The 55805-nt window shown below is 47.0% G+C and overlaps 1 protein-coding gene across 5 annotated transcripts; it reads left to right on the plus strand.

Moving 5' to 3' along the window:
• The first annotated feature begins 11106 nt into the window (after nt 1–11106).
• Nucleotides 11107–46934, plus strand: NTN4 (netrin 4). 5 transcript variants are annotated; one of them, XM_052667387.1, is made up of 10 exons: nt 11107–11214; nt 14018–14547; nt 24939–25211; nt 33820–33946; nt 34120–34308; nt 38227–38458; nt 39102–39217; nt 40120–40188; nt 42338–42508; nt 45405–46934. In XM_052667387.1, exons 1-10 carry the CDS (start codon nt 11148–11150, stop codon nt 45539–45541), a joined length of 1911 nt encoding a protein of 636 aa, XP_052523347.1. In that variant the 5' UTR covers nt 11107–11147; the 3' UTR covers nt 45542–46934. The 5 variants fall into 5 exon arrangements, with proteins under 5 accessions (XP_052523347.1, XP_052523348.1, XP_052523349.1 ...); XM_052667388.1 differs by having other exon boundaries at nt 11134–11214; nt 39105–39217; XM_052667389.1 differs by having other exon boundaries at nt 11134–11214; nt 38227–38449; nt 39099–39217.
• The last annotated feature ends 8871 nt before the right edge of the window (nt 46935–55805 follow it).

The raw sequence follows: 55805 nt of genomic DNA on the forward strand, positions 1-55805 counted from the left end.
TCTGGGTGGGTTCCCCTTAAAGTCAGCTTTAGCTAATGGCAGCATCTCCTTTTTTCCGTTTCACATACTCCTTCAGTGTTCGGGACTGAAGTGCAGGGCTCCAGATCACCACTGAGCAAACCCAGGCACTCACTGCCCAGGGGAATGAACTTCTGTGAATAGGGACATGGTCTGGTTTGCTCCAGCCATGCTTGAGCCAGCTGCCCTGGACATCCTGAGGATCCATGAGAAGGAGGACAGCTTCTAGGAAATGTCTTTAACTTTAGGAGAACCTGCCCAAGACACACAACATCGCATGGTTCTGGTATTTCGGTTTGGATGATTGTGATGTTAGTCATTCTCAAGAATGGGGTTTGTCTTTGGGCTAAATGTCCCCAGGGTCTAGCAATCTTTTCTGTATGATTACTCATGACCACTTTTGCTGAAAGACCTCATGTGAGAAACTACTGAGGAGAAGCTAGATGTTAAGTCTGAAGTCCACTGCACTGAATAATTGTGCAGATGAAAGCAAATTTCCTCTATTACAGGGAGACAAAGGAGATAGAAACATTTTAACTTAATGGTTGATTTTCTCCAGTCATTCAAAGGGAAAGCTTTAATTTCTCTAGAAAGGACAAAGGAAGGAAAAGAGTACAGCCCAAGGGAGGGAGGAAAGAAAGACATTAAAAAACACGAGGCAGTATTTCCCATTATGAAACAGGCTTTGAGGTGGCATAATGCTCAGATCTACATGATTACAAGATTTCTTGTGATTTATGATAAACCTTATAGCTGACAGAAAATGTTTGACGTAATTGGGTTAATATTACAAAAGGTCTTTGGAACAAGCTAGCACAAGTTTTATACCTTTAACTTAAGGTTAATTAAAATTCTTACACCAAGAGCCCATGGTATTGTAAAGTCGATCACCACATGTCCCAGCAACATCATGAATGTGGTTATAAAATGGACCCATGCAAACTCGTTGCTGTGTTTTGGGGGTTGTTCCTAATGGATTTAGTATTTTGTTGTGGATTGTTTGGGAGGTTTTTTGTTTTGTTTCATTTTGTTTTTTAATTATCTTGAAAAAGAAATCCAAACTCTGCTTAGCATCTATTCTTGCTTTCAAAAACACAAGCAATCATTGCTGCTCACTGAGCACTGAAATCTGCTGTCAGAGTTCAGCGCCAATGGACGTTGCTTTTCACAAAATACAGAGCTGCTGTGCGTGGGAGGCCACAGTCAGAGGCACATAATGCCAAGAATTCACTGAAGAAAAATACATTGTCCCGAAGTAGAAAATGTGAATCACCACACTCAAGTTGAAGACTGGTGAGCAACCCTTCACAATGGCAATCTGATGAGCCGCTCTTAGCCTTCCTCCTGCCTCTGTTGTGAACCTGTGCTCTGGATTCTGCCCCTGTCTCCTTGTGTAGGCTAGGATAATGTGATGACTTTCTTTGTCTCTGCATTCTGTTTAGAAATGTAGAATTAATGGGTCCTACATCTCTCCTTGCCTTTCAGAGAATGGTGAAGCTTGCTCACAACTACTGACATACAGCTGCAGCAAGGGAGAAGACGTCATATGCGTACTAAAACAGTGGATCAAAATGAATATTATTTTCTGTTGAAATACTTAAGAACAGAATTTTTAGTGAAGTGGCTCAAATTGAACAATTTGGACAGGCATGAAACTTTTTTTTCATTTCAGCACTTTCAGAAAAAAAAGTGACTTTCATTTTTGCTTCTTTCTTTTCTTTCACCTTTCCATATGAGGAAGAAGGAATAAAGACTACATGGCAATGGAGATGCTTCAGTTTAGATCACCCGTTGTGAAGGTCCTGTTGCTCCACAAATTGGAGAATGGGAGGAGAAAGAAAAACGTTCTCTTCTAGGCCCTTTAAACTGTGTTAAACCCCCAAACTTGTTCTGCTTCCATCCTATCTAGAACAGCAATTCATGACTTCAAAAGTGTTTAGACATATTTTCATTTGGATTCATTTTCTTACTAAAATCAGACGAATATCTGACATCAGTCTTATCATCTGACCTCATTAGACACTAGTGCTGGTGTGGCAGACCTCTGCTTGATGCGTGCACTGAGCTGGTGGCGTTGTGCTTTTTTTTCCATTCTCCCTTTCATCTCCTTCCTCTCCTCTTTGTTCTTTGGCATGATTCTGAACAGTGGCATGTTTTCCTTGGCTGACTCTCAGGAGAGTCAATCAACATTGGATCACCGGATCTTGTCTTCTTTGGTTTCAGACCTATTTTAATCCCATTAAAAATCTGAGCTACTTGCCCTGTGCTGTTTCCATTCCTTCCTGGTTTCCAGAAGCTCAGACATATTTCGGCAAGGGCAACAAGGAGCCAAAATGCCTCCAAGTTCATATCCAAAACTCGTCCTGGCTGTCTGCTGGCTGTGTGGTGCTGTGAGTGTTGTGGTTATACATTGCTGCCTGTGGGCCCAGCACAGAAAGGGGATCAGGAAGAACCCTGTATTCCTGACAGGGTTATAAGAAACCCAAAGTTGTGTTTTTCTGAGGGTTAACAAGGGGTCAGAGAGGTTTCAGAGCTTTTGTTGCAGCCTTCAGACTCCTGTAGAAACTCCTGTGCCCGATATGGGCCTGGGTCATGCTTTCAAACACTAACCCTGGAGAAACAGAGAAACAGGGCTCACTGAAAATTGTTCTGTGGGAATGTTAGGAGCTAGAACAAGTTCCCACCACTCAGATCTGCAGTGGGCAGGGCACAGGGAGAGCTCTGTCACCTCTTTGCATCACTTTGCGCTCAGGAGGACACCCCAGTGCAGATGGCTGGAGGGGCTCTCACTGTGCAGCCCTGCTCTCTCATCCAGCTGTGAGAGCAGTTCCTCACTCAGCTTCTGACAGCTTGTGTCACTGTCTCTGCCCAAGTCTCACAGTCACTCCAGCTGTTAGAGATGTCTACATCTGTCCTCTATGAAATGAGAATTAGGGATCTCTTATCAGCTCATATCTTTGCAGATGTTTGGGGATCTCATCAGTCAGGAATGTATTTAGAATGTTATCCTCTGCCAAAATTACAAAGCTATAAAAAGTTCCCAGCCTTATTTACTCCTGGATCTATCTGAATTTAACCCTTAAGCATTCCTTATCTTTCCTCAGACTCTTCCCGTGTTTTCTGTTTCTAAACTGGGGAAGAAGAACTTTATCTCAGCCTTAATTCAGTCATTCCATGTACCATCTCTGAGAATGGCTGGGGCTTGGTGAAGAGCCAAGTAAGCTTGGAATGGAAAACTATGAAAGTATTTGATGATAGTTAAGAGATATTCCCCAGAGTTTCGTGTCTGGTCTGTGTCTTTTTATCCTGTCTATGGCTGTGGACTGTTCATTCATAAGCAACTATGTATGTGTTTATTTGCCTCTCAAAAATATTAGCCCTCTAGGTCGGTACATTCTGTCTTAAGATCTGTAAAGACATATGAACTGGAAATGGAAACATAAGTTTCTCATTGCTTTGATATTCCTATATTACCCACACATATATTATCACAGAGTTTTATAATGGAGCTAGAAATCCCCTACACTTCTTTATTCTCACTCCCATTTCTTTCATTTTTTTCTTTCATTTCATTGTTTCTGGCATTCGGTTCAGGTTTTCTTTTCTCAGCTGTGTTGTGCACTACACCACCTCGAACGACCGTACAACGATTCTATGTACAAACGTTTATGTATCATACTATGATTCTATGTATGTATGTACAAAAGTTTCTCTTCAGTTCCTGTTTAGCCAGGCCAGAAAACCAGATTTGGTTTTCTGCCCATTTCTCAAAGGTCTGCTCTCCCCCTTTCATTCTTCCCACTTCTGTATGGATTCCCTTCAGCGTGTCAGCATCTTTCCAACAATGGCTTCCCAAGGTTATGAACAGCCCTATAGGTGCTGTCCAATGAGTTTTTCCATTATAGAAAAGATCTAGGGCATAAGGGATATTAATTCATTGCTTGTCTTGTCAGTGGGCAATGAGCCCAATCCCCTTGGCATCATAAAACTCAAACTGAAGGACTAGAGTTGAAAGGCTTAGTGGTGCTTCAGTGAGTAGGAATGTAATTTCCACTGGGCCTGGGGCCACAGACAATCAGAAGAGTTGTAAATCTTAGTGTCCTGTCATCTGCTTTTCAGACATCATGCCACCTTCTGGTCCCTATAACCTGAGTTGTCCTTGCTCGCTGTAACAGGCTGGAGAGCATTAGGTTTCTGATTAAAGCATCAGAGGGTCAGGACTTGAGTAGGTAGTTCATTATGCTAAGCTGATCACTAGATCAAAGCAGCATCCACCTTATGCATGTCCTGGGGTTTTCCTTGGCACTCTGACATCATCACCATGCACATGGCTTAGAGCTACTGAATGACTGACCGGCTATTTGCATGAACCTGCATGTGCCCCTGGGTGCTGGAGTGCTGCTCACCTGGAGCAGAGCCTCTGGCTCAGGGGTCTTCAAGGGTGATCTTGCGTACCAGAACTGCTCTGCAAATTGAATCAGTGAGAAATAAGTGGAGATTGTCAGTTAAGTCATTTACAAACTTCTCACTGCTCCTGCACTGCCAGGACTACTTCCCTGTTTGTCTCTCAGAGATTTTATGGGCATAACTGTGAAAATATACCACTATTCTGCTGTATTTTGTTATTTTCGGAGGCCAAGCACAAATCTAGACGGAAAGACAGAGACAGTGGTCTCTGTAGCACTCCTTCATTTGCAAAATCTTAGGCACAAGATTCCAGCAGCTTCTGTGGGACTACAACATAGGTCAGATGAGGATAAGGATACAGATTTGAAGAGCTCGAATGTAGCTTGGGTGTATGGAAAGTTACTCTGTCACTGCGGTACTGTTCTTATGCTATGAAGGAAGAGTTTCAAGGCTATCAATAGGGTGCTTTCCAAGAAGTCTAGACTCATTCCACAAAGACAGAAAACACAAAGAGTGATTGTCCTATGGTTTTGAGTTCCACAAATCATTTGGCTTCTGAACTCATGCTTTATAGCACAAGAATGTTACCATGACCCAGAAAAGTGCAATCCACCATGCTTTAGCATTTCCTTTATTATTCAGTTGTACAGTGTTCTTCAGTGTTAATTTCTTACACTGAATGTTATACAAATTTGGTATAAAAAACAGCAGAAAGGTAATAAGGGAAGAGGAAGAGATAGGGATGCAGAGGGAGGTAAGAAAGAAACATTTGCTAAACAAATGTGAAGGAGCAAGGAGAAAACACTGGGAACATTTCAGCCTACAATAGCTGGTCAGTTAGGATTCTCTTCTAAGAAAGATGTTTAATTCTACTCAGGACTCATCCCAATATCTCACTGTTATGAGTGAGAGCTTTGTTCACATCCTTCAGCTGCTTTGTCAACTCACCATTTTGGTATAATGAAAATGGCAAATAGTGAAACTCTCAGAGACTCTCATCAATGACAACACCTAAGGATATGCAGAAAGATGCTCCAAAAGTAAGAATAGTTTTAAAAACTATTCAAATTTTCATTTCAAGAATAAGAAACTGGTTCAGTTGGTGTTGTTGCTGTTGTTTATAGAATCATAGAATTACATGGTTGGAGAGGACCTACAGATATCTAGTCCAACCATGCTCCCATTACCATTGGTACCACAAGCCACTAAACCATATCTCATAGCTACTCATCCATACAATTTAATATGACAGTTTAATATAACATTCTCCAAAAAACTCCAAAAGAATGGCTGCTGACTCAGTCCTAGGTATGTGCTTTCAACCTTCTTGAAAATTATGGTCCCATAGCCTTGAAGTGCCACAGAAGCACCTGATCCTCAGTAATCTCAGGGACACACCATTGGGACAGCTCAGAAATCCATGAGGAGCAGCTACATGTCTCACATGGACGTCCAGCAGTCTCAGTAAACAAACGAGCTGAATCTCTCCAACATAAACATAAAAAGCAACCATGCATAAAAGGACAGGTGTGCCAGCTGATTCAAAGCAGAGACCTCACCTAAAGCTGAACAACAAAACTGGCAGGGAACAGGTCAACAACAACGGCAAAAAGATAAACCTAAACTCTTCCACTTCACCCCATTTTTGGCATGTGCCAGTCTAAGCATATAGCAACTTGAACTTCTCAAAAATATTGTAGGAATGTTCCAGTTTGCCACTGAATTAACATACTCTTATGAACAAGAGTTGCAGGGCTGTTTGTAGAATGGCTTCATTCTGCACACAAAGCAGCACCTGGCTGGTATCCTTCCCTTCTTGTATGCTCTTTCCTCCATTTCCAAGCACAGTCACAATACAAAGTAAGCAGTGCTTGAAGGAGGTGCCAGCAGAATCTTTGGCCGCTAGCTATCAAAATCATCCCACAGATTTCAGCAGAGTTAAAACAATTGCATAAAGAGGGCTTGCATTTGAAATGCCATTATATAAGCCTACATGTTCTTGCTGAAAGACCTAGATGAATTAGTGCACTTGGCTACATATAGATATGCAAGACTTAAGCAAAAAGAGTCTTGCATGAGACTCAGCAGTGCCCAAAGACTGTTTGCAAAACTGACATAGACATTTGGGCCTCCCAGACCCATAGCAGCTATACCCTCCACTGCTCCTGTGAATTTCCCAGATCAGCTTGGATCTGTACTCGGTGAGAAGTGGATCTGCACAGCGAAGCTGTCTTTCTCCTCTGAGAGCTTCTAGGAGCCAACACCTAAATCTCATAAGTACATGCATGTGGTCTGCAAGATCTCCTGTAAAAATCTGTCATTTTTCTGGGATTTATTGCAAAACGTATCCAGACCTCCATGTTCCTGCTGGATATTGTGAATTAGAGGCACGCACACTAGGGCCTGAAATTCAGAGTTGCTTCAAAGAGGACGGAGATGGAAGACTCCCTCATTGGTGTTAATGCTTTTTGCAGGCTGTGCTGGTATTTTATGACTTCACTGCTGCTTGCAGCATGGTTTTGAGACATCAGAACTAGCTGTAAGCAGAAGCAAAATAAAGGCTAGTTTAGCTTATTGTTCAGTTTTCAACTGCAGGAAAAACTATGATGCAACTTTAATATATGCCAGAATAAGACAGTCAGAAGTAAGTTGGTTCCCTGAGTATCTTCTTAGTTCATATGTCCTACGTGCACAGACAGTGAAGAACTAGCATTGTCATATTTAACCACCTAGGAAAAAAAAGACATTTAAAAGCTCTCTAGTGATCCAAGCTTGACAACAGACACTGGTGACTAGACTAAATGCAGACCCATGTGCATGTGTCACTTGAATCCATAGCTCTGCTACATTACATTGTCAGACACAGCACATTCCGCATTTATGAAACTTTTCTAGTTTGAAGAGCTAAGTGGTCTGCCATTTCCACTGACAAGGTCAATCATTTAACTGTGTGATGTACTGTGGATAATTTGCTAGTTGTATGTTAGACAAATTGAAGAAATTCCCTTTTTAAGATGTGTTTTCTACTATAAATTATGCCAGCACTCAACAATACTCAGTAGTACTAAGTAATCTCAATACTGTGAAGTCTGACTGTAATGAGTTCACTTAGCGTAGCACGAGCTCTTTCTGACACTGAGTCTTCATACTGCATCACAATGTGATGACTTACTGTGTACATCCTCATATGGGTCAAGGAACCTTTAGTATGAAATGGCTTTGTCCTCTGCCTAGCAGAAGAGAAGATATTGAAACAGCCATAATGTCACACCGCATGTGTCACCTACACCTACTCTCTTTCTGCTCTCCTTCTGCGACCGGTCCTTTCACCTCTGTTTCTCTCATGCCTGGCTTTTTATTCTCCCGAATCTGCTGTAAGTGGGATATATGTGGATTAGCTGGTTCCCCTTCATTCCTCCTTGTCCAAAATGTATGGTAAAAAGAGAGGGAGAGAGAGGAAAAAAACCTTACAGTGCCTGGAGCCACAGCATATGGATAAAACAGCTGCACATGAGAAATAATTGATGTGGTTTGTGAACTACTTCAATTTGGGAATAAAGGCCAACTCAGTCCTCGCTTCCAGTAAGATGACAGAACTAGAAGATGTACTGTTGAAAACAAGTCTTTGGGTGTGGGTTTTTTTGAGCAATAGATAGGTAGAACCAAGCACGGCTGGAGACCATGCTATGCTGCAGCCAGCCTCAGGGCTGTCCCACTGACCTGGAGAAAGGGCAGTGAAGGAAGCGATGCCCATCTTGCAGCCAGTGAGGAACCTGTGCTGGACTGCAAGGTCCCTTTGGCAAGTCGGATATCGGGGAAAATCTCCTCTCAAAAAGAGTGGTGCTGCACTGGCACAGGATACCCAGGGAAGGAGTGCAGTCACCGTCCCTGGTGGTGTTCAAGAAACATGTGGATGTGGCACTGACATGGTCAGTGGGCATGGCAGGGATGGGCTGGTGGTTGGACAAGATGATCTTAGTTGTCTTTTCCAACACAGTGATACTACTCCACAAGTGGTGCAGAGAGACCCTTTCCTTCACCAGGGCCAGTGATATCAGCAGAGGGAAGGAGGTTCAGACTTCCAACAGACTGTGTGGCACATGGCTCTATCAGTGTGCCAGTAAAGGCGTTACCATGGCAAGCAGCATGTTTTACCCCAGAGACTGCTCCCAGCAAAGGACTGCAGGGAGTACCTCCTGCATTTCCTACTCCTCTCTTCCAGTTCACCACTGACCCTTTGCATATCTGCCTGAGATGGGCAGCAATAGGGCTCTTCATCCTCAGTCTGGGCCCCTGCAGAACGGCACTATCATTGCCATGATGCTGCTGTGACCTGACTTCCAATTACACTAAATCCCATGCAAGTGCTCTCTCAATCCTGCATGCACAGGCCCAGCATGCAAAACATTTGGCTCAGAAAAGTTGATCACTGGGTACAGTGAAAAGTAACGGCACTCTGATTCCCTTGTTTCCTTCATATGCTTGAGAAGTCCTGCCTTATATCAGAGCTCAGCTTTAACAGCTACGTAAGCAAGGAAATATGAAGCTTTAATCAGTAGTCGTCACTCCGGATTATCCACGGGTTTGTTTTCATACAGAAAACATGGGAATCAAGCTGCTTCAAAACACGATGAGTCAATGAAATGTTTTCATTACTCATTTGACAACAGTTGGAAAAATTCCAGTGGTTTGCAAAAAAAAAATGGAAGAGTGCAAGACAGGTTTTCATAGAACAGATTATTGATGTGGTACCAAAACAGACAACAGGAAGGTGGCTGCAGCCCCCACCCCCAAAACGCCTGATCCCAGGTCAACACCCATTGCTTGCATTGGGCTTTGAATTGAGACCACATTTCTTCAAACAAATCAATGTCTATTCCTTTCAAACACAATGTGAGTGGGTATCCAGACTTCTTTGCCCCCACCTCTCCCTCTGCTGCCCATGTGTCTGCCCCAGGGCCTTCTGTTAAACTGTAACAGTGCCCTGCAGCACATGAAAGGGTGATCTTTGAACAAGCCTTTGGTTAAAGTACATCTGATCCTTTGAATTTTTGAGATTTTTATGAAAAAAATGTAGGTTGGCCAGGTGCAGCCGGGCAGTAGGCAACATGATTCAGCCAGGTTTGGCTTCTAGTATGAGCTCCACATGTTAGTTTCAAGATGCCAAATCCCAGCTTGTCCCTGCCCTGGGCACAGAGCTTGGGGGAAGGAATGTGCAGAGGCCACTCTTTGGTCACCAGCCCAATGGTGAACGGTAGTGAATGGAGTTAAAAACAGCCAGCAGTCAGTCACCAGAGGTGTTCCCCAGGGGTCAGTATCGGGGCTGTTTAATATCTTCATTGACGATCTGGATGAGGGGATTAAGTGCTGCCTCAGTAAGTTTGCAGATGTCACCAAGCTGGGAGGAAGTGTTGATCAGCCTGGGGGTAGGAAGGCCCTACAGAGGAATCTCAATATGCTGGATCAGTGGGCTGAGGCCAATTATATGAGGTTCACCGAGACAGTGTGCCAGGTCCTGCTCTTTGGTCAAAGCCCCATGCATTGTTACAGGCAGAGTGACAGGACAAATGAGTTGTGGAAAAGAACCTGGAGGGTATTAGTTGTCTGCTGACTGAACCGTGCCAGCAGTTGTGCCTAGGAGGCCAAGAAAGCCAGTGGCGTTTTGTATCAGAAATAGTGTAGTCAGCAGGAGCAGAGAGTTGACTGTCCCTCTGTACTCTGCACTAGTGAGGCTGCATCTTGAGTGCATTCAGTTTTGGGGCCCTCTGTACAAGAAAAACGTGGAGGCCCTGGAGTGTGTCCAGAGAATAGCAGTGGTGTTATGGTCTGGTGCATAAGCCTTAGGAGAGGTGGCTGAGGGAACTGGGATTGTTCAGTCTAGGGAAGAGGGAGATCTTATTGCTCTCTACAGTGACCTGAAAGGAGGTTGCAGCGAGGTGAAGGATGCCCTCTTCTCCCAGATGATGGTGGTAGGATGAGAGGGAATGGCCTCAAGTTGTGCCAGGGGAAGTTCAGGTTGGATATCAGGAAAAATTTATTCTCAGAAACAGCGGTTGGGCACTGGCACAGGCTGTCCAGGGAAGAGATGGAGTCACCGTCCCTGGAGGCGTTCAAGAACTGAGTGGATGTGGCACTGAGGGACATGGTTAGTAGGTATGGTGGGGATGGGCTGATGGTTGGGCTGGATGGTCTTAGTGATCATTTCCAGCCTTAATGATTCTATGATTTTATGCATGTGTTCTCTCCATCCACACCTGCCCTGCCCCTGCACCTGTGCTTCCCCACCTTGCATTCTGCCTTCCTCTTCATCCTCACCGCACTCCCCCCCACCCCCCCTTCAGCTGACGACCCACCGCCATCCCCTCTCGGTGCCTTTTGATGACGGCCAGCCCTGAGCAGCCCTTCTTCCACTTTCAGAACCCACCTGTTGCGCAGGGCAGAGCAGGGCGCTCTCCCCACCAGGCACCGAGCCCTGGGGAGGACGGGACGCCCTCCACTGCTGCCGCGGCCACCACAAAGTCCCGAGCGGGCGTCCGCCGGCACCGCGCTCGTTCCCTCGCGCCGGGGCGGGCCGCGGGGCGGGGCAGCGCGGGGCGGGCGGCGGCGGGGCGCGGGGTGCGGGCGGCGGGCGGCGGGGCCGCGCGGGGCGCTGATGCCGCGCAGGGCCGGGCGCGCCGCGGGGCGCGCGGGGCGGGCGGCGGCGCCGCGGCCGGGGTTCGGCCATGGGGCGCGGGACGAGGCTGCCGCTGCTGCTGGTCGTGCTGCCGGTGGTGCTGGTGGGCGCTGCAGGTGAGCCGCGAGCGGCGGGCGCTCTCCGTTTTCTGCGGGCGAGCGAGCTGGGCGCGGGCGTGTGCGCACCTACGTACGCGTCCGTGGATACGCGGGCGTGGATGGCTGTGCGGCTGTGTGGCGGCGGACGGCGGGGCTCCGTGCGCTGAACTCCCGGAGCGAGGGGAGCGTTACGCGGCTTCACCCACCTCCCAGCGGATCGGCCCGCGGTGCGGTCCCGGAGCCGGTCGGGTTTGCGTAACGCTGCCCTGGAGGTTTGCGAGCCGGGCGCCTATGTGCCGCTCTATAAAGGAGAAAGAACCCAGATGGGAAACAAACGTCTCACGGAGTGCGAGTTACGAGTAAAACTTTACAAGGCAAGTGTCGCTAAAATGCTTAAGCAGGAAGCATATGATTTTCCATGGATGTTTTACAGGTGAGTCATGGTGTTCGCTGCATGCTCTTACTCAGTGTTAAAGAACCCAGCCCGGTACCATGTGCAGAGCAGAACGGGGCTGTTCAGACGGCCAGGTCCATCTGGGCAGTCAGGAGAAGCCCCTTTCCCAGGGCTGCGGTGTGGAAAATCCTTCTGCCCTCATCTATTCTTTCACCATATTCCTGGGCCAGGCGGCAGCACACAGGAAAGCTGTCACTTTTCATAACACGCGGTGCTCCATGGCCATCATGCAACTGCTAACCCGAGGGAAAACAAATGCCCTTCACAGGAGTTCTTCTCCTCCCTACTGGGGTCTGTATGCAGCAGCTTTCCTCCCCCAGCCCCGCTGAACCCAAGTCCTTGGTCCCAAACCTGCAGGTGAGGAAGGGACCCCATATTCCTGGCCCGCAGATGGCTCAGACTGGGGCTGGAGGGTGCTGGGAGCCAAATCCCTTCAGATCCCAAAACCTCAAATGGGAATTTGGGAGCCAGCCTTCCTGGCAACGCTGTGCCCCAGCACCAGGACAGCCCCTGAGAAGTCTCCCACACCTCTCTGAGAACAATCACTGTCTAGGTACAGGGAAACTAAAAGGATGCTATGAACACAAGCAAGGATCCTGATCTGGCTCCAGGTGCTAGCTGAGCCCTGTTGCATTTTCCCCATCCCAAACCCCTATTCTGATCCAGCGCTCAGTCAGCGATCACTTGTTTGTTGACAGTGAGCTGCGCTGTGCTGCATGTAGCCAAAGGATCCAGGAAAGCAGCTAGACACGTCAATTAGGCCAGCTTGTGGCAAGCCTACCTGATAATATGGTAATTGCAAACACTGAGCGACCCCTCTGGAGAGCCGTGTGGGTTAGTTAATGTTTGCACAGTGCTTTGGAAAGTGTCTTCAGGAGATGTATGTGTGTTTTACAGCTATGTTTGTTTGCTTTTCTAGAGTAGATGGGTGCTGCGCAGTTAATATTGATGGTTTTGTGTTTGTTAGGAAGCTAAACTCACTGCTTTGCTAGAAGTGCCCAAGGCTTCTTGCCTAAAGTGATGCAGGGACTGAATTCAGGAGTGCTCTGCAGCAGGTGTGTTACAAGCAGCAGTCTGCATCTGTTCTAAATAACAGCACAGGAACCCACACAGATCAGCGGTGATAAAACTGTGCTGTTTCCAGAGCACTTTGTAAGGGGCAGGAATAGGGAAATCCATCAGGCTCTGAAGGCTTTGTCTCTGCTAGTGGGTAATGTAGCTTAATTGCAGCTGTGACACTGTAAGTGAATGCTGAATAAACCCCAAATAAAGGATTTATTGGATGCTAAACTGAAATGACCTTTGGACATAACAAAAAAACGCCAAGATGCCACAGTAATTGGTGCACAAAGCTGATTGTGTATGATTGGCACAGCGAGAAAGAAGACATTATGCACCTTGGATGTTTTGGCTGCCTGCATGCGAGTCATCAGAGCTTCGTTTTTAAAATTATTTTTTAACATATTAAGCAGTTATGGTTAATAAAATACAGCCTTGACCTGCTGCTACACTTGTTAATAAGGAGGTGGAGACCCCTCACCAAACGCTCTTGAGCCAGACAGGTTGCTCTGCGGAAAGTTTCACACCAAACCCCGCAGTGATTTTGTTTTCCTTTGCCACTTTTGCTGTGATTTTTAAATTGATGAGGCTGCCAGAGTGACTTGCACACAAACCACAGCGGCTCAGCTGTAAGGCAGCCTGCCAGCACCATTTCAACCAAGGATTTATTTCCCCCTGCTTTACACACTTTGGTGTCAGGCTTCCAAACCTCAGCAGCGTTTTGATTTGTTTTGATTCAACTTCTATGGCAGTTCGGGACTGCGGGGAGATCTGGGGTAGGAACAGAGGGGTTGGAAAGGGCTGTGAAGGTTTGGGGTCAGCACTTGGAGGAAGTGCTCGAACCAGGACCCAGTTCTTGTGCTCCTGCATGGAGAGATGCAGATGGCATGTGCCACAGAAACTCTCTGCTTTCCTCCTGCCCTTCCCTGTGCCTAAGACCACCTGGGTCCTCTCATGGCCGTGGGATGGGGCTGCCGCTGCCCCTGAGCCTTTTTGCGTCCCCACCTGGCTCCAGAGTGGGAAGGTGAGGTGCAGGCCTCCCTCCTCCTGCCCTCACTTTCCTCATCTCTTTGCAGTTCTCGTTGGGGATTTTCCCATGCGCAGGGAAGCCCTGAGGGCTTTAATTTTACTTTGTTTTGCTATTTTAAGCACGCTATGCTCCACGAAGGAGCGCACTACACAGAGGTGCAGCTCTTGTGGGGTTGATGGGCACTGGGTAGGCAGCTGTGTGCCTGTCTGGCACGCAGCCCACGTGGGTTGGTGAGCAACCCTGAAATGCATGCCATGGTCTCATCGCTTTCTTTCCAGGCCTGGGCAGCGCAACCAGTGCAAGCAGCCCATGCGAGAAGGCCTGCAATCCCCGGCTTGGCAACCTGGCACACGGGCGGACGCTGAGAACGGAGACGGCCTGTGGGAGCCATGCTGCCGAGCCTTTCTGCGCCTACACCGAGGATGCCACGCTCCGCTGCAAGCCCCCCACCTGCAGCCATTGCAGTGGGGCCCACGCAGGGCTGGCACACCCCCCCGCTGCCATGGCCGACTCCCCTTTCCGCCAGCCCCGCACCTGGTGGCAGGCGGCTGGGGACGCCCCTCAGGAGACCATCCAGCTGGACCTGGAAGCCACCTTCTACTTCACGCATCTGATCCTGGTCTTCAAATCACCCCGGCCGGCGGCCATGGTGCTGGAGCGCTCACGGGACTTTGGCAAGACCTGGCAGGCCTACAAGTACTTTGCCACCAACTGCTCGACGGCCTTCGGGCTGGAGGACGACATGGTGAGAAGGGGAGCCCCGTGCACATCCAGATACTCCAGCCCCTTCCCCTGCACTGGAGGAGAGGTGAGTGGGGAAAAAAAGCAAGGAGAAAGATCCCGTTTGCTAAGAGGAAGAATGCATGTGAAAGAACAGGTTATTTTTGGTATCAGAAATGGCAGGTCATAAATTGCACATCTGGAGGTGCTACAGGCAGCCTGCTGCCAGCATGCCAAAGCCATGATGTGGGGCTGGGCATCCTGCTTAGTGGCTGCTCATGGAGTCCCTGCTGGGAAGGGTCCCCCAGGGCCCAGCCCAGCCTTGAGGCAGCTCCCTCTTGTGGCCTCATCCCATGAACCTGTCTGAGTGGGAAATCAAACCCCACGGGTGCCGCAGTGCAGAGAGGGGCAAATGTGGATCATGAATTAAGGTGTCAATTCTCCACTAGTTATTACTGACAGATTGTGTTTTCTGCTGATAATGTGATCTGAGGTGAAGGTCCTGTCTTTGGAGACCAGGAGTCATGTCTAATAATCCCCTGTTCAGAGTTCTCTGCGGCTTCTTGGCTGGCCAGAGAAAGTAGTATCTTCTTCTTCTCCATCTCTTCTCTCCTGCCCCAGAAAGCAGACTGAACTTCCCTAGAAAGGGACACTGGGGCTTACTAAGAAGGTGGACCTGCAGGAGAAGCAAGGACACACCCTGTGGGAATTGTCATGGTCCTCAGCATTCCTGCAGCCCATGACCCCAGCACCCCAACCAGTCAGTACCATCCTGCAACAGGATGGCAGTGATGTTTGTAACTCTTAGGTCAGCAAGCAGGATGTGTCTGAGGTACTGAGTGCACAAGTACACTCCTTTGTCAGCTTTCCCAATGGCTGTTCTCGGTGATGAGAAACTCAAGAGTGTCATTTGGGGCAGTACTTGCCCTGTTGGTCTTAGGTCACCACAGTCACCCCATAATGTGTCTGCACCAGGGCTATGTCTGGCAAGCACCTGTGCAAGTCCTTGCCTTGCAAATCCCTCAGCAGGTTGGTGCAGTGTGTGGGCACAGCGGGCCTCTTATATGTCAAAATCAGTACCTATTTTCAAAAAGGAAAGAAATTTGGTATTGTTTGATGCGTCTGCGGTAGCCAGCTGCAAAGCAAGCTATTTGCTCATCTTGCTCCTGCAGGACCTATTCTTCTGGCAGTGCCTTAGTTTGTGTTATTGCAAAGAAGCTATAAAAGTCAAGATTGTTTAATTATTCCAGGGCTTAAACAAATGTTGGGTCCAAGAGGCTGGAGCTTGTAGGGTTTTATTTATATGGCACGTTTCAGTTTCCTTGTATTTACCTGCAAAGTAGTAATGGCAGCTTTCTGGTGACCAGATGGCAAGCATGCATGCCTAGCAAATATCACATTTAATTTATTACACTGCTACATTCCAGCAATTACTCCTAACTGCCAATAGCAACATGGATCTCACCTAAAGAAACATCAGAGTTTTGTGTTCTGTTTGGAGTTATGTAGCACTTCACTCCCACTTCTGGCAGCACCTCATTCCTGACATATGGAAGCAGTAATTTCACTGAAACAGTGGTTTTAAATATGCAGTCATCTGGGATGTCCAACGGTATTATTTAACTGCAGCTCAGTTACCGCAGTTTTCTTTAAAGCACAAACATAAGTTCCCTAAGTGCTACTGGATTTCTTTTTAAGCTTTTGATGGTATTTTTTAGCACAGTGTAACAACCACAGCCCGTGACCAGGCTGTGTGTCACACCATCTACGTACTGCTTTCTCCTCCTTCAAATATTTCAACACCCCATGTGCATCTTCAGGTGCAGGGTCAGGGCTTGCAGGTTCTGGCAGCACTCCGCAGAACAGAGGGGTTTCTGCTTGCTGCTGCCCATCCCCCGGGATGAGCGATTTGCAGAGCTGCAGGACATGGCTGCCCACCCTAAAACACCACAAAGGTACCAATCTGCTACACTGTGCTTCTATAAACATGGAAAAATCAGGCTTTTTTCATCCCCAACCAGTATATGGCACAAGAAAGATGACAGAATCATAGAATCATTAAGGCTGGAAAAGGTCACTAAGATCATTCAGACCAACCATCAGCCCATCCCTGCCATGCCCACTGGCCATATCCCTCAGTGACATGGTTTTTGAACCCTTCCAGGAATGGTGATCCACTACCTCCCTGGGCAGCTTGTGCCAGCACCCAACCACTCTTTTGGAGAAGAAATTTTTTCTAACATCCAACCTGAACTTCCTGGCGTGCAACTTCAGGTCATTCTGTCACATCCTGCCACTGTTACCTGGGTGAAGAGGCCGACCCTCACCTCACCATAACCTCCTTTCAGGTCATTGTAGAGAGCAATAAGGTCTCCCATGAGTTCCTCTTCTCCAGACTGAACAATCCCAGTTCCCCCAGGCACTCCTTTTAAGACTCATGAGTCCTAAAAGTATGAGGAGAGAATGGTGCTTAACACTGCACAGAATACTACCATGCAAGTAATGTCTCTTATTTAGTGATGGAGCGCAGCACATACCCAAGCCATCAGTTTATGCCTATTGACCAAAATATGTATTGGAGCATATGACACAAGACAGATGTCATAAGCATGAAACGTGCTCATTGGAAAGAATTATCCAGTGCTGTTTTATTTTCACATAGTTACCAGAAGAGAGATTCTCATCTTTTCAGCAACACGATGCCATGGTTTGGGGTTTTAAAGGCACTGTCACCAGAATTAAGCAGGTGCTTTCAGGTGAACGTGTTCCTTGCTGAGCTGATCCCCATTAGGGGCTGCCAGGCCACAGTCTGTTCTCAGGAAAAGAAGACCTGCAGACAGGGAAGCAGTAACTTTGCTGTAAGGATGCAGGAGCCAAACAAAACATCTGGCTGAAGACTTTCCCCATGCTTAATTCAGTGGATTGTTTCACAACAGTGATCCTCGTCACCTAGATGCAGAAACCTCTAGGTGCTGGCCTGTTGTTAACAGTGTTACAGCAGGAAGGCTAGGGCCATATTTTAGCATGGGTTGTACAAATGTGCTACAAATCCAGGGTATTTTTTGCATTTTTCCAGGATGTAACCCTTCAACCATATTCCTGCAAGGGAAGTCCGAACTGGATTCACCAGCCAAATGTAACCTAAGTAAATAAGATGCAGAAATAAACTCCTTCAGCCCTGTGCTCTGTTTTATTAGTATACAGAAAAGGCTATCTTCCCTCCCACACTTTGGATCAGATTAATGTTTCTTGCCTTACAAACTAATCCTAAATTTATCCCTGACTAGAGATCACTGCTAAGGGCTTGTCTAGAGGAGGCCCTTAGCAGATGTTAATTCTTTAACTGTGAGTGAGAATGACTGTCCACTCTGCAATGCAATTATCTCATTTACTTTAAATTCCCATCTGTGGTCAATTCAGATTAGCTCGCCTGAGTGTCCCCATTTAGACAGTCTCTGGCATAAAAGGACTTACTGAAGCAGAGTGTCCTTGACAAGATTTTAGTAAATTAGCAACTTATTTGAGTGTTTATCTATTCAGAATACTGCTAATAAATCACTTTGAGACTTCAGCCATTGTTGCTCTGTGTTATTAATAGGAGAGGCGTACTTGCAGCTTGACTGTTTTCCAGCAGTAGATTCTAACACGCTGCTTGCTGATGTTTGAAACATCACATGCTGCTGTTTTACTGTGGGGTGTGTGTGTGTCTTGCTGAGCATCATATTGATCTCATGTGCCTTCTGTAGCAGAAAAACCTTCCAGGACCTTGCCTCACACTTACTACATGCAGCCTGCCTCTGTCCTGAAGGATCTGCACAGCAGCCCTACTGGTTCTACCTGAAATTAACTGTATAGAGCAAAACTAGGTTCGGTCCTACTCTTGATTAATTTGACCCTGATAGACACTGAGCAGTTGCAACACTCAATGACACAAACAGGAGTTAAAGGTGCTTGGTGACTTTTATTTTGAGCCCCTAATTTTGGGTTATAGGAAGAATCTGCCCATCCTGAGCTTATTTTAAGCTTATGTCAATGATGTGTTGTAGGGACCTGAAAATCCCAGGCTTGCTAGCTGGTAGTTTAGTGCAGGACATATTCAGGTGGAAGCAGGAAACCTAAATTTAGTTTTCACTTGTGCCTGAGTGGACTCAGGACAAAGGCAGCTCTGGGCCTGTGCAGATGTGAAGCTTTGGCACTCAGAGAGTTGTACCATGAAAGATACCTTTCCTCAGAGCCTGGGCTCCGCCAGGGGTGAGGGCAAGACGCTTCTCAACCTGCTCAGCTATCCTCCCCTTGATTCCTTCTTTGCAGCCAGCCCACGGCAAGGTCTCATCGTTTCCTTTTCTCTCTGGCTGTCCGAGGCTTTTTGGCACACAGAATTTGACCCTCCGCTTGGCTAGCTATTGAAATGCAGCCACCTCCAGGATGGAGCATAGTCAGTGCTTAATAGTGCATGCCGGCACTCTATTTAGAAAAGCGAGTTTCTAACTACTGCAGATCAAGGCTTCTAGATTGGCCTCCAATTATGGCTAAATTATGACTAGATTGCCTAAAACAAATTATTCCTGGGAGGGGGCTGTGAAAGAGAATAAATTCTATATTGTAGGCTGCCAGCAAGAGAAGGAATGGGCTCCAGGGCTCAGTTTTCCAAACTTATGTTTTTATGTAGGCATTGAAGAACACTGTACTCATGTGAAGCAGAAGGGATTTGGATAGGGAAAATTTAATTCCCTGAACTGGCATCTGGCCTCGTTAGCAAGGCTATTGCTTCCCTTGAGAAAAGGCCACAGGCTCCTCTTGCAGCACTGCTCCCTGCTGCTCCATTTCACTGCTCCTTACTGGCGTGCAGGGAAGACTGGCTTACTTGTTCAGCTCCCAGCTTGCTGGCTGTGAAGCAAGGGTTGCTGTACTTCTCTTTGGGCTTCCTTGGTACTAATGGTTACATGGAAAGATTGTAACCAAAAGCAGTGAATGGCTGCATCTCAGGAGCCTTGGACCAAAAGCTCATGGACTTAATCTAAGATTAATTGGCATGCACAGTGAGTAATAGCATGAAATTTCCGTTCTAGAAGCATCCAAAATCCTACTCAAGTGGCAGAATCCTTAGATTCTGCCTGGGCAACTTTTCCAGGAAGAAATCAGTGTCCAAAACAGGCTTACACAAGCCATTCACTGTGCTGCGTCCCCATGCCCCATCACCATGTTTGAAGTCTACAGCCTCAGGGTGAAAAGGGAATGCTGTTTCTCAGGGCCTTTTGGACTGTACCTGTTTGCATACAATTCAGACAGGTGTTCTTTTTCCCAAATTGAAGTTTAGCTCATAGACGCTGGATGGTTTCCACTGCAATACCAAGCAACCAGCTCTACAGACACAAAGCCTTTTCTTTATAGACAAAAGGAGTGGAAAAATATTCATGAAGTCGAGTTACGCTTCAGCTGAAAGAAATGCCATCAATGCCTAGCCCTACTGCAGGCTTCCATGCTGACACTCTGACCCTTGCAGGCCTTTGTAGGATACAGTGAGAGGGGCTGTTCTGTGGCCGCAGGGAGACAGCCAGCTGCACAAGCAGGCCCAGTGCTCTCCCTGCCTTGCTGGACACAGCTCCATGTTCTCTTGGTCTTCCAGGTTTTCTGCCTGTTAGAAGAGTGAGAGTGGTGATTAGGAAAAATAAAGCCATCGGAGAATAAACTCAGTTCATGGAGAAGCGCTGTTAGCTGAGGTGAAGGAATCCTAATGTTTCGAGCTGTTTGCACTGAAGAGAGATTTTTGTGATAAGAATGTTACTTCTGTGATCATCACTTGACTAAAGACAGCAATGACTCTGCAGTGTTTCCTTTTCATCTGAAGAAATTGTGCAGTGGGACTTCGAAGAGGAGCTGAGAAGATGGCTCTCATTTGGCTGATTATTGCCAGAGATGTCCAGGATCCTGGAGGAACCCTGGTCCTTACCTTGTTCTCCCTGTACCTCTTCCAGCCCCTCGGCGCTGGCTGCCGTGTATGACCAGGAGCTTTCCCAGACAACTTCTCAGTGTTGAGAATGGCAGAGCAGCGCCTTGAGTTTCCCCAAACCAAAAGCTGTCTTGAATATAGATTAACCTGCCAAGGCTCCCACGAGGGCCAGTTATTTGAAACAGCTGGATTTTCCTTCTGAAGTCTTTGCAAGATTGTATGATTCCTGGATGATGAGGCAGGGAGTCATTTGCTTTGTTTTATGTGCTACAAAAGATTGCAGAAGGGCTGCAGGCACGGGCCAAATGCTATCCATTGTCAGAGTATGAGAAGTAGCTGCAGGAAAAGCTGCAGGAAAGCCACTTCTCCAGCACCTCAGTAGCTACTGTCAGTGGTATACAGCAGGTTTCTGTGGCCATTATTTACAGTAGCCACCGAAGAGCCTTTTTTCAGCATAGGGTTGTTGCAGTGGGCGTAGCACGTCATAGATACAAGGGGCTTTCTCTCTTAATAGTTCTTCTGCTTGGTGTCAGGGTAATACGTCACATAACAGAGGGACCAGCTCTGGGGCTCCAGCAGCCACCTGTACAGGGAGACCTGTACACCAGCTCAGATTTTGCTGTTTTCCTTGTTTGTTGGCCGTTTCCTTTCTTGTTTTCTTCTTTCCATACGTGCTCATTGACTCCCCCATCCATTTACTCCTTCTGTGCCATTTCTGCTGTTGCTGTTTTGCAGACCATCTCCCAGTGCCTTGAAGGCTCAACATGACAAGTTTGAGTCAGGGCTGTTGGGAAGCTCAAGCCCAGCACCTCAAGTAGGACACAGGGTAGCAGGTTCCTACACCCTGCCCCATGGGTGCCTGTTTCTTCTGTAAGTGTCTCTTAAGTATCACAAGTATAAGTGACCTAAAGGGCTGACTTTATCACCACAGTCACTTGCATCTTGACAAAGACCCTTAGTGGATAGAGTCTCTGGTGGTCCATGGCACACTGTGACTCATCTAGGCAGCTTTACTGGCAGCAAATCTGTATCGGTTTTGTTGACTTCCTCAGGCCACTTTGACTTCAGAGTCTACTGTGTTGTTCTCAGCATCATTCATTAGCATTTTCCTTCCCACTGTGGATATATATATAAAGATGCCCTTTCATTGCCTTTCGAGTGTAAACATACTAGGGTACTTCTTGCAAAGGGACTTTTATGTATTTATAAATCAAGGTCATTGTGGTGCAGGCGGTTACTTGAGTGCACCCTGCTCAGAGCCACTGTTTTATTTATATTCAGGGCTACTTTTTTGCATCTGAGCAATGGTAAGTAGCTAAAGCTTCTTGTGCTGCTTAAGCCAAAAAACAAAACAAAAAAAAGTGAAATAATCAACAGATCAAGAGCTCCTCATGACAGCTTGTGAGGAAATGGGAATGCTGTGAAAATTTATTAGGGGGTGTCAGCTTTGCCGTGTGCCCAAACCACGGAGAACTTGGCTGAAGAGCAGCCTGTTTGCATTCCACAGCATGCACAGGGCTGGCATTGGAGCTAGCACCTGGCAGTGGGCACTGCACCAGGCTCACTGGCACTGAGGGACATTGCTGTGCTGTTGCCTAACACGAAGATTTCAGCCTGCTTTTCCATTTCTTATTGAAAGCATTGCTTTTTCCTTGGACGTTTTTCATGGGGACAAAAATCCTGAGAGACTTCTCCTCCTACCCAGATTTCCTCAAGCAAGTTTTGTATCACAGCTCTGTTGTTTCATGAAAGCATCATACTTATGGACATGGGATCCAACAGCACAATTAGAAGGTTTAGAAGGAACATTACCCCAAAAATTGCTTGGTATTTTGATTTGAAAACCGATGTTCATTTTATTTGCCTCCTACTTTGTGACATTTGCTCCTCACATATGAGATGTTGCTAGATAGTTATTTTTAAATGGGAGCTGAGAGAGATTCGGTTCCTGGGACTGTGCTAAAGAAGAATCCCAAACATCTGAAGATTTACAATGAGCTCACAACACTGGGAATGAAAATGCCTTTCTGATAGGGTATATTATGGCACATCCAGCATAAAAGTGCTGTGGGTTTTCAATTTATCACTTCCTACTTGTTCTACAGAATCCAAATGTGTAGTAAGGCATACACAGAGCAGCTGCTGCTGTAGAGATCCTGTCCTCCCACTTCTGATTGTCATGCATGGTGCTGACTATCATGTGGGAGAAGTCGCACCATCTACCTAACACCGTAGTGCTGATTATTGACATGTTGTTCATAGGACACATAGAGACAGGCAGCTCTGGTGGCCACGGGGTGCTTCCTGGAGAGGCTCGTTGCATGCAGAATGTCAGAGAGGGAACTCGGGGACACCAGGCTTGCAGCACCCCATGGCCAGGTGCGCATGCACAGAGGCAGCTCACTCATCTCAAATCCTGCAGTGGAAAGCTGGATGGAAAAGGCTAGGAGAGGTGAAAGCAGGACGCGGCCCATGTGAGGGTGCACTTGGGGCTGGGGTGCCGGGCAGCAGCAGGCCCACCACAGCTGCACGGGGACGTGTGACCTCAGTGATGTGCTGGGATTACTCCGGAAACAGGCTGGGATGAATTGGCAAGGTTAATGACTGAACAGGGAAATCCTGCTGGGAAACACATCCTTGATCTTATTGTGCAGCCTCTGGGGGCTACGGCTCAGTCGGCTGGGACGGAGCAAAGAATCGCTACTTGTATGGCATCTCACATGTTATGATTACTGTTCTGTATTTTATTAAAACAGACCCACTAGCACTGGGGGATGGGGGTGTTTACTGCAGTGGCAGTGCTGAGACTCAGCTCCCCTGCTGTTGTGTGAGCAGTGCGGGGCAGCCGGGGCAACAGGGCGAGCCTTCTCTCTGCAGCCCTTGGGAACTGCAGATAGGGCTCGTGTTTAGCATCACTGTTTTCAAGCAACCATAAAAAGAAATGTTTGTAACGATTTAGGGCCTGAGCTGGAATACTGGCTCCATTGAAATCAGTGGCATAACTCCCCCTGAATTCCACACAGAAGTGGTTTAACTCCCACAGCGTGAAGGCACTTGGGACTACTGATTTCCTCACTGCACTGCCTTTATGAGGGTTACAGGCATCAGTTGCCTGCCTTAAAATGGGATAGATAAATGAGAAAAAGTGAAAATAATCAGAAAAAAATCTGTTGCTGTATCTAGCATAGATTATTCCCATTCGTGTATTTCCTTCACCACTCCCATCTGAATGAGGATGAGCAAAGAATTCTCTGAGACAAGACTGATGCAATAGCTAGGAAACCAAAATTCTAGTTTTTACTAAAAATTCTCAGCCAGGCATTTTCCATCATCTCCACTAAAAGGGAATCCATGTCTCCAAAATGGAAGTTTTCCAGGGAATTTTTTTTTCCATATCTGAAAGCATCTTGTATTCATAGAGCCACAAACAAGTAAATGTGAGCAGAATGACACCGATGTGTGTTTGGGTGAACAGCAGTTTCTGTTTCAGAGGGCTGCTTGTTGGGTTCATTTTATTTTAGGAAAGTGGAAAAATAGTTCTATATCCCTGAAAGGGATGAAGAAACACCTTTTAAAAAGTGTCAGTATTTACTAACATCCCTTATCTGCCTCATTACTTCCACAAGGGATGTACCACCACCCACCTTACTCCTTTGGCAACCTCTCCAAGCCAACTTGCTCCCTTTTGACAGCATTTTTGTAGAATCAGCTAAATGCTTGAGTACCTCGGGAAAGGACTGCTTGTCTGACAACTTTAGGTGGTTTTATACCACTGCAGGAAGCAGTGCACCTACCCACTAGGCCGTGTTGCACTCAAACAGTCAAGCAACTCACTGAACCGGTGCTTGCAAACGTAACTCATAGGTCTTCCGAAGCCAGTCAGTCATTGAAGGGGTATATAGCTATTTAATAAATGTAAACCATAACCTAGATATTTTGGTAACTAATACATATCGAAGATTTGTCATTCCACACCAATGACAGTTGTATGAATGACGTGCTGTTTCTAGTGACACACAGCAGGCAGCTGGCCCAGCAAGATAAAATAAAGCTCTCGAAGAAAATTAGTTATTTTTGTCCAGTGCTCTTGATGTTTCATTTGAGACAGTATTTACTTATTCAATCAGACAGAAGTGAAAATACAGACTGATGAGAAGTGTTTTCTTAACCCTTGGGAGCTCCACTTTTTCTTTCTTTCTTATCTCGGTTTTCTCGACTATCAGCTTGCTGCCACGCCACATCACTTTTCCACTAGGAAGTGGCCGGGGACTGATGGGAGCCAAACATTTGGAAATTTGAGCTTTGTTTGTTAAAACAATAAGGGGCAATGGCGGGAGAAGTTGGCGAGGAGTCTTCTACCTGATGTTTGCCGTGAGCTGGTCAGCCGTGGTTAATGGCCAAATGTAGAGTAATGGCCAGCAAAGTCGTAGGGACCAAATTTGTTGCACCAAAGGGTGTGAGGGTGTTGCATGCACCTGGGGATGGCCGCACACCGCTAACACGGCCCGTTCTGCCCCACACCTCTGCAGGTGATATACCGAGCCCTCTCGCCACCGCATGCTGCCGAGGACCCATACAGCGCGGAGGCCCAGGCGCAGCTGAAGGTGACCAACCTACGCGTGCGGCTGCTGGAGCGGCAGAGCTGCCCCTGCTACCCGCTGGAACCTCCTGCCCCACCAGCCCCACACTACGCTGTCTACGACTTCATTGTGAAGGGCAGCTGCTTCTGCAATGGCCACGCCGACCACTGTGTTCCCGTCAGAGGGTTTCGGCCTGTCAGGGCAGCTGGTGCTTTCCATGTGGTACGTACACAAATTTGGTGATGTTAACATTTCTGACTCTCACATATCCTAACTAGCACTATCTAAGAAGTACTAAATGCAGGACATTTTGATGACAGAGAGGAGCAGGGGACATGCACTTCCCACTGCTCCTGGAGCATTCTCTGATACTGGTTTGGATCGTGAGGCAAAGGGCAGGAGGGCTCCAATTCTCACACCAAGACTTTCCATTCTGCCTCTCAATACTTTCCCTAGACAAAACCCCTGTTTTCTGGTTGTGAGGGGACTCACATCTGAAGGGTTCTAAGCTGAAATCCCTTGTGTGTGAACAAGAACCAAAGCCCAAAGGTGGCAGGCTCACAGAGTCAAAGAATCTCCCAAGTTGGATGAGATCCTTGAGTCCATAAAGATCCTTGAGTCCAAGTCCTGGCTCCGCATAGGACCACCTAAAAATCAGAGCATATGTCTGAGAGCTTTGTCCAGACACTTATTGAACTCTGGCAAGCTTAGTGCCATGACCTCTGCCCTGAGGAGGCTCTTTCAGTGTCCAGCACTCTCATGTTTGCACCCGGCCAGCCTGAGAATGCTCTGACTTCACTGCCCACAGTGCACTGTGCCCTTTCTGCCCCTCCTGGCTTGCCCTGAAGACACTGTGCTGGCAGAAGAGCCATGGCGAAAGCTGAAGCTGGCAAGTATAGTGCCCTGTACAATGTGAAGAAGGGAAAGATCATAAAAATGTAAGCCAACTACTTGAGATAAGGAGGTCTGGCATCTATCCAGCTCTTCAGAGAGCTCTCATTTCAGTTAAATTATGGTCTAAAACATGAAACAGACATCGTGTTTCCCTTCTAATAGAGCTAGTCTTGCAACATCTTGAAAGTACACAAATTTGAAAGTATGCAGCACTATGATTAATAAGCCTGTTTCGTGTAGTGCTGCTCTGGTTTTCACAAATGTTCTCTGAGTGAAAGCCTTTGAAAGAAGCTGTTTGCTTGGGATTGTTTCTGTGTGATACGGTAGCATGGGAGTGTGACCAAGAGCACTGCTGAGAGTTACAGCAGAGCTTGAAGCCAATTACGCGTCTGGTAGAGCTATAGCCTATAGAAATCACAATGCACAGGTAGCAGGTGGTGATGTGGGAAGGAGCCAATGCCAGAATTGCACTGAAAAACAAAACAAGAAATAGCAGCAAGCCTCTGCACCACCCCCTGGGGGAGTGGGAAAGTAAATATCACTTATAAACATGGCATGAGTCCCAAAGGTGACGTCTATGTAATGAGGCTGACTCATTTTGCTGTCCCTCAGAGCTGACTCCGCATGGCCTATGAAGGATGGGCCTGTCAAAGGGCAACCTAGCATGCTTTGCAGCAGGATCCTGCTGGAGGGTCAGGGTGTGATGAGACATTTCTGCCACTAATATTTCCTCACCCACTGCCACTTTTTGCACTGTCAGATCAGGGCAGAAAGGCTGCAGAATCTGTGGCTACTTAGCTGCAATTCAAATTTCTGAAAACAGAGATTTTTAAGAGAAGTGTTTCTGTGTGTTTCACCTGGAAAAAAAGTCAGTCACATTACAGGTAACTCTGAAGATATGCTGTCAGTTATTCATGCATGAGATGAGGACTTCAGCGGTGGCTCTGTGTAACATTTACGTGGGGGCTTTCGCAGACCCTTCACTATAGGACTAGGGACAGCACAAGATGGGGAATGCATTACCAACTCTGAATGTGATTACAAAATCTGGCTCAGTTCTTGTGCTTATTTTGACCAAAGCACTCCTGATGAGCATCTCGTAACTTAGAGAGTTAGCATCAGATTTTGAGCAAGTTTAAGATTCCTTGTCTTAAAAGAAACCCACCCTTGTCCAAAAAAATATATCCGGTTTTTCTCAAACCCCTACTTGGTTTCAGCCCAGAGGCAAAATCCTAGCTGCAGGCTTGTTTTCAGAGCCTGCTCGCCCAGCAGAAGAACCATACATGATATATTGATGTTTCTGCTGATGGAGGTCATCCTGGTAGCACTTGGAGCAGCTGCCAGGTCTTGGGCAGATCTGCAAAGCCACCTGAAGTATCTCACCCACCTCCCCAGCAGCCAGAATGAGAGGATCTGTCAAGGCCTCCGGGGGATGCAGGGATGCTTCCTGCTGCCTGAGTTTGGGGCCAGCGCATCCCACTCAGTTCAGGATCTCATCCTGGCCCGCTGCCACAGGATTCCTCCCATCATATGAATTTTTTTCTCAGTGGCTGGGCCATTGTGCTCTGGAGAAAAATGTTCTGAATGGCTGAATGGAGGCTAAGTTTGGGTTGGCCATGTGATCATAAAATCATAGAATAGAATCATAGAATCACCAAGATTGGAAAAGACCTCTAAGATCATCCGGTCCAACTGTCCACCTATTACCAATATTTCCCACTAATCCATGTATCTCAGCACAACATCTAAACATTTATTTACTGATAATACTAAACCAGGATATCCTCAGCTGCAAGGGTGGGATGCAAAGAGGATGGCTCTATGAATGGAGAATAGCATGTTTTATCCCAGCAAGAGCAACTGCAGCTCTATCTCTGGGGTGGAATAACCTCCTCTGTGAGTCATATCACTGCAAAGGTGGACATTACAGACTCTGAACATTCAGTGTAGGAAAAAAGTATTTCACTTAGTCCTAACGGCACCAAGCAACAGCCAGGACCTGACAAAAGTTTCTGTGCCTTTACCACTGTCCAGCTGCAAACCCATCTGTGATCCTCCTCCTTGCAGAGGTTGCTTCATGGACACCACAGAGAAAAGCAATTTTCCTGTCCATCTTTCTTCAATCCAATTCCTCTGACAACTGAGGGGATTGTGGCAGGCCTTGTCCTGCATTCTTTATGCGAGTGGTCGCACCAGTGGAAGCCTACGCATCTCCATGAGATACCCAGTTCTACCAGTTGGAGTTTAGGAGTGGATCAGGCAGAAAGGTTTAGGTAGAGGAGCTTATATGTCTGCTGGATTTACATAAATCAGAAGGGAATTTGTACAGGAAAGCTCTAGGTTTGTTTAAACATCAGAAATGCCATGACAACCTCTAGGTGCATTGTGAGCGTGGAAGTGAGGTTGCTGCTCCAGGGGAGTTTCTGTCTTCACGAGTTGCAGAGAGGACCTAGCTACCCTCCAGTAGTGATGAGCACTACTCCTCAGGGTGCAGTAGTGCTGGCTGTCTCGTGTTGTCCACTGGTGTGCCCCAAACAGATGTCAGGGTGGTACATCTACTCTCCCTCTCATCCCCACTCCTCCCTTGTCATTTATTCAAAGGGTCCCTATCCATATCATACCAACACCGAACCCAATGCCTGTCAAGAAAAAAGCATGCGTGGACAAGCACGCCTAACACCATACCATGCATAATAGTTGGATTGGTGTGTGAGATGGATTACGGGGTGAAACACTGCAGTGAAGAAATGTAAAAAGAATCTGAGAGCAAAGAAATGGATTTACAGGCACAGGAGATGCTCCCTGATCTTCAGTGGCTGTGTAAAGCCTGGCTTTTGGGGCTGATCTATAGTGCAGGAGCTGCAACATGCCGCAGCAGCAATGGTCATGGTGTAGGTTAGCCTGGACATAGGCAGTAACTTGCAAGTCAGGAATCCAGAGTGAGGAAAAGAAGCCCAGAGGTACCACACCAGGCTTTGCAGATCTGCCTCAAGGTAAGGACAAGTGTTCACCTGCCTCAGACAATCCCTGGCCTTCTAACATCCAAGTTGTTGTGTAGTTGGCCTGAGTCAACAATCTTGGAAGGCTGTATCCTTGGGGCTTCCTGCTTTTACCTCTGTGAGTTGAGTTACCATCATCAACTGATGGTTTCATTGTCTCATTGATAATACACTATTATTAACTCTTTAACATACACTGCATTCCCACTACTGCAGCCCTGTTGTGCACACCTGTCATCTTCATTGAACAAAAAGCCAGAACAAATTCAGCTGTCTCAATTTGTTCTTCCTCCTGTTTTCTCTTTCCCACAATGGCAGTTTCAACAACTGTCTTTGATGAAGACTAGAACCTGGGGATTAAGGTTTGTTTATATATACTTATATATAACCAAAGGACATGGTTTATTGGGAAATTTGGACTGGATGATCTTAGAGGTCTTTTCCAACCTTGCTGATTCTATGATTCTATGATTAAGTGATTTGAACATATTTAAGATGTTCCCAAAGCAATTTGGTGTGGTACTGCTACCTTATCAAATAGGTACTGCTGCAGATATGCTTCTACCCTTCTTTAATAGTCCAAAATGTTGTGTCAGTGTAAGTCAAGGATTTTTCCAGGAGTTGGGCTTTATCTTGTAAGCAAAACAGACAAGCCAGTTCAGGAAACTGCTCAATGAGTGCATTTGAATCAACATGTGGTTGATATATGCAGGTTGGTCATTTGGTCTCCCTGGGCTCCTAACATCAGTATTGAATGGGCTGGGTTGGGGGGATGTGCTAAGGCTGGCATACTGAGTACAAGAGCCCTTCTTCGTAGCTGGGCAGCAGGAATATCCCTCCCCCTTCCCACGTGGCTAACCCAGTGGCTGTTGTAAATTGTTATTGTGCTGCTGACATCAAAAGACGTTGAAGGTCTTCCCCAGAGCCACTGACAGAAGCCTATTGTACAAGGAATAAAAAACAAAGACAGCCCCCACACCCTGAACAACAAACTTTGTATTCTTTCACAAGAGTGAAATAGGATATGGGAATTTTCTCATGCATAAATTTGGTTGTCTGGTACTTTGGGAAGTAGCACCAGCCTGTGGGCAGACAACAGCCAGTAGGCATGGTTTCTAAAATTGACACAGTGGCTTGAGTGCAACGCAGTTTAAAAGCCATTGTTAAAGACCAGTATGAATGATGTGCTTTTCCTTTAGACTGATATCACGCCTGTTTTCCAGGGAAGTAAAAAAAAAAAAGAAAAAATGCAATTTTAGCAGTTCCAAGCAAGCAAGTCTATTAAAAGGAGTTTGCTGCTCCCAGCTATTTAGCTCATCTGTGTAGTCTCTCAGGTCTTTGGGACATTGATTGTGTTTTAGTGTGCGTTTGTGTTGGACTCTTTGTACAGTGGGAGAGTTCTTGTAATAGAAATTAATTAATATCAGGTGACTGAGTGCCTTTTTTCCTCAGCACAGCATTTCTTTCACTCTGCAACATTTTGGATAAATAGGGTGGAAAGCACTTTGTAAGACTCAACCAAAAGCCCGCGTATTTGCAATCTGAAAGGAAGTGCTGGAAGGTAATAATTCAGCAACAAAAGGCTATGGAAGGAAGCATGCCCTAGCAACTGTCTTTGTATATAGAAATCAGCCACTCGTTTATCTTGCAGAAGTCAACTTTTGTAACACTGTTTGCATTGTGCCCTCTAACGAGTGACGTTGCGACTGGGCTGTCAAACTAAGAAGGGAAACAGTGTGAAAATGAACAGGGATGTAAAGACCCCGTGACAAAATGAAAAATGGTATGAAAAGGATTTTCTGCTTAACTGAGTCAAGAGCCATGTGAATGCTTAAAGCAGTGAGACACACAGGGAATTGTGTTTGTGTACTTAGCAATGCTCCATAGTGACCCCAAATGGATATGCCTTATAGTTAAATGTAAATCGAGGTGAATGAAAAGGGAGGAAAAATGTGCTCTTTCCACTGTCAGCCCATGTGGGTCCCATTGTGCCTTTAGAAAGATGCTGAGATGCCAGAGAAATGCCCTGGGCTGGTACCACTTTGCCAGGCTGCTACCTCAGTCCTGGTTCCCCAGTGCTCCCCGTCAAATCGGGCCTACAGAGGGCACCTGGCCTGGCATCCAGCTCTTGTATGCCCCTCACCTGCTGCCACATTTCTTTTCCTTCTGTTTTCTTTTCTCCTTTCTCCCATCTTTAGCTGTCACAATATCTCTGGAAAACTCAAAAAATTCTTGTCTGCATATGGGTTACAAGAAATGGCTTGTTAGTATTCAGCTCCTTTGTTGTTTCCAACACATAAAAACCTTTTATGTCATGCTGGAATTATGTAGAAGAAAAAAAGAGATTTTCTTCAATGGAATAAAGCTAGGATGGAAGGGGTTTTAAAGCAGAGCTGTTTTGGGGAATAATCATTATAATGCTATTGAAAGAGAAGAAATACGTCTTGCCCAAGGCGAAGTTTTTGAAGTGCTTAGCCTGACTTTTGTTAAATTTGTGGGGGAAAAAAAAGAATAGGGAAAAATATATTAACTAAACAGTTGCAGAGAAAAACCAGAGAGCCTTTTTCCCTCCCCTCCACACCTCCTTGGGTCATCACCCTGAGCCCCCAGCCCACCCTGCACCCAGCTGAGTGGCTCTCCTGCTACTTTTCAAGCTTTTCTATACTACCTCAAGCTTGTCTATAGCACTCGTTTCCTTCCCCTGGGCGCAATGCAATTTGCAAGCAGTCAGTACAAGGGGCATCCTGTCCTGCTCTGCCTCAGTGGCTCTCCCAGATTTAGCTGATTTCCATTTCCATGCAGCTAGAGACTTTTGAAGTGAGTGTAAAGCAGGTTGTAACATCAGTTTGTGTAGGCATTTCCCTAAAGAGGGTATATGGGAAGTTTTGTAGAGAAATGTAAATTTAGGAATGAGGAGTCTGAGTTTGAAGAGGAATGTTTAGAAGTGGTAGCAAAAATGAAAATGTGAGAACACGAGACACACTTTGAGAATGAAATATTCCATCTGCAAATTTGTTTTGTTTCTCTCTGTGTTTGCTTCTCATTCTTTCCACACTTTATCACACATATGAGCATATAGGCGACCTCAACTTGATAAGGGAGACAGAGCAAGGAGTATCTGCGGTGAGGCAGAAATAGCACAGAAAGCAATGTTATCTCAGCATTTGCCACTTTAGCTCAGATACTCTTGCATTCTGTCAGATTCTGTCTGCATCTGAATGTTGCTCATACCGTCTGGTTGCTATACTCTTACACTTGCCCCTGCTCCGTGATCCAGACATTCTAATAAAGCAGGAAAGGACCACTTGAAAGGTTTTTGAAAGATTTCACTATTTGCATTACTGATGAAAACTCTTTCAAGGACTTTCAAGGTCAGTTTTGAAGTGTTGTCTGTTCTGGTTATTTCTGACCCCTGTGAGACATTACCTGAAATGTATTTATTAAAAGGAAACAGCCAGAAAGTCGTCATCGGTGAGGGGCGTTTGCAGTCTGCATGCGTGTGCATCTACGCAACACACAGGAGTTGTTTACTGCATACTTAAGGTCCTCTCCTCTTCCATTTACTGTCCGTGTTTCTGACAGGAGCAGTTCATGGTGAGTCTCAGCAGCAGCCTATGCATTTAGAAAGAGCACTGTTGTGAAATCTGCATCAGACATTGTGGCAGGAGGACGTGATCCCATTTGTTGCCTCCCCTATTTTTTGGCTTTCTCAGCTGGCAAGAGAAGTGGCAGCAGAACAGCAAGGCAGAATGCAGCTGAAGAGACCTGCTGATGGGGAGGCTTGCAGCTGAAGTTCCCTGAGTGAAACCAAACAGAGCAAAATGCTTCTGGAGTGAACAGAAGCAGGAACCATTTTACCCGTGACCACAGCATGACGGCCCTCTGGGTTTGACGGCTGCACACAGCACCTGTGCTCCTCGGTCCAGCCCAAGCTGTCAGTGGAACCGCACTGCCAAAGAGCCAGCAGCACAGGCAGCCGGCGCAGTCGCTGTGGGACGCAGCCATCCACCACACTCCCCTGGATGAGGCAGGCCACCAGCCTCTCCAAGGAGCCATGACGACGGTGTCCTCGCTACAAGCTGTGGGTTGGGGCTGAGCGTGCCAAGCTGCAGCCAGGCCGCACTCCAGCCTCTCCCTCCACTGTGAGCCCAGTGGGCTGGGAGGTGTTCAGCTGCTCCAGAGCTCCATTTCGTCATGTCTGGGGGCGGCCGGGCTGCTCTTGCCCTCTGGCTGCGTCCTGTTTTCTTTGCGTTTGCCAGCAGCGTGATTAATGCCAGCAGCTGACAGGGCAGCTGGCACAAGCTTACCATGCTGTCTTTTCATCTCTAATTACCCCCTTGGACTGTGTTTTCTAGCTGTTCAATTACCTATCTGTCACAAAGATGTCTGACCGTCCCTCATGGTCTTTGTGCTATCTCTGGATCTTCCCTTGTGCTGCAGAACCTCTGCCTAGGACATTAGGTATCTGTGTCCTGAGGTTCTAATTTCTTTTTTCTTCTGCTTGTTGACATTGGCGACTGACCCTGAGGTTGTGACCGCTGCTGCTGCAGTGGTACGTTGGTGTTGTACTGTTTGGGAGGGAGAAAAAAGAAAGGTTTTTCAGTGTTTCCCAAGGATGCTTTGGACCTTGGCTTCTTTTAATGTCTCCTGGAAGCCCATGTGGGGATTGGAAACCCCCTGCTAAAATCCCTATAAACCTCAAAGAAAATTATGAAAAAAAGGAAAAAGAGATGTGATTACATGATATAATGACATATATGACATAGAAATGTTAATCTGACTGAAGGTATAAATGCAGAATACCCACCTTTGGCTGCACCAGTCAGCAGGCCCAGTGCTAGCCTTCCTCCCAGCCTATGTCCTTGCACTGGGTTGACGTCGCAGCCCTTGTGCCCAGGCACTGCTGTGAATGACCTCCACTCTCTTTTTCCCACCAGGTTCATGGGAAGTGCATGTGCAAGCACAACACTGCAGGACCTCACTGCCAGCACTGTGCCCCGCTCTACAACGACCGCCCTTGGCAGGCTGCTGATGGCAAAACTGGAGCCCCCCGAGAGTGTCAGTGTACGTGGCCAGCTTACATGTCATTTCTGTGGGTGGATGAAAATGCGAAGTATCCTCATGCACTTGAAGGGCAGATGTGCCATTCCAAAATGCGGTTCAGCTTTTTGCCTCTTTTCTATGAACAATTTTCACTGCTTTAACAAATCTTTCTGTTCTCTTTGGCTTCATCCCAGCGTGCAAGTGTAATGGGCATGCCGACACCTGTCACTTTGACATGGATGCCTGGCTGGCATCGGGCAACCGCAGTGGTGGTGTCTGCGACAACTGTCAGCACAACACAGAGGGACAGCACTGCCAGCGCTGCAAGCCAGGCTTCTACCGAGACCTGCGAAAGCCCTTCTCTGCCCCAGATGCTTGCAAACGTAAGTCAGCAACCTCTTACTGATGTAAGGCTTCTGCTAAGTAGGAGGCTGTCAAAGGTGAGATCTTCCTGCTCCGACTTGGAGTGATGCAATCTTCTTGCTTCAGCGAGGGATGGGAAGCTCTCAGCAGTATTCAATTTTAATTCCCTCATTGATGCTGTTTCCAAAAAGTGATGATGAGATTTGCAGGACAAAAGCCTGCAGATGCTGTTGACAAATCTGTCCCAAGAATCCCTGTAGGCTGGGGACAGGGAAAGAAAGATGATTCATTGACTCTCCCGCTATTTTTGGAAAGCAAGAGCTGCATCATGCTTGCATGCTTCCTTGTTTAGTCGTTGCCATGACCCCAGAAGCAGGGTGCATTGCCTACGCAGCAGCAGGTGGGTATGGAAGAAGCTGGAACACAAGTGAAGTGATATTGCAGAAGGCATAACATCAGGGGGGCGAGACCAAAGGCAGCCCACATGTGAAAATTAAATCTTTCCCAAGCCAAAGCAGCACTCCAGAATAGCTCCAGGGAATGCTGTAGGCAGTGGTGATGCACCATGGGGCACACAGAATCCCTACAGCACACTGGGGACATTGCACAGCACCTGGCTAAGCCAAATGTTCAGTTTTGCATCTACTTGCAGGGGCCAGACATTGCCACTTCCATCCTCTCCTGGACTGAGGCTCATCCCTGTGGCACTTCAAGCCCTCCCAGCTTCTCACAGGGGGCTTTCCCCTTTCTATCACTCACTCTCTGCAAAGAGAAGCAGCCACAGCTGAATTGGCTTTTTTACAGACGTGGTCTCTCTACAAAAGCAGAACTGACCACAGATCTTCATTACTTGTGTAAATAATTATTTCACTGCTGTAGTATGTACACAAGTTTGGTTTTTAGACAGTGGATATAGTTGCTTTTTAAGGTCTCTACATACTTGTGTACAGATCCTTTCCCTTGGTAATTATTGCCAGAACTTATGCAAAGAATTTTTGTTTTAGAATCTTGTTAGTAAAAAACACATTTAAATCCTGCACTTAAACCTCTTGCACTTTTTTCAGTATTTACAAACTTCAGAGTATAAAGTACTCAATCATTCCAGGGAGACAACTTTCCCTGGCTAAGACTGCTTCCATGAAAATGCAGGGAGTATCTGATGCTGTCCCTGCAGAGACTGTGATACTGTGAACACAGAAACCATTTCTCTCTGGGCACTGAAACTCTTTGTCTCCCTAGAACTCTCCATGGCTTCCCTATTGGGTTCCCTCTGGCTGATTTAGGGCTGCCCATGAGGGTGACACTACAGCCAACCCAACACACCCAGTGTGCTGCCTATGAACTCCCTCAGAGCTGCCCTGGCCAGACTGTAGAGCAGGGGTGGTTTTTTCCCCCACCACAGCATTTTCCAGACCCTGCAGCAGGTTAGGGCTGTTTGTTGTAGCTCCAGCTGAACAGTGAATGGTTAATGACTGTTAAATTAAATTATATAAGACTGATTACAGCCCTCAGCTGGAACATTTCCAAGGACCGTGCCGTGGTTTGCAATAACGAGGGACAAGGGGGATGCCCAGTTATTCTTTCAGAAAGGCCACAGCATTGCCTGCTTGCTTCTGGCTCACAGCACTGTTATTGCTCAACTGTGGAGCAGCAATGAAAATTTGAAAATGCCAAAGTCAAAGTAAATAAGAGAGTTGTTAAGCCATAATCTTTAAGGATTCTTTAAAGATTCGTGTAGGTGAAGAGTGTATATTATATTTGCCTAGGAGTGAATGTGCACCAGATAGAAGACATTCTGCCCTTTACAAGAGCAATCTGATGACTTGCCCCCTGTCATACCTATCTGTCCTTTTCTTTACTTCCCCATGAAGCTTCAGCAACACTATGATTGCAGATAATAAATCAGCTTTTATAATTGGCAAGTTTAATTTTTGCTTTGAAAGTGTAGGCTTTTGAGGGCAAATATTTGTCATATCCAAAGGTTAGATGGCAGCTCCAGAAACCACACCAGTGCCAACGGCTAGGGGGCAAAACGCAGCCCACTGGTCTCACTGCCTTTCAGTCCCTATTGGGGTGTGGGTACAGGCAGTAGTTTCTTCACACAGGCACAGAAATCTCATACCAGATGTAACCATGTGGTGCAGTGAGGAAAAGTGCCATTTTTGATGAAGAAGGAAAATGCAAAATTAGAGCCCAGGGATGAAGTGACTTCAGTGTACTTAGGATGTGCCCAAAGCAATTTTGTGTGATGCTGCTACCATACCAAATAGGTACTACTGCAGATAAGCTTCTACACTTCTTTAATAGTCCAAAGTGCTGTGTCAGTGTATGTCAAGGGCTTTATTTTCTAAGCTGAACAGACAAGACAGTTCAGGAAACTGCTCAATGAGTGCATTCGAAGCAAGATGGGGTGGATGTATGCAGGTTGGCCAATTGGTCTTCCTGGGCTCTCAAGTACTGAATGAGCTGGGTTGACTGCCATGTTAATGATACTGCTTATGAGTGGAAGGGAGAATAAACAGATGGAGTTGTGGCAGGTTTCTCCTAGTCCTAGCCCTTACTAGTGGGATGGCCATGGTGTGTTAGCTCTGCGCTGTCCCCAAACCTCACACTGAAACATGTGCCTTATGCTTGCACCTCCGGTCAGCATAAGGCCCTCTGCCTCAGGACTCAGGATCCAAAATCTGAAGCTCTCCGTCAGTCAGTGGAGAGTGGGTGGCTGTCTGGCAGTGGGACAGGAGCAGTCAGGAAGGCTGGGGGCTGCACAGCCATGTGGAAATGGCCCATTCTTACAACACCTCTCTGTGGCTCCAGTTTAAAGCATACAGCCAACTATGTTCTCATTTTTCATTGCTTGCAGTCCCCTGTAAGCTCACTGCTGTGTTTTCTATATCAACTTTTGTAAATTCAATGTTTTCTTCTCACCATTAGTGTTGCTATCACCATTAAATTTTCCATTAGGGAAAAAAAAAAAAAAGGTAAGAAAGCATCGACTGATGTGTATAAAGCATCAGCCCTAATAGGACCAGAAGTGAAACTCAGCTGAAACTCAACCAGGATAGGACTGAGTCTCTCTCTGAGCACGGAGAGTGTCAAGTGCTTGCTATTTCCCCTGGAGGGGCTGAGGAATGCCATAAATACTCTCTGCATCTAGGAGGAAAATAGAGCATTTGGATACATGTGTCAGGTGTAAAACATTTCACAGGCTTCAGGAGAAAGGTATGCAGCTCTCACTGAGCACCATTGAAAACTATGCTATTAAAGGTACCAGCGTTCACTGCCTGCAGCTAGTTATGCAGTTTGTGGAGAGGCTTTCTAATCTTTTAATTTTATATAATTATATTTGTTTGGGAATGGAAAGGGCGGGGAAAATTTGGGGATTACTTTAGCAAAGATTTTGGATTTGCAGTCTTCTCTAAATTGGCTGCCAATATTAACTCATCCTTTAATATTTTGAAACTGTGCTCCAGATATGTCAAAGCCCTGAAACCACAAGCACGTCACCAGAACAAAATGAAATGTAATTGCACAGCAGTATTTTAAGAGAAAGTGAGGTTCTGTAACACGTAATGGCTCTTCTCTTCTATTGTCTTCGTAGTTGCAAAGTAAAAATATTTGCATTAGCATTTGGTAAAAAATTTCCCTCCAAATGAAAATTTTCTCAGGAAATTCAGTTTTTATGTAAATTGAGATTTAGGCAGCAGTATTTCAGGGGGGATTTTTATTTTTTTCATCGTTCAGATCACCAAAGTGGAATGATTCACATAGCCCAGTGATGCCAGGCAATGTCAATCCGCTTTCACACTTTGAAACAATGGCTTTAAGAGATGTGCTTTTTGCACTCCTTTGATTAAACGGCCATCAGGAGCAGGGTGTTCAACCTCCAGTTGGCCAGCGAGTCGTTGTTGCCTATGACTAACGCCGTGGTGTCCTCACAGCCTGCTCCTGCCACCCGCTGGGATCGGCCGCGCTCCCCCTGGGCCCCCGCACCTTCTGTGACCCCAGCACCGGTGACTGCCCCTGCAAGCCTGGTGTGGCAGGGCCACGCTGTGACCGCTGCCTGCCCGGATACTGGGGCTTTGGTGCTGGCGGCTGCCACCCCTGCAACTGTGCCCGGAGCTGCCACCCTCTCACTGGCGATTGCCACAGCAGCAGCAGCAGCAGCAGCAGGTGAGTGGGGGCTCCAGCTGCCCCCCAGACCTCAGGCAGGTACTGCTCCTGTCTGGTTTATGTGCCATCTGACAGCACCTGTTCAGCCAAGTAATCGGCACTGCCAGGGATTGGGGGAGGAGGGGACATTGATGCTGTGACTCCTTTGGGTGCTGGACACTGGCGTGGTGGCACTGCTGGCACTTGGTGCTGGTGTGAACAGAGCAGGTGTTTTCCATGCCCTCCACAGTTTTTTCCTCTCCATGAGCAAAATAAGATCCGCAGGGAGACCTGAGCACCCAGAGACCAGAGCTAAACGTTGCTGTTGTTACAACTCAGTTTGCATTGAATGCACTGGATAGTCAAGCTCTGATTTCTAGAGGCAGAACATGTGAATGACACCCCAGTGTCTGGATCTCATAGGATGCCTTTTTGCCATAGGGATAATATTTTTAGCAGAGAAATCCCTATTGCACATTTTAAACCAAAAATGGATTCACGACCCACTCTGGCAACCCTCAACCTGCTCATTTTCCAAAGTCGTCTCTTTCAGCTGTGTATGTTTAACAATGAGATGTGTGGCAGAGCTGCAAGGATGGGCCATGACTTATGAGTGCTTTCTGCCAGTGGCAGGAGGATGGCTGACCCTCTTCCTTTCCCCCAGCAGTGCAGATGCAAGCTGGCAGCAAGAAGTGCTGCCCTTCCAGCCAGCACTCAACGAGAGCAAGCCCGCCTGGGGATGGGAGGATGAGCAGGGCTTCTCAGCTCTGAGGCACTCCGGTAGGACCACAGCCCCACGTGCTCCCACATCCCTTCCACTGAGATGTCCCACACCAGCATGCAGCATCCTACTTTGGCATCAGCTGCACTGAGGGTGCAGTGAGAACTTGCCTGTACTCCAGATGCAGGTCCGACTGTGGAATTCCTTCTCCCCAGCCCTGCTAGGTTGGACAAGGCAGTGCTGGAGCTGCAGTGCTGCGGTGAAGCAGCCTGGCCCCACAGCACTGCACGGGCTGGTGACAGCCACGTCCTCCTTCAAAACCACTGCACACAAGCAGGGCAGGTATAATTTCCTGCATTTGCAGAAAGCAGCATAATAAAAATCTTGAGGATAGGATAATTGAGTTAATTGAGGGGAAAACTCCATCATTTGTCTGGGCAACTTAATCTGAAACGTAAATAAGTATAACATGTTATTCTTTGTTCTGAGATCACGGAAGTCATTAATCTGCCTTAACCTCAGCAGTGTTTCCTTCTAAAATTGTGTCTGGGACATTACAGTGTGGAAAATACCACAGGAAAAGACATGCATGTTATTTGCATCCTGAGACCACATAATGAAGCCTTTGTTTCCCTTCTCTTCAAATTGTAAACAAGGAATAATTGCCCTCAGACTAAGGCTATGTTCAGCCCAGATCTGAGAACAGGGCATGTTGAGGGGGTTGTGGACCACCTAAAAACCCCTAGTAGATCCCAGTGATGCAGCCAAATCCCTCCTGTAGCATTGAGGCTGGGCCATGAGGCAGCAGCCACCTCCAGCATGCCCTTTTCTCCCCAGCCAGAGCCACATAACTCTCCTGGATGGTAGCAGACACTTCTGCTCCCTCAAACCCCAGGATCTCTGCAAAGATCCCCGCTGGGAAGTACAATCCACATCTGTTTGCTTTGTTTTCTTCCCACAGGTAAATGCGAGTGTAAAGAGCAAGTTTTGGGCAACTCCAAGGTCTTCTGTGGGATGAAGTATACCTATGGTGAGTTGTGGTAGGTGATGGAGGTGTGCAGGAAATTCTACAGGAGTATAGTGCTGAGCAACTCTTTCTCTGCAACTTGCCAGAGGGGAGCAGCAGTCTGGAAGCAAACTTTAGCATTCAGACACTGATCATGTTGTTACTGTATGGGGGATAATGAAGGCCCAAAGCCTATGTATCCATGTTCTCAGCAATGGAGCATGCCAGCCCTGCAAATTCTTGGGCTATTTAGTCTAGGGACAGATCTTTGCCTCTCCAAAAGCATGCAGATATCGTGGTGCCTTGTCACACTGAGTGAACCACCTCGTTCCTCTTGCTTCCAAAGTGCACTTGTGCTGAAATCATGGGAATGCAAGAGCTGTAAGTGCCTTGAGAGTGCCTGCTCTCTGGATCCAAGGCAGAGTAGAAGGCACTGATACTGAAAACAAGTCACCGAATAATCACTGAAGAGTCGCTCTTACAGACCAGCTGCCTCACAAACAGTGTAGAAATTGCCAAATATGAATTACACTGAGTGGAAAGAGGGACAGTGATAACCACCAAAGACATTATATGGAAAAAAATGTCACTGACAGCCACAGGGAGCTTTGTCCTGTCAGCAAAGCTGAGCTGTTGCAGTGGGGTGATGGAAATCACCTATGTGGGCGTAGCACGTTGGATTTCAGCTAATGAGAGGAGATACCTTGTTTCCTAGACCTCTCCGGTTTGTTCTGGCAAAGCAGCTCCTTTGTACTGCTGCAGAGTAAGGACTGCTTTGTGCAGCACTCCCTCCCATCATAGCTTTCCAGAGGCTTCTTGCACCTGTTTCATCTTGCACTAAAGCTGAAAATGAGCAGGGAGATAATCCATGCTGCAGTGCTCTGCGGAGCAGCCCACAAAGGGAAGTTCAAGGGGCCGCCAGTTGTTGAAATATAGCCCTGGCTTAGTGATGTCAGAAAAAATCTGATTTTGCTTTGCTTTGCTTTCTAGCTGTGACAGTCACTGAGTTTTAATCTTGCAGAAGATAAGAAATAATAATTTTTCTAAAAGCACAAAAAAGCCAAGTTCATAAATCTTATCTAAAGTGCACTCAGGCTTGCTGCCCTTTCATCACTCAACATGCAAGGTGTCAGCTCAGCTGGAGAAAGATGAATTATGGGGCCCACTGCAAGTGCTGTAGAAGGAAAAGTTTCCCTGTGCTTCATAATCACCGAATCAAAGAATCACAGAATGGCCCAGGTTGGAAGGGACCTCAAGGACCCCCAGTCACACGCAGGGCCACCAACATCCCCATTTCATACTAGACCAGGCTACCCAGGCCCCCATCCAACCTCGCCTTGAACACCTCCAGGGACAGGGCTTCCACAGCCTCTCTGGGTAACTTGTTCCAGCACCTCACCACTGTCATAGTAAAGAACTTCCCTCTGACATCCAAACTAAATCTTCTCTCCTTCAACAAAACCATTTTCCCTTGTCCTGCCATTATCTACTGTTCTGAAGAGTTGCCTCCTGTTTGTAGGCTCTCTTTGGGTACTGAAAGGCTGCAGTGAGGTCACCTTCTTTTCTCCAGGCTGAACAAGCCCAGCTCCTTCAGGCTGTTTTCATAGGGGAGGTGCTCCAGCCTTGTGATCGTCTTTGTGGACCTTCATAACATGCAGTGCTGAGTAAAGCACCACTGTGGACATCAGCATGGTCTGGAGGTGACTGGTGTGTGGGACCTGGGCCCTGACACTTTGCTGTGTCAGGGCTGCCAGCAGATACACGGTGCCCCAGTTCTAACTCCATCCTACACAGGAAATTGGTTGGGGTGTGCCTGTGGGTATCTGTGAGCTGAAGATTGCCTCAGTCCCCACCAACATCTCGGTCTTTGCCACTCTGTGTTGATGTGGCAGTTCTGCAGAGAGGGAGAACCAGGGCAGGATGGGGACAGCACTACCAACTGCCAAGCCCTGCAAAGCCTCAATGCTCATCCTTAAAACCAGGGCTTTCCTCTTGATTTCCAAAAGTGCTTAAGAAGCAGAAGTCTTTGCCGAGGGGGGAAATTTGGCCTTTGCAAGTTTTGATGCAAGAAGCATTGGACTAACTCCGGTGTAATGAAATCATTGCTCTCACTGTTTCACCCAGACTTTAAATAGTTTATATATTCCTGATTTTTTAATTCATGTCTTCCCAGTGATAAAGACAAAGATCTTGTCAGCTCATGACAAGGGCTCCCATGCAGAGGTCAATGTGAAGATCAAGAAAGTCTTGAAGTCTACAAAGCTGAAGATCCTGCGGGGTAAGAGAACGCTCTACCCTGAGTCCTGGACTAACAGAGGCTGCACCTGTCCAATCCTCAATCCCGGTAGGTTTGACTCCTGGGAAGTACATCTCCTCCACACTCCCACAGATTTCATCCTCTTATGCTCCCCTTTTCATCCCCTTATGCTGATTAGGCTACAGCCTAATGTTGATTAAATTCTTGGCATCTACATCATTTGAGTTCCAGCATCAAACTCTATCCAATTTGAATTTTGAAGCAAAAAATACACTTCATTCTGTAGATTTTTAAACGTACAATTGCTCTTCATGAAGCATAGTAACAGCACTGCAGCTTTATTAGAATAGGTGTATTCCCACAAGAGTTAGATGCATACTGTGCCATGAATATGTGACATATCTTTTTAAAACTAATGCTAATTTGAATCCATAAAAGTGCATTTAAATCTAATCTTAGGCATGACATTTTACTGAAGATAGAATCTAATCACAAGGGAAGATGCAACTTGCAAAGTAACATTAATTCACATCTTCAACTTTCAGAAGAGGCTCTCTTATGCTGTGTGAGGCTTTGGCTTCACAGTTTTTCCTCATCTTTCATTGCAATGAAGTGTAATCAGTGGTGGGTAAACAGTGCACGCAGTATCCAGTAGGAACAGGGAAATGCATACTCCAGGTTTTCTTTAACAGAGCAAAACTAAGATCCAGTTGACACACCTTTCTTTACAACTCCGAGATAAGCCAAGAGTTACCAACTAATTTGGATAAAAGATTTTCTTTCTATAAGGTGCATACTTCACCTGGAAATCACTGGTTGAAGCACTGACTTCAGTGCTGAGACTTATTCTACGTGTGCATCTTTGGGAGCTTCCTTCAGGGGGAAGGGGCTCCTTGCTAGGCTGGGCATGCAGGAAGGTTATTCATTTATGAGGTATTTGCTGTCTTCTTTCATGTCCACCGAAGCGACTGCTTTTGGCTTTGAAGGCTCTGATAGTACAGCTGCAGTCAGGAGGTCTCCTCAGGTGCAAGAGTCAGAGAGATCAGCAGCACTGAGCAGGACTTCACTGCTGGAGCACAGCAAGACTTTGGATAGTGGTAAAACACCATAAATCTGCTATTTTAATTTTCCATATGCAAAGCAAATGCACACAACGTGGCTGCCTGAACACAAACCTGGAGGAAAGCTACAGAAACTGTCTGCTGCACACAGCAGCCCCACACCTGACACCCAGCCCTGTGACACCATAAGCTTCAGAGGAGCTTCCGTGGTTTCCCCAGCAGAGAATAGAGCAGCGAACACGTAGCTCATTAAGGTCACAGCCACTTGGGTGTCAGCAGAGCAGTGGAGGTGCAGTTGTTGGAATCCCATCAGTACAAATTCATTTCAGCTTTCATATTCAAAAGCATCTGTGAAGCTTGGGGAATCTCTTGGTTCTGGGAGAAAACTTGAAAACATACCTGAGTGCATCTTAAAGAATGAATCACTTCAAAGGAGAAAAAAAAAACAATCCCAAATACTTTTTTAAATCTCATTCTTAGCTAACTCATTCATTTCTGGATGGTTGGCAGTACCATAACAGCAAAGTTAGTCCTCTCTCAGAGTAAGAGCTTATGACCTCCAGATGAATAAACCATCAACAGCAGGATAGAAAGCCAAGCTGACATGAAATAATTTCTTGACATTAGCTGTAATGGAAATCACATCTCCTAAAAACATAGAGATGAAAGATAAAAGTAGAAGAAAGCAAAACATATTTTTACTGTTTCACAGTGCTGAAGTGACACCAAATGGAGGGTAAGCTCTTAAAAGTTCTGGCAAAAAACAGAACCTCTGAACATCTAACAGATCTCCACAGGCTGCTTCCAGATGATAAATGTGCCAAGGGTCCTATGAGGAAACAGGCTGGCCTTTGGGGAGTGCAGAGGGAGGTTGTGATGTCTTGGCCATCTGCAGGAAGCAGTAGCCCTTGCTAACTTCCTAGTCCCTCACACATGCACAAGAGGAGCTCTCCTTGCTAGCAGTGAGGACAAAGCAGCCTCCAGTCTGGCTGTGGCATCTCTGTTGTGTATTTTATCTTTTCAGTGCTGTAAAGTCAGACTGAAAATCAGGAAGGATGAATGTTCCTCTCGAAAGAGAATCAGCAGCCAAAGCAATAATTAGCTTTCCCTCTGAAAATGTGGGTCACATTTTTTTCTTAAGAGATTTAGGAGCCCTTAAGAAGTGATGTTTACAGCAGCAGGATTGACACAGCCAAAATGAAGGTCTTGCATAGGCTGCTCCTGCCATGCAAATTTCCTGTGTTTACTTGGCAGAAGAGAGGATGTGTGTGCCCAGAAGCTCAGATGAAGCAGATAACAAATTGTATTGAATTAAAGAAAAACACACTTAACCTTTAACTAGGGGACACTGTCCCCTCGCCACTGCCTCCCTTTATTCTGAGCAGCAAAACAAAAGCCCAAGAAAACATGAGCAGAGTGCCTGCTGCGCCCGGTGGAGGGGCTGGGAGTCCCCGTGTGGCTCTGGGATCCCTGTGAGTTATGCCCTAGAGACAGGAGCAGCTTTCCACTCCAGTGCTGCAGGTGAGGAGGGCTCTGAGCCTGTCCAGGTGCTCATCCTTCTGGCACAGCAAGAGAGAGGCTGGAGCCCACAGAGCTGTGGGGGCTTTGTGTCCCCAGGGATGAGCACAAGCCAGTGTGAGCACAGCACAATGTTCCAGAGCAGCTTCCCTCCCACTGTGCTGATCTCTGCCTGAGCCTTGGCTTCTGCATGTCAGAAAGGCAGAAGTCAGTTCAGGCACCCTGAGCCAAAATCTCAACCGCTTCTGTGATAATCCTGATAATATTGCGCCTGGCTACCCTCATTCTTCTCCTTTATATGCATATTCCAAAGCACTAGTACATTAGTTGCACCCAGGTAGCATTAATAGCCCTTCCCCCAAACACAGTGCTGTGCAGACCCTGACCACTTTGCTGGTTTGCAGGCTTGGAGTACCTGGTGGCAGGACACGAGGATGTCCGGACAGGCAGGCTCATCGTCAACATGAAAAGCTTTGTCCACCAGTGGAAGTCGGCTCTTGGGAGAAAGGTCCTGGAGATTTTGAAAAGAGACTGCAACTAGATACATGTGGCCAACTAGGGCATTTCTTCATGCACAGAATGCAAGAGCCTTCACAGAGGGAAGGCCTCAAGGATGAAAACTGGAACATAAGAAAATAGCGCCAAAGCGTGTAGCAAGGCATTGCGATTTGTAGGCGCTGACTGATTTGACCTTTCCTGGCCAATGCCCATTCACTCGCCTGTAGCTTCCTTGCAAGGCACTCCCTGAGCCCAGGTTTTGTTGCGTTGAGGGGAAGAGAAGGAAGGGCGACCCTTGGTTTGGCCCCAGATGAGAGGTGATGAGCCACTGCCAGTGCCACCAGGATGGATGGGGTCACTTCCAGGGGCTCCAAAAAGATGCTGCAGAGCAGCAGGAACACGTGGCTGAGAGTGGGGTGCTGCTGCCCTTCACCTCACCATGCTGTCAGAGGTTTTGGGGCTCTGCTCCCTGCCTGTGCTCTCAAGGGTGGACCTGCTGGGTGATGTGAGTTCCTCTGCCCTCATGCACATGTGGTGGCTGCCGGTTCTCTGCCACCTCGACAGAGAAGAGCTGGCTCTGTGGGACGCAGTGTCTCTGAGCTTTTGTCCTTGAAGTGTTAAAATATGAACCCAGCCTCCTGTAAATATTTCATTGTATAAAGCACTTTACTACCTGCCACTTCATGGTGTGGAAGGCCAGACTGTGTTTGGGAAAGAAGAGGTTGAAAACCTTCCTGAAACAGAAGCACTCCTGAAGACGCACGGCATAAAGGGAAGGACCAGCCTGGCATGGCCACTCGGAGCATCCGGGGTGCAGTCTGAGGGATAGAAAGCATTTGCACTGAAGTCCCAGCTTCAGACCAGCGCTTGGGCTCCGTGGGCAGGACTTGGCAGTCAGTACAAAAAGAAGAGACTTTGGAATGAAAATGCAATTGCCAGCGTAGGAAACTGCCCACAGGAGGAGTGGATCTGAAGAATGGAAAGGACTGCCGTTCACATATCCCCACCCAGTGATTCACGATGGGCCTGGAGTTTATTTTATTTTTATGTTAGTATTTAAGACCGAACACTCGATTCGTTTTCTTCTGTGATATTGTTTGCAATATGTATGGCCACTACACTTCCACATTAACACCCATATGGAATATAGCACAGTTGACTGCAGTTTTCAGCACTAAAGTGTATCTTTTCTGTAAAGCGTCTTTGAATATACTCTTTGAATATACTGCATAGTATATTTTGCTCATGAGTATGAGAGGAAAGAAAAGGCAGACATGCAACATCATAAGAACCACAAGCCTACCAATATGCTTTACATATGTATTTTTCTTTCAAAGTCCTGTGGACTAAAAAAAAAAAAAAAAAAAGATACTATTTTGGTAATTTGTTTTTATATCTCATGTATGTAATAAATATATAATGATTTAAACATTCCAGCAATATGGTCTTCATGCCTGCTCTGAAGAGCGTGCTAAGGGTGAGGAGAAGCTGCTGTGGGGAGGTAACATTCTCCATATGAGAAAAAGTCAAACCATGGAGATGGCTCACAGAAATCCAGCTTCGTTTGTCTGGGGGCGTCATTGCTCTTCTCAAAGCTGACCAGATCTTTGCCTCCATGCAAACCTGGCTGAGCAGAGCAGTAACAGATAAACAGCAAGTCAGGGACAGCTGAAATCAGGCTCACTGCCTACATGAAAACTATAGAGGAAAATAAAAGGTGTGGAAAGTGAACACTGTGGCAAAAGATGTACAAGAGCACCACAGAATGAAATCAGGCATCAGAATACATGAGCAAGAAGGCAAAGGCTTCTTCAGAAATGGGGCTGCTGTGACCTTGACTTGTGGATGTGGACTCTGAAGCTGGCTGAGCCAGGCTGTAGTCACAGCCCCACAGTGTGAAGTCCAGCATGCAGACATCACACTTTCCTTGCTCCCACCTTGAGTGTAAGCAGCACTGATAAAGAGAAGAGCTGCTGATGCAGGCAGAGCTGGTAGCTTCCCAAAGCAGAGCAGGGAGAGCAGAGCAAGGAGAGCTGAGAAGGGGAGCATCCAGCCTTACCAACACATTTACAGGTTTTCAGCCTCTTCTTCCACTGAACTCAAATCCCATATTGAGGGTTATTAGGGCCAGGCATAAAGTAAACAATCTGCCATCACTGATGCCTGTGGAACAAAGCAGGATGAGTCACTCAGATTTGCCCATTGGTTTTCACTAGCCTGAAGCTTGGTGCCTGGAGGAGGCAAGATCACCTCCCAGCCCAAGTCCTGGCAGGCTTTAGAACTGCTGTCCTCTCCTGCCACTGGCAGAGCCACACAGGCTCCAGGCTGGGTTGGTAACACGTATGCAGGGCCCGTCCCCAGCAGCTATCACTCACTGCAACGTGCTCCTCTGACCTTGGTGGAAAGTTCCAAGCGTGTTTAATATAGATGTGCCGACAGGCTGAGCCTTTTGGGAAGTGACCATGCTGCTGAATGTGCCTGGACATCTGGTACTACAAGGCTGCAGGAATGGAAAGTCAGGCTGGTACGGGTAAACACAACAGTTCTGGAACAAACAGCTGCAGTGCTGTTGTTGTTGTTGTTTCCTTAAACCTTTATTTTTAGTTATTGTATCGACTTCAGTATCCACAGCATAGAGAATAAATATCTCAAAAACGTCTGGTGGCTGCTGCCCCAGCATCCAGAGGAGCACTGTCTCTGATACTGTCTCCTGAGCAGGTGGAGATCAGCTGTCCCTGATCCTTCTGGGCTCATGTGTTGATTTTTTGATGACAGTGTTTCCAAAGTATGCTCCTGCCCAGGGGTCACTACTCTTTTTCCACAAATTCATCATGGAAACATTGTGAGTGCCTATGCTTTTTGCTGCAAAGGGAGGGCAGTGAGGCCTCAGCAAGCTCACAGGCTGGGAAATACACTATATGTGGAAAACTTCTTGGCTTTTTGAAAGTGTTAGCATGGTTGAGAAGCTGAATCCCCATTGATGCACTTTGCCATGCCCAAGTCCTGTTCCCTATGACATGACCTGCAGTTCAGAGCATCCCCAGGCTCTGCCTGGACACATTCTGAGAAGTATACAGACATAAAAGAAGCGCCTCAGGCTGCAGAGGTCTGTCTGGAGGTAAAGGTGTGGGTGCAGTGCATGCTGTGCATACCCCCAGAACACCTCACTGCTGCATTTCCCAGATGTTTTCTCTGCTCGTGTCTCTGAGCTTCCCAGCCTGAGCAGGCTGCTTACAATGCCAGCATTTCTTCCTTTGGTTCTTTGCTCAGTTCTTTCAGTGCTGTGCACAGACTTCATATGCACTCACTGAGCACAAGAGCTATGTGTTAACTTACCTGAAAAACAGCTGGGAAAAGGCCCGTGGTTTTGTATGGAAATTGGTGAGAAGAAAGAAGTGGCTTCCTAAAACATGAGCAATGTTTCCCTGAACTGATGTACTGTGGGCATGGATGTGCACTCCTTTCAGCAGGTGTAAAATTCAGTCCAGCCCCAGGCTTGAGACACATGCTGAGGTGCTGGAACAAAGGAGAGAGAAATTAGAATCAAGTATCTATAAGGCTGACAGTGACCTCTGAGGACAGGATTTTTCATCGCTGTATTTCTTATGCCCAATTTATACATCTTCCCTGCCTGGTTCAGTAGAAGTAATGTTTAACATTAAAACCTTATAATATACAGCTGCAGAAAGACAACTGCAGGGTCTCCTTCATTCACATCAGGTGCAACTTGTGTTTGGACCCTGGGTGCTTGTACGGCCTCCATGTGGTCAGACCCATAACCTTTAACTGGGCCTTTCTGAGTAACACCTGCAGAAGTCAAGAAAGCCATTACAGATACACAGGGAGTGGAGCTTTGTGTCACTGAGATGTAGGTGGCAGGTGCCAGTTGTCCAAGGATCCCCTGTTCCCCAGATGCAGAGAGCTCCAGGAGCACCCAGGGGTGTTACAGCTACCCAACTCCCCAAAAGGGACAGCTCTGCATGCCAGAAGACAGACAGGTACTTCAGTCATTCAAAAGTGCCACTGATGGTGCTCAGAAGGTAGAGCAGGGTCTACCCAGCACCACAGCCTTTGGCTCTAGGGGCAGGAGGAAGGACGCAACAAGAAGACAGAAGCCAAGTTATGCAGCTGAGAGGACAACAAAATTTTCCTGGTCACAAAGAGTGACTGGCAGAAACCCAGAAACACAGCATAAATACCACTTGCTGTGACATGGAGGCAGCTGCCCACAGCTCAGTGCTGCTCTCCCCCTTTTTGGGGAGCCATCCCACTGGCACACGGTGCTGCTCCCTGCCAGCAGCAAGGCGGCACTGCCAGTCCCACTTGGCCAAAAACAGGATGCCCTGCCGGGCTGATAGAGATGACATGGACATCACTGGACAAGACAAGGCTTCACCTGCCATCAACATGTTCTGTTGTCCGGGTCTGTTCCTTTGGCCTCGTTCTGTGCTGGTGACTCTTTAACTTTGACACATTAAAAGCAATAACTACCAAATGCTGCGCAGAAAACCCTTATAATTGGATAATGGCCACGGAGCATCAGTTGCTTGGTTGCCTAATGCCTGGAGGGAAGCATGAGATGTTTTTCCACCCACAGCCCTATTATAAAGCTGACAAGGTCCTGCTCCCTGCAATTCCCATTAATTTTACCGCTGGGCTTAGAGATTTATGGCAGCTTTGTCTGACATTTGCGAGCCAGACAGGTATTGTTACATGTCAGTACGGCCCCAGCAGCAGCCGGGCGTCGCTCTCCACAAATGGCTGCATCCCAGGCTGTCTGTGGCGTGCTGGAAAACTCCCAGCTCTTGTACAGGGAAGGACTAAATAACTGAGAATTGCCCTGAGCTGCAGTCTGCCTTTCCATCCCCAAGCAAGCCGTACACGTGCCACAGATCAGGAATCACTGCGCATTCTGTGTTCAAACAGTAAGCAAGCTTAAATCCTTAGAAACCCCTGAACAGCCAGTGCATGAGGACATGCACCATGGACATGGCACACCTGTTATAGACCTGCTGTGGATTGGGAGAAGTCCAGCACACACCTGCCATCCTGCCCAGCAGCAGAGGAGCAACCAGCTGGCACTCATCTTCCTGCTTCCAGCATGCAGTTCTCTATAGCCACGGGGATTCTTTTTTTCTCTATAAAACATCCAAACAGAGAGGAAATAAACAGAACTAAAATAGCTGCAGTACAGGAGAAAATACCATTGGAGTTCCTGTTCACAAGGCTATCCTGGCATTTATCTGAGGCTGTTGACATACTTCAGAGCCACCCAGCCTCTGCCAGCTGGATGGTCTGAATCAGGCTCAAATCCACAGCCCAGATAACTTCTTGCTCTGTTCTGCAGTTTCTGAATTGTTATTTCCTTGCAGTGGCAGTCACTCCTCGGCACAGGCCTTGCCAGCCACGGGCCTCCCATGGAAGCCTAGTGGTGCTGTGGGGCTTTGCTGTGACTGTGCCATTTTGTCCTGGTGATTGGTGTGCTGCCAAGCACTGACCTCCTGTCCCATTCTTGCTACCTGAATAAACACAATTTTAATAATAACAAGCCATTCTTTACTTCCAGTTAAGGAAATGAACTTGTCGATTATCTTAAGCATCACATAACCAAACAACAAAGCTTCCTATCAAGGGATCCAGCGAGCTGCCCATCACAGGCTGAGGAGCAAAGCTCAGATATTGGTTCTCAGAAAATGCAACATCTATGGGCAGTATACGTAGGCATTGTTTGTGTTGCTGCACATTCCTGCAGTGCTTTCCACTGCAAACCTGCTCAAACTGTGCAGCTCTGCCAGCAACTGTGACCTTTTCTCATCAATGAAAGACAATACATGCTGTTTTTGAGGGCTGGTGACTCTGCATGCTTTTTTTCCTTTGGTGCTGTCATGCAGACGTGTTAAGCAGAGGTGGAAGTACCAGCAGTGGTCTACTGTGGTAAGTACTGGGAAATATATTGTGTGGGGTACGCAGTGAAATCCATTTTGACTCCGTATCATGTTATGTGATAACAAAGGAGTGAACAAACACAGAGAGCTGCCTTTGCAGTGCAGACAGCCACAAAATAGCACAGTTGTGTGATTTTCCCTTGACTTTACCTTCCTCACATTCCCAGCCTTGGAGCCCTCTGGTATCTCTGCACCCATTGATACAGGCATGTCCTTCACCGGAGCCACAGGAGCAGGTCCTCCAACCCACCATTCCAGAACACACACAGCAGTAGTGGTGCTGAGCAGCCCTACTGGATCCTGGGCCATCATCATCATCCTGCCCAGGGAGAGGGGATGTGCTCACTAATTTTCAGACTGCTCCAGAGGGACACAGCGATGGCCTGAATTCCTGCTGCTGGAGCTGCTCTCCACATTGGCACCACTGCAGCAGCAGCAAAGCAGGAGGTGGTGACCACAGAATCAGAGAATCAGAGAATTGCTTAGTTTAGAAGTACCTTAAAGATCATCTAGTTTCTACCCTCTGCTGTGGGCAGGGCTGCCGCCCACCAGCTCAGGCTGCCCAGGGCCCCCTCCAATCTGGCCCTGAGCATTTCCAGGGATGGGGTATCCACAGCTCTGTGCCTTATCACCTTGTGAGTACAGAATTTCCTCCTCACATCTAACCTAAATTTCCCCTCTATAATGATAACGTCTTAATGGACCGAGCTGATTGCTTGCACAAAAATATCCCCTTTGTACCTTGCTTTTAAAAAGAAAGGAAAAACAGCAACCATCAGTCAGTGATAAGGAAGAACCTGCAGAAAGGCATCAAGTTTGGAGAGAAAACATGAAAGTGGGCTAAAAAGACAACTGCTCCAAAAGCACTGTGACTACCCAGTAGGACTGGTACCCCAGGTCCTGAATGCTCATGGAGCCAAACACAGCCATAGTTTGGCTGGCACTGGCCTGCCCTGCCATGGTCAGAGTGCTGGGTGCCCGCAGGGTGAGCAGCACAGTTCTACACGGCGCTCCGTGGGGGGTAGGGGATGTGCAACTACTGGCCCGCAATTTGCATTTAAAGAATTCATAAAAATTCCAGCTTCTGCGGGGTTTATAACCTTGACATTTTTTTATCACCCCCTGGCTTGTTTCTGATTCCCTTTGTAACCAAACAAACCCATACAAATTAGTATTCGAAAGTATGCAATTAGCAAGCTGCTCCTGCAGCTATGCAGTTCTCCTGCCACCGGTTTCCCAGTAGGGAAAATCAACAATAAAGAACAAAGAAAAGAATTTGCTGCCTCATATTAATGACTGCTGTTTGAGGACAGCATTTGTATTTTAAATGAATAGCTCGCTGAGGACAAAAAGGTCAGAACTGCAGTTTGCAGTGACGACAGAGGAGCAGGAGGGCGAGCGCTGCAAGCAGACAGGCGGAACAACACGCTCTGCTTGCTGGGAAGGCTCAGACCAGCAGCTGAGGCCACACGTTTAGGGGTCAAAATATGGATGTATTCCCAAGAGGTGCTGCAGGGAGTGGGGCCCACCTCCCAGTCACATTCCTGAGCCCTCTGGAACATTGTGTGGTTTGGAGATGCTCAGCATACACGGTGCTGCTCAGGGATCCCTCCAGATCTCTCCCCTGAGCAAAGCTGACTCATGTCCCTCTGCTCTGACACCCTGAAAGAGAACTTGTCCTGTGAGATGCTGTGACATGCAATAAAGACCCTGCCAAGAGCCAACAAGAAAGTTGTCTAAAGATCATGTACAACGAGAAACCCAAATGAAACGTGATGTTGGTTCAAGTTATACTGCCGAACTCCAGCTCCCATCTGTGGGCATTCTTCAGCAGAGGAGCTTAGCACTCTAGCTTTCCAAGGCTGCAAGCTGAAGATGAGCCAACACAGGAATATTTTAACCTAGAATTTGCAGCAGCGTTGAAATAGCTGCACCACAACTGGTGATCCAGAGAGGAAAGCTGAGCATCCAAACAGGCCCTGTGGTGCCCAAAGGCGGACTCCTATCCTTGGAGGACAGAGGTCCCTCTTGTCGCAGAGTTACTCTAGTGCTGACTCCAGGGCAAAGCTTTTCAGGAAAAATAAGGAGATGCTGAAGCTGAATGACTGCTGAGCTCTCTTATTTACTGTAATAATAAGAAGAACGTTTCATTAACTGCATGTTTCTGCCAAAGCAACAAGCCCTTACCTGTGACTGTGTGTGAAACACAAATGGCCTAAAGGCATCGCACCTGAAGGAGAAATTCCAGTCTCTTGAATAACGTATTAACATTTTTAGCATACATTCAAAGCACTTAATGCAGCAGGAGAAACATGTGTTCTGGTCTCAGCACCCTTGGTAACTTGTAAGAGACGAGAAGGAAGATTGCAGCTTTCAACCAGTGTCTTCTTACTGTACATCCCCTTTTGAAAGGTTAGAGTCAGGAAAGAAAGCAGAGAATCAGCTGAAAAATGAGGCTGATCAAGAAAAGAAATGTACCTTTCAAACCAGACCAGTTCTGAACAGATTCTTGGGAAGAGTGGTTGCAAAACTATGAACCAGATGAAACCAGTCCTCTGCAACTCTACCCCCCACCCTGTCCTGCTGCTCTGCTGAATCACCCCACAGCTCAGAGATGCTGGCACTGGCCTTAAGAGTCTCCTCTGACTTCTTTTCAGGCATTTTGGCACTTTGTGAAAAAATCTTTGGCTAGGAAAAGAAGTAGTTAAAAAAGTATTTAAATAGGTGTTCCCATGGTACAAGTTAGTCCTTGTGTCGAGCAGAGCTGGCAAATAAACCTGTTTCAGGCAGGGAAGGGTGAGAAAAGGAAAACTATTTGGGGATCTCCATCCTGTAAGACTAGCAAGGTGTTAATAATGCACTGTGGGTGAGATGGAGCTGGAGGAAAAATGGTGCTGCACTTGGACAGGAGCACAGAAAGTGGAGGTCGAGCCTGCTGAGCAGAGCCCTGGCCAGGATGCACCTGCCTAAGAAGATGAATGGCTGTCACAGCTTCCGCAGCATTTTCTGGGTGACCCCAGGGAGTGTGGAGGAGACAACAGGGTCTGCCAGGCAGGTCCCAAGAGCTGCTCTCTATCTCTCTTCTGGCTGCTGGAGGCCCCTGAGAAAAGGCAGCATCCTATCATGTAGTTCTCCTGTCCCACCCCAGCCCTGCTACAGGCTTTATGAAACACAATATTCCTATTTTGGCCCCGATTTTTAATTCATACAAACTTAATGGTTCATTTCAGGTTGGCACATTCTCTCAGTAGGAGAAAGATGTGTTAGTACAGTTAAACCAGTTGCAGGAAAACAGTTGCAACTCAGGCATGCAACTTACAAAGATGTTTGCCTTTTCTTCTGTGTTTGTACAAATGTTTTGCCAAGCTACAGCCTGGATGCCTGACCATAACACCTCTAAATAGTCAGCATAAACTGTGCTGAAGGTCAGCAAAACAAATTTGCCTGGCACAAGCAGGAGAAAGGAGGCAGGAATTATTCAAAAGGCCAACAATGTCTCAAACTTGAACTATTTTTGCTCTACTAGCTGGGAAATCATTCTGCTTGAAATAGTACATGCAGAGAGATGATGGAGATTTTTTTTTTTTAGCAGACTCTGAAAAGAGGACGTGCATAAATTTTGTTCTGCTTCAGTGGCTTACCATACCCATTTAGCCCTTTTTTGCATAGGTGAGCTTTCTATTTTGCAGAATAGAAAATAAAGAGGTTGCTGGCCTCTGCTTGCACCACAGTGCCGTGGAGGAGGCACCTGGCCTGCACGCCTTTTACTCCGTGTTGCAGTAATGTGAATGAAATACATTTGCAGAGTGCAAATAGTGGACTTAGCGCTCCTGCTCTGCTTGCATGAATAAGTCTTTTAAGCTCCCCTGCCCTTTCTGCCCCATGGCTGCATAGAGGAATAAAGAAAAAGTCCCATTATGCTTGTGGTGGCTAAAATTAGAAGTACGTGCTGAGCCAAATAAACTAAGCCTTCAGGCCTGTCCTCTGTCTCTTTCTGCTCCTTGAACCCCTCTGCTGAGGCTTGGTAACCTGGAGGGAGGAGACTGTTTTGGGGGGAGCAGCAGGATCTTTGCCAGATGCAGGGAAAAAAACCCCGCGCCTCCCCTCTCCTGCCCCATGGAAGTCAGCCCTCCATCTCTTCCACACATCCCAAAGCTCCCCACCACTCCTCCTACAGCACCAGCACCATTTGCCCTTCTTCCCCTTCCCTGGGAAGCGCGGCTGTTGTTCCCTCCCTCCCTTGCCTTGACCCCAGCAGGGAATTCAAAGCTTGAGCATTGCCTGAAACTGTGACAGACATGTTCAGATGGATACGGCAGGAGCCATGTTCAAGAAGGCCATGTAGACCACCCTGTGCTGAGG

The sequence above is a fragment of the Tympanuchus pallidicinctus genome, unplaced genomic scaffold, assembly GCF_026119805.1.
Source record: "Tympanuchus pallidicinctus isolate F22 unplaced genomic scaffold, pur_lepc_1.0 scaffold8, whole genome shotgun sequence".
Classification (NCBI taxonomy): Eukaryota; Metazoa; Chordata; class Aves; order Galliformes; family Phasianidae; genus Tympanuchus; species Tympanuchus pallidicinctus.

Bases quoted from the DNA above. Each gene is read 5' to 3' on its own strand.
- NTN4 (XM_052667387.1), top strand. From the start codon at position 11,148: ATGGGGCGCGGGACGAGGCTGCCGCTGCTGCTGGTCGTGCTGCCGGTG. The intron at 39,218-40,119 runs GTAGGACCACAG...TTCTTCCCACAG, and splicing joins CTCAGCTCTGAGGCACTCCG to GTAAATGCGAGTGTAAAGAG. The intron at 42,509-45,404 runs GTAGGTTTGACT...GCTGGTTTGCAG, and splicing joins CTGTCCAATCCTCAATCCCG to GCTTGGAGTACCTGGTGGCA.